Source organism: Salminus brasiliensis, chromosome 10 (assembly GCF_030463535.1).
Source record: "Salminus brasiliensis chromosome 10, fSalBra1.hap2, whole genome shotgun sequence".
Classification (NCBI taxonomy): domain Eukaryota; kingdom Metazoa; phylum Chordata; class Actinopteri; order Characiformes; family Bryconidae; genus Salminus; species Salminus brasiliensis.
The window spans coordinates 29,929,656-30,001,744 of NC_132887.1; the positions used below are offsets into that span (position 1 = coordinate 29,929,656).

General features: G+C 40.9%; 3 protein-coding genes across 3 annotated transcripts in view; 1 reads left to right on the top strand and 2 right to left on the bottom strand.

Moving 5' to 3' along the window:
- Positions 1–2,943: 2,943 nt before the first annotated feature.
- On the bottom strand, positions 2,944–18,999 carry LOC140563940 (inverted formin-2-like). Its single transcript, XM_072688896.1, has 16 exons — positions 18,910–18,999; positions 17,819–17,951; positions 15,945–16,634; positions 15,279–15,421; positions 15,121–15,182; positions 14,910–15,012; positions 14,707–14,792; positions 14,416–14,516; positions 12,930–13,000; positions 12,629–12,736; positions 10,922–10,992; positions 10,683–10,803; positions 9,763–9,836; positions 9,338–9,440; positions 8,258–8,354; positions 2,944–6,252 (listed from the first exon to the last, which is right to left on the bottom strand). Exons 1-16 carry the CDS (start codon positions 18,997–18,999, stop codon positions 5,294–5,296), a joined length of 3,012 nt encoding a protein of 1,003 aa, XP_072544997.1. The 3' UTR covers positions 2,944–5,293.
- A 1,409-nt stretch (positions 19,000–20,408) lies between these two features.
- On the bottom strand, positions 20,409–48,903 carry inf2 (inverted formin 2). The gene is made up of 5 exons (XM_072689762.1): positions 48,749–48,903; positions 23,472–23,904; positions 21,605–21,720; positions 20,985–21,144; positions 20,409–20,446 (listed from the first exon to the last, which is right to left on the bottom strand). Exons 2-5 carry the CDS (start codon positions 23,869–23,871, stop codon positions 20,409–20,411), a joined length of 714 nt encoding a protein of 237 aa, XP_072545863.1. The 5' UTR covers positions 23,872–23,904; positions 48,749–48,903.
- Positions 48,904–56,774: 7,871 nt separating this feature from the next.
- dnajc17 (DnaJ (Hsp40) homolog, subfamily C, member 17) overlaps positions 56,775–72,089 on the top strand; it is a 66,685-nt gene continuing 51,370 nt past the window's right edge. Inside the window, exons 1-2 of the mRNA XM_072689764.1 lie at positions 56,775–56,922; positions 66,938–67,007. Of these exons, the coding sequence (XP_072545865.1) occupies positions 56,845–56,922; positions 66,938–67,007 (148 nt within the window). The 5' untranslated portion in view covers positions 56,775–56,844. The remainder of the gene's footprint in view (positions 56,923–66,937; positions 67,008–72,089) is intronic.

Here is a 72,089-nt window from a genome sequence, read left to right on the forward strand (position 1 = left end):
CATGTCTTACACATGTGATAGCACCTAGGCTGTGTATTGTAGCAACATCTGTCCCCTCAGAGAAAATCTTTTCCAAAACAGGACAGATTAGAACAGAAAGGAGGAACAGGACCAACCCCTCAAATATGAGGTCCTTGTTTTCTCAATGTCAATCTTTGCCTGGTTGCTGCTTTTTCTTTTTTTTTTGCCCATTTTCATGTATTTTTTCTTGAGTGGTGCTTTGTTGATGTTGTGTTGTTTCACTGTATATAGTGGCGATAATTTACCAATAATATACACAATCAGAGATTGTACTTGTTTGTCTAATTAAAGTGGGTTTTTATTTTTTTTGTATTTTATCATTTATTTTTGTAGCACTCTGTTCCATGCTGATTTGATTTAAAAAGCTATATAAATAAGAAACATTTTATATAATATAGGTTTTGAGGCTGACAGAAAGCCTACAGTAACTCAGGTAACAACTCAGAACTGTACTCAGAATTCACAATGCGTCCAAAGTTGAGACAAATAACTTGCATTAGCACCAGAATATGATGGATTCCACTATAGTCAGCCAAGAACAGAAAGCTGAGGCTATAGTGGGCACAGAGTCACCACAACTGGACAGCTGAAGACTGGACAAACAAAGTCTGGTCTGATGAATCTTGATTTCTACTCACCAACACTATAAACCCCTAGCGTAAATAGTATCAACTGTATAGGCTGGCAGAGGTGGTGTAATGGTGTGGGGAATGTTGGCACATTTTGGGCCATAATAGCAATAAATCACTGTTTGAATGCCACAGCCTATTTGAGCATTGTAGCAGATTGGTGCATCCTATTACTCATACAGCTACTGATAATGCACCATGACAAAAAAGCAAAGATCTTCCTCAACTGGTTTTACAAACGTGACACGACACATGTGTTTGAGAAACACAATCTACTGTAAGAATCTACAGGAATTGCATAATGTGTCTCTAATAATAAAAAATCCATGTAGAATCCATGCTACAAAGAATTGAGGCTGTTTTAAGAGCAAAGAGAGGCCCTATCCACTATGAGTACAGTATTCCTAATAAAGTGCTTGGCCTCCTCAAAGGACTCTTCTGACATAATGTTCATTCCAGCCGCTCTAGTACTTCCCTGCCATGTGGTCCTGAAGAGTGTGTGCTGTTTCATGTTTAATGTTCCATATGAAGTCCTGTTTATCAGCTGTAGTTCCCTTTACCCTCATCCAATGCTCAGTGTGTAGGGAATATAAGGGCATGTTTTCACCCAAACGTTTTCACCCACCTAACATATCTGAATTAAGATTTTAGTCTTTCATTTTTAACTGGCTGTTATTAATCTACAAATACAACAACTGCAGTACTTTGTCAGCATATAAAAATGATAATAAAAATACAAACATACATTCAAGAAAGGTAGCCTGGGGAGAATGACTACACGCTGATGCTGAGTGAGGGGAGAAAGACACACTCGGTATGCAAATAGATGTTCAAGGTGTGTGTAACGACTTTTCAAGTGGTTTCACTGTCGCAGGCAATTTTTTTCTTGCTAGTCTTGCTAGAGTTGTAGCCGCTCCCGTCATCTTGATCATTTGGTGTGAGGTGATCAGGATAGCTGTCTGTTTCTCGCCTTGACGTTTTGATCAAATCAGCCGTGTTCATGGAAATTGTAATGTGGACATTGTGAATAACCAATAAGTGAGCTCTTTCCAGTACCAAGAGGAAGCATCTTGCAACAGGGTCGTGTCCACATTCTGCAGCGTCTTTATTTAATGTTTTTCACAAGGGCAGCTGTGGCCAAAAAAGCTGCTTCTGTTCCTACTCCACAGTTCAGCTTCTCTTCTTGTAAATTCCCACCAGGAGCATGATCGTCTCCAAAGCAATCTAGCTGCAGTCTTGCTAATAGTGAAGCTGCAAGATCTTGTAAAATCACCTGTCTTTGTTTGGCTTAATGAGATGAAGTGATCCCAATTTTCTGTAATGTTTAAGTCAGGTTAACTAATTTCATTAGGAAGTGCAGTAGGTTAGGTTCTACAGTGTAGCGACAGGGTGGAAAGCAGCTTTACTGTAAATCCTAATTTTCATCATTGTATTCTCACAGCAACATTAACTGTGAATTTGAAGCAGTTAAACATTCAACCTGAAGACTGACTTTGTACCTAAAGCGGCCTTCACATTGCTCAAGTCACATGTTTAAGCTGCAGAATTCAGTCCTAAATCATTGTATTCACACTTCCGGTGGAAGCCCTGCTACAGATGTCATGTAGATACAATCTTTAAAAAAAAATGTACTAATATTTGCTGCTGTACTCAACATGCTTCTCTAACCTTCACTCATCATACGTACTTGAATGCAGACAGTTTGATGTATTTAGTTCTGGGTTGGATGAAACAGCATGTAATTGTATTAAATGAACTGTCCTTGTATCAATTTCCCAGACATTTAAACCACTAGCTCCTCAAAACAAAGTTACCCCACTGTATCTGCACTTAGGTCAATTGTTCATGAATAGAAGGTGCTTATGGAAAAAGACTATGGGGGAACCTGGGAACACTTTGGGCTGGAGTTCGGGCAGCTTTTCTTTGTGGTAGGAAGTCCCCCCCCTGAAGTGTAGAGCCAGGAATGATGAGAGAATGACTGGGTTAAAGGGGAGGTGGCAGGTGACTTTCATAGACACAAGGTAGAAATGGAATTGATAGGATCTTAGATTAGGGAGGAGTGGCTTCTGGTATGATCCTCCACCCAAAATTCCACTTGGTAGAAATGTCCAAATTTTACACAGTGTGTTAGGTTGTGCCTTGCAACTCGGACTGCCATCAGACAGGTCTTGACCGACCAGTGAATTAAGCAATTTACATGAATCGCTGTTCTATGGTCATACTGTAAATTCAACAAGCAGCTCAGCTGAACAGGTGTTTGCGTAAATCACAATAACCACACCATACTCATCTCTCACAATCAGCTGCTGCCTTTATTTCATGAAGCACTTTGGATCCTTTAAACTAAAATCTTTTTTTTGTTTTTCTTAACTCACATCATATACTCATAAATAATACATTTACATTACTGACAACACAGACAACGCACCAGTTTTCCAGACAGTTTAGCACAAGGGCATTTGGGGTGGACCAGCCTTGCTGAACGTGTGATTCAGTCCATGCATTGCGCTCTTGAGGACAATCTGTGCAAGATTAGTTCATGAGATTCTTGGCTCTTCATTTCTTCTAAACATTGCAATCAAATACAAATGACTAAAAATTCCTGTTTCTGTCAATAAGTACCATCAAATTGGTCCAAATTCTGGTGTTCTGATGCCCGTACACTGAGCTCAGATATGGAACACTATCAAAACAAGCCTTACTCAATATTCATACAATATTGCAAACTTTATCCTAGAAATATACACAGTTTAGTTCATGATGTTGAAGTCTTGCATACTTCTTATACGTCTATGTGTCTGGGATGGCAAGTTATACTGCTCAACTTGGAAATACAAAGGAAAAAAAAAAAAGTAACCTTCCTTATTAATACATTTGTCTCCAGAAATATAGATAGAGGATATGTAAACAAGCATCTGGTGTAGAAGTGTAGTTATAATACCACATACAAAGGGAGTTATTGAAAGCACTACTTGGTCATATTCAACTCTAAAGAAGTTAGCATTTTCAACATTTTCAAAAAAATAAGCTCTTCATTCCTAACTCGGTATAGAAATTTCTTTGACTCGTCGTCACTTGGTCCAGCAGCAGGTGCAAAAGCTCAGTCTTTGTTCAGAGAGTGCTGTGTGCAAACAGTTAAAGGGAGCTGAAAAAGCTAATTACAAATAAGCCTAAAGGATTATAGAGTCTCGGGAGCAAAGCTTCATCTCTTCCCTCTCGTTTTCCGTTTCCTGGCTCTTCCTGCAATGGCAATAAATACATATAAACATAGATCAAAACAAGAACAAGCTCATAAGCAATCTGACTGAGCCCCTTCTTATCACAAATTACATTAAGGGAGCCAAATCAAATAAAGCTCATTTCAGGAATTAAGCTAAATCTTGCTTATTCATATCTTAAATACGCAAAAGCCACAATCTTAACCAGATCAAAATGTCAGCACTCTTAATTCCTTCAATACTCTTTCTATAAGTTCTATAAGCAGAGATTCATGTTTAAAGTATCTGTGAATACACCCATCACCACTTAATCTGATGTGATTATCTGTAGGAATCATATTACAAGATATATTAGTCCCCTCTGGCAGGGGCTGACGAGATGTTAGTATTTGTACTGCAGAATGAGGACATTAATAGAAGTTACTGTTGATTAAAGTAAAGCCCCAGGGAAACAATTACCCAACAGTTAGAATGATCAAACACTTATAAGAAAGCATGTGATCCAGATTGATTTGACGCAGACACCACGACAGGCCAGACGTCTGATTTAATGATGCAAACAAGGCAATACTCAGAAACGTGAGTTATCTCTCGCAGCGCCTCCAGATAACTGAAGCTCAAGTCAGCAGGCAAAGGTCTTCAGAGGCTTTGACAAAAAGGTCACAAGAGCTCGATTACTCTCGTTTCCACAGACAACAGTTATTATCAGACTGTTAATGGAGTCGGACGACAGCAGGTTAAAAACCACAAACACACACAAACTTTGTTACACAGACAGGCCTTTTGTTAGACACTGAATGGAGTCGGTTATAAAGAGATGGGTTCGGACGCTCAGCTGGTTGACCCCCATTAGTCACACATCCAGCCATGTGACCTACCTTACTGCAACACACAGCCCTGTTTATGTTTACTGTGTTCTTCGCTGTTACCCCCAGCTTAAAAGGGGCAAAGAGAGAGAGACACACTGATGGACCCAATGGCATTTATTGGTGGTTTTTACAAACATCTTCGCATGTTTGTAACAATATTATGACTGGATATTTATTTCAACATGACATAAAACTGTCAGTAAAACAATGAACAACAACAAAAAAATATCCAATGATGGTAGCTCCACAAGTATGAGTTACATAACTTGTAAAGCAAAATTTAGCAATGTTCCTTTAAACAGAAACCTTCGCTGTCAGGCGGAAATCTTGTATCTCCAAAATTGCAACTTTACAGGAAAAGGAACTTGGAATTGAAGCCAACGTAGAAGACTTTATTCATATTGAAACATTTCTATTGGTGTATTCATGATGCGATTTTGACACCGGACAGGTCATAAAGTGGGGAAATAAAAGGCAAAAAGAGAGAGATACAAGATTTTCGCCTGGCGGCGACAAAATACTGATCAAACAATATTAAAATACTAATATTTGGTTTTTACCAACCTTTAATATTTGTAAAATTGTTGAAAAAATAACACATTATATACACGTTTAATTTCAGACCATACTGTTCACATGCAAGATCTTTATTAGTTGAATTAAAATGTGTGAATAGGTTACCTTCATTACTGCTTTTCTTTTTCCCTCTGAGAAGTTTGTGCTGTTTAGGCAGAGCATTAGGAGGGCCGAAGGGGACTTGGCTAGCTTGCGCTCCTTCAGGTACATCGTACCCCCGCTGTGCTTCTTTACTACCAGGAGACGCTTGGTTTCCATTAGTGTCTGCTTGGCTGCCGCTTGAACGGCTCTGTTCAGCTTTGTCTTTGCTTTTTGGGGCCATTTCACGGATAACCTCCTCGCCTTCTCCGTTCCCGCTGGAGCCAATACTAATGCCAGAATCGATGTTCTTGGCATTCTTCAGTGATGGCTCAGGAGAACCACCGTTGCCTTTACACTGGCTATTGTTATCGTTGTGATTATGCTCTGGTACAGCTTGATCTTCTATAGCCGATGGGTTCACTGAAGGCACAGGGTTCTCTGGCGAAGGGTGTTGCACGTCCACAGACGTTGTTTGAGGGAGCTCTTCAGAGGTCTTCTGCGGCAGTGGAGGGTCTGAGGAACAGTTTTCCTTAGTAATTGTTTCAGTAGTGATTGGCTGTGGTCCTGCATCATCATCATCTGTTTGGCCCTGAGCTGGAGAAAGCTTTGCTGAAGGCTCCTTTAGTGGTGCCGTTTGTTCAGATAGGGCTTTCTCAGTGGAGAGGCCTGCCTGGGACTCCCCCACTCCCTGAGGCTGGAGCTGGACGTCACTGGCTGAGGTTGCGTCTTCTTGGGGGCTGGTGGAGGAAGCGCTGACTGGCCCTTCTGCGGCCTTCTCCTTTACCTGAGGAGGAGGAGGTGGAGGGAGGTCCTGGGCCACAGACGATGTGACTTTTCCTTCTACAGGCCTGGCACTTGCTGTTAGAGAATGAGAGTGAGAAGTCAGTTTAGCAAAAAAACACAAAGTGGCGGTGACGACTGGACAATTTTACTCCGCTGCAGAATTGGACAAAAACGGACCAAGAACATTTGATTTTGTCCATTTTTATCTGAAGCAGTAAATCATGCATAAGCAAGCTCACTAAAGATTACTCAGTGTGGTTTGAGGCAGGCATGTGATGAATTAGGCATGCAGTTAGTGCTAATGAGGCACAAGCTAGCTTTTAAGCTCCATTAAAAAAACAAAAAAAACAAAGACACTAAAAATGTCTGAGGATCTTCAATGACACCCATCTAAACATTGGCCTTTTGTCTTGAGTTTGACCCACAGTGGTCAGAAATCCAGGAGTGCATATCTGGCCCTAGGATGGGCACAATAGGATGATTCTTCTCTCAATCACTCAGAGTGACGCTAGTGAACATGAGCACCCGTTAGCTGATGTAACGGAATTGGCAGTCAGTGCTCTTCTCTATGCATGTTCAGTTGTCCACTGATTCGGAGTTAACAGAAGTTTGAAAAGATGCAGTCAGACCATAAGTGACATGGAGGAGCTAGCTAGTGGGTTGAGTTGGACACAACTAAATTGGGTGGAAAGTTGGGTTGACACCAGGGGTGGGAAAGATGGGCGGGAGTCCAGTACAGTTTTAGGGATTTCCTTGTTCTAGCAGACCTACTAAACCTCACAATTAACAGGAGCGTTGAGGTTATTGGGTGTGCTTGAGTAAGAAAAGCACAACTGTGCAGGAATCTGGCCCTCCAGGACTGGAATTGCCCACCTGATTGTCTGATCAACAGAACTATTAAGTAGTTATTTGGATAAAAATAAAAATAATATTTTTAAAGAAAAATGATCACTGTTTATTTAATATTAAATAAAAACAAGCAAAAAAAAGTGAGTGTGCCATATAACATGAACGCTAGAGTGGAGGGCTTGTTGGTGCTGGTTATTTGCAAACTAGGCATTCAAACTTTATTTTATATTATTAATAATTATATATTATTATATATTAATAATAATAATAACTTTACTGGAGATACATGGGACACAGCTAAAGCAAAATGCCCAGTTTCAAGCTGCCGTGGGACGCATGTGCTTTAATGCACGCAAAAACAAAATCTCTGATTATCCATGCTAGCGCATCACTGACATATCAGTGCAACAAAAGCAGCTGTGTCTGGTGAGAAGCAGCGAGATGAAGCAGCAGCACAAGGCTACTGGCTTGCTGGAGGAACGTGGACAGCGGTGACCGCTAAAACTCAGTCCAATTGTCTGAACCCCACGCCACTTTTCATCTCCATTTCTTCTCAAAACACTGATACACACTATGTCCAAATAGTTGAGCACACCCCTTCTAACAAATGCATTCAGCTACTTTAAGCTGCTCCCATTGCTGGCACAGATGTGCAAATGTTCACATACACAGCTTATCTAGTCCCTGTAGCATAGGACTCTCTGGAGCGGCTATATATACACACATACACACGCTCTTGGCACCATGCCCAATAGCAGTGTGTACTGCGTTATCTGCAATGATTGTGCAGCATCCAGTACTTCTGAGATGAGTTGGGGTGGTGATCATCCAACATCCTGACATCACTAAAGCTCTTGTCGCTAAATGCAATCAGATTCTCACAGCCATGCTCCAAGATCTAGTAGAAAGCTTTTTCTGGACAGTAGAGACAGTTACAAAAAGCAGGATAAACTCTTTATTAGTGCCCTTGATTTTGGAAGAAACAATGAATAAACAGGTGTCCCAATATTTTTGTCCATACAGTGTATCAGGTGCAATTACTACCATTGTGTGTAAACACCATCTAGTTAATACCATGAGGAGTGATCACGAAATAGAGGAGATGAAAAGAGGAAGTGGCTTCAGACACATGGACCGAAGCCATGGTGGAGGGCGCGTAGTTGTCTTGTCCTTACCAGGCTGCCCGGTATCCCTACGTATTTCACTAGAGGGGGCACTTTCCGTTTCGCACCTGGGCCGGGTCTTTCTGAGATGGAAGCCCTTTCTGATGTCCGCCAGCAGGTGGTCGATGATGCAGCCATCCTCTTGAGGTAATGCACCTCTTCTGACTGAAAGGACAGAACACAAGAAGAGGATGAGATGTGACGCATGAGCAGCAGAGCTCATCTGTTTTAAAAAAAAAAAAAAAAAAAAACCCTAGCAGAACCCACAGAATCTGTCTTTTCCCTTGGGATGGAAAGGCTTTTTGAGTGGAATGCAGCCTTACTGAAGTAAATTTAGTACTTGCCATGGTGTGCCTGGCTAGATATGGAATTAAACCCCCATCTGTTGTACGGAGTGCAAGTTACCCAAAGCTATACCAACAAAAGACTTAAGACTTAATGGCATAACTTTTACATTTAACCATGAATGCATGATTACAGGGGACATCAGCCACAGTCCAACAATGTTTGGCATTTTGCCTGCTCCACTCATCAGTTAAAGCAGCATTATGTAGTTTTTCTTTACCTTAAAATAACACCTTCAAAATCATGTTGACGCTCCACGGATTACACTAGGGAGAATAGCATCCCTTCTTATTCTTGCCACTCCATGGTCGGAATGCTCCAACCTCACTGTGTAACTTTGGTAAGGTGGGCAGTGCTTGCGAGAGCTATGTAACGTTGCAAAACCAGAGCCGTATCTACTATCCCAGTCCACATGCTTCTTTCACTTTTAATGCCTGTTTTGTGTCTTTTAGATCGCCCAAAAATTCATGTGTAAAGCATGTCCTTTAGGGGTGGCTCAAAGCGCGAATAACACTTCCACAAGCAAGAAATACCAATTATTGCATAATGCTGCTTTAATAATGAGTTGATGTGTTTTAGCAGGGACAAAATAAATTCTAATTAATAAAATCACTGGACACCTGGCCTCCAGCACCAGAACTGACAACCCTTTGTCTACATCTTCAAATTATACCTGAAAGCATAGATTTTTAGCCCTGCACCTTCAATAATATTGCAATCACTACTACTTCACTTATCCCCTCACAGGAGCCTAGACTGTATGAGATCAGAAACAGGACATGGTTCAGTCATCAGTCACTCACTGATCTTGCCGTTCTCTCCTTTCTGTCGCTTGGATTCCTCTTCTGCCAGCTGCTGCTTCCTCTTCTCTGCTTTGGCAGCCTGCTCTTTACGGATCTTGTTCTCCTGCAAGAGACAAACAAAACCAAATCAGTAAAGGAGGTCAGCATGAGAGGAGAGAGGAAGCTATTTTGAGAGCAAAATCTTGCGGCCTTGCTATAGTATGACTAATGGGCAACCCAATGTAACAACCTATAGCTATTGGCGATAAACACTGGGGTGGGGTGGGTGAATAACACGTAGGGTTTGGATATACATTTTCATTTACAAATCATAAAAAGGTCAGTATAAAATCACCTTTAAGGCTTTGAGGAAAAGCCCTCGGAATGTCTTGATGGTACTGAAGAGTTCCTCTAGCGATAGCTGGGCTGCGTCCTCACACAGATACTCAGCCAGGTCTCCTTTCTTCCGGTCTATATCAACAAAGCGATCCTCCAAAGCTTTACATGCCTGAAAGTTCTCCTAAGGATATAGGAAAACAAGAACTTGAAGAAAAACATAGAAAGCCTGTGTACCTCAAACGGACCGGTTTAACCTCGCACTAGATTTCCATATATAATAAATATTGAATGTGGTTGTAAAATGTTGGGGTGGCTCTAAATGATTGTAGGAGCTTTAGACCAGGTCGGGCTTCACTTGAGCATCAGCCAAGAGTGGAAAGCTGAGGCTGCAGTGGGCACAGGCTCACAAAAACTGAACTGATGGGGAGGGAAAAAAAAAAAAAAAAAAAAAAAAAAAAAAAAACTTGACCGGTCTGATGAATCTCGATTCTGCTGAGGGCACAAACTCTAATGGTAGGGTCACAATTTGGCACCAACAGCATGAATTGATGAACCCTACTTGCCTTGGTGTCTTGGCACATTTTGGGCCCATTAATACTAATCAAGCATCCTTTGAAAACCACAGCCAAACTGAATATTGCTGACCATGTCCATCTCTTCTTGGCCACAACTGACCCATCTTCTGTGGGTCCCTTGGGATGTGGAACAGGAGACCCCCTGCTTGAAAGTGCTCCTGAAAAATCTGCAGGACTAACTCGATGCAACCTTGTTAATATAGCGCAGAGCCGGAAAGAAATGTTATGAAATTGATGCTGCAAAAAATTGAGCCTTTGGACCTACCCAGAATTAGTATACTGTTCCTAATAAAGTGCATGAAAATGGACAAAAGCACATTGCACAACATTTGTAGCAGCCAAAACTGAGCCAAATTATTCTCCTTTGCCCAATTTTATAGATCTTTTTTTTTTTTTTTTTTTTTAATATGTAGAACATCCTTAAAAGAAATTGGACAGTACATTCCACACACCTCAATAACGGTCAAGAACTGCTCTTTAACATCTGGAACAGAGGACGAGACTTTTTTCTCTGTGTCCCTTAACCGCTTGGACAGCCCGCTGGCTTCAGCCTGAACAGATTCCAGGTTTATCCTAGGATAGAAGCACAACTACACTTAGACCACACAAAACAGCAGGACCAAACCAAAGAGACAGAAAGAACTTGCGCTCAGTAGTACAGGTAGTAGTGGACTCAGAGCACTGTATTCACCCTGCTGCTTTTTCACAGGTCTCGATCTCATCAGGCAGAGTGAGCAACTCCGGGTGGTTCAGCTCTGCTTCCTGGAAGAGAAAATACATTTCAAATGTAACCTCATCATCATCGCGCGCACACACCCTTAATTCATGACTTCAGCTTTTGGTCTCAAACCACAGACTTATCACAGCTTATCAGTAGTATAGTTGTTCAGTACACCACAAAAATCTAGTTCTAGTAAAAGTCATTAATGAGCAAAGCAAACCTCTTTAGTGTCTGAAATTTGCTTAGTTTTGTTTTGGATATACAAGGCAGAAACAGCCAACAAGCATTAGAAGCTTTTACCCACCAATTAGCACCATGCAAGCAGCATCCCGAACACATTCCCTTGCTTTAAACCCCACCGAGCTATTAAGCAATCACAATCAGCTTGCATATTAGGGCTGTGTGCTGGCCAGAACTATTTTGTGATGTATTGTGATACTGTGAAAGAAATGTATGACAGTACAACACTGCTATCTAGGAGGCAGGGTTTAAATGCCACAAAATTAACTAGGGCTGCACCTAATGACTACATTTTAGAGGATTAATTTAACAATTATTTTTATTAGTAGCTTAATCTGACTACAGTTTTGTTGTATGCATGTGTTCGATTACATTAATTTAACCATAATAATTTTTCTTCATTTTCATCTTCTCCTAAAACCACACAGTATGCATATCAGGACATTATTCTGCAACAAAAAACACCTCAATGTTAACAGGTAACCTCTGTTTTAGGTCATAGCAACCCTTTACCTGAAATGGAGAATCACTATTTTAACTTAAATTCTAGACATAACACTTCAAATGGTTTCAACTTGGAATTGCATCGCTGCAGTAATATGTGATTAAGGTTAATAAACGGCAAATGTATTCTTGTCTCAATGTAGTGCAAGGAAAATAAACCAACGTTATGGCCTGTTGCTATGGACTGTAAAGCATTTAAGCTAAAATCTCACTCATACACAGCAATTAAAAAGACAGAAACTCAGAAAAATAGAAAACATCTGAATAATCTAATTCTAATGCTTGGGGCAACGCAATGTTACCATAACAGCAGCAGGGCAGAAATGACTTTTTAACATGGGCCAATGAAGGAGAGTCTCCAGAAAAACCCATGTTTTCAGTGACTGTATCCATCTTTGCGCTGGCGCACATTATGCAAATCAATGCATTTCTGTAAACGAGGACTCATCTCGATGGGTCACCCCAGCCTTAAAATGAACCACTGTCTGCCATGAACCATTAGTTACAAAGCAGAAGCGTTTGAGATTAGATACAGTATTGCTAAACATACAATAGTGATACTTCTGTATATATCAATATTTTCTCACACCCCTATTGCATGTGGTTTCTGACATAGTAGGACGTCTCTATAGAAATTGACAAGTACATTTATAGACAAACAGTAAACAACACAGTTTCAAAAAGCAAGAAAGTTATATAAACACCGTTTGAGGCTAGCATTTGATCATTTATGCATCCAGGATGAATGGTGGCTTAACGCTTCCATTATTTGTTAATCACATAACTGCAGTGAAAAGAATTTTAAAAACTTTAGGCACTAAAAGAGGTCTAGGCTGATCGACTACATTTGTTCTGAAAGGAAATTTCAGTACATTTGGGAAGAACTACATACATACATACAGCTTAAATGTCATGTCTGCGTTTTTTCTGTACCTCGAGGATGTGGTGCAAGAGTGTGATGCGGCCCTTGTTGGATTTGGTCTCAGTCAGCTTCAGTAGTGAGCTAATCTTGAATCCCTCAGCATTTCCTGTATGGCTTCCCTAGCCAAGAAAAGAGATAAACGTATAACCACAGTACATTCCTATAAACAGCCTGTAGAACAATGTTTAGTCATTCATCACATCATTAATTAATAATAAAAAAACAAACAAACAAAAAAACCCCAATAAACTGTTGGTAACTGCCCTCCTTCAATTTCAAGACTGTTGTGGTAGTAATGTGTAACGTTCTTACATAGTTGAGGAAGTTTCCAACATGAAGAATGAGTTTGCAGAAGCTTGGCAGTAGAGTGCTCGCTCTGAGACCTGCAGGGGGAGACAGACACCAAGACCCCTCAAGACCAGCTAACATTGAGCTGCAACAATACTCCATGAAGCAGACCTGCCTGTCCAGTGTACACCAGGTTCTGGGAATGGTGGGCTAGAGTCCTACCGTTAAGCCTGCTCCAAACAAACTGCTAAACTTGCATTAGGTTGGATTGAGTAGGGAAATACACACACACGATCCTTCGAATACCAAATATATGCAGCTTATTTAAAGACCACTATTAATCCAGTCATGATGTCTGAGGAAAACCCACAAAACTAGGTTGAACAGTCACCCAGCACACTGTCTGTTCACCATGCTGCCATCTGGCAGGCGGCAGCACAGCACCCAGTCCAGAACAAACAGGCTAAAGAACAGTTTCTACTCATTTGCTATCCGGTTACTGAACAAGTTGGGAAGATAGAAATTCATCCCCTTTGGAGTCATGGTTCCTCTCAAGGTTTCTTCCTCTTGATCTGCGGGAGGTTTTGCCACTGTGACTTGCTCATAAGATGCTCGGACCCAGATCTCCAGAGAAAACTGCTACATAAACAATTTTAAATTGAACTCAGCCACAGCAACCTGTGCAACTCTTGCACTACAATGGCAACCGCAACTGTTGTCCTTTGTCTGATAGATTTTGCACACCATGTAGATCTACATATGCAGGTATCTGAGCCTCATTTTAATGCACAAAAGGTCCAGACGTGCAAATGAGAAATAAGCCTTTGACTTCATCTAACTACTACTTATCATAGCACTCATATGTGATTTCAAGGTGACTCAGCCTTTTAGTTTCTGCCACCTGGACCGCAGTCCTGTGCAATCAGAGGAATTTATGGCCGAGGTTTGTATTTGACTGATGGATAATATTTTTTCTTCCCTCATAGAAACCAGGGTTGCTTTAGAAAATCTTTTGGCATGGAGACCGGTCTAGAAAAATTTGCATATCTCGACAAAGCTTTTGTGTGCGCATGTATGAAATCAGCTCCTCTCGAAATTCCTGTCTTCACCTCAGCCCACCCCCAGAAGCATTAATCCATTAGGAATGTGCTTCCTTTCGAAATGCAGGCACTACCATTCAGCCTGAATGCATCTTTTGTTAAGACTGATAACAGGGCAACAACTAAATCCTAAGGCTGCACATGTACATCTGTAAAGGCATGGAGAACAACATCTTATTTAATAATGATAATTTTTTTTCTGTGACCTCGAAGTTAATGCCACGATTCACAGCGGGAGAGACAAAGGAGTAGCTTGTACGGAGTGCTTTCAGTCTAAACTCCTCAGCCGCTTTCAGAGAGTGAGTGAGTGATGGTGAGTCAGCCGAGGCCTCAACTGTGGAAAAAGCAATCTGGGTGGAGAAGCATAGCAGAGGCCAAAACTCCCACGCTGTGCCACTGCTCACACTCACTCTCACACGCCGCCTCCACCAGCTCCGCTTTAGGCTTCAGCATCTCCAGCACAGACGCAGTCTCTTCACACAGCAGCATACACTCGATTCTCAGCTGGTAGCTAGGAGAAAGACAGCGAGAGAATATGAGTGGGCAGGAGCACAAGTGATGTGAACTCCAGGGTCACAATTAATGGACTTTTTAAAAATCACGTCCCCCTTTTTTTTTTAGGAATGAAACAAAAAGCACAGACTGATTCCAAAGCTCACGATTATCGAAACGAAGCACCAAGTATGACATGAGGACATTACCGGGGAACAGCGAGGAGTAAGATGTAAAACCGGTCAACGTTGGCAAGTTTGTCTTGATCCCCCTGGAAGGAGTTTAAGTTGTCGATCTGCAAAGAGATGCAGAAAAAGAAGCTGCCAGGGAAGCTCTTTTCTTTTTCAGGCTAAGTTTAGCTTGTTCAACCAATAGCTTGCTTGCAAATTTATTTCAGCAGAGTATGACCCACCTCATGTTTTTCAGGAAGGAGCTTCAGAAGCTGCTTTAACACCTCCACGTCAAACTTGGAACGGTCTCCTTTCTGAATCATGGCCACGAAATCTTCATTAGAGCTGTTTGGAGGGGTTAAGGGGATAAAGTGGATTAGCAATAAAGAGCAAGATATTCCATTGGCAGGAGTCCATCTCCACATTAATCAGCTTAAAGCCTGGCCAGCTTACCATTTGAACTGCTTAAGGTAGATATTCAGATTCAGGTTCTTCTTGGGGTCAATAAAAGAAATCTATAAGAGAGTCATGAAATAATTATGGAAACGATCATAAACGATTCCTAGAACAACTCTTAGTTGGGTCAGGCATCTGAGAAAGCAGTCGCAAACCTCTTTGGGTTCCTTCTTGACAGGAGCAACTGGGCTTTTGTCCTTAGGCTCAGCGACTGGTAGACTGAAGAGCTGCTCGATGCTGGTGTAGTTGGGCTCCAGGGCATTGTCGGTCTGAACTGAGGCCCATATGCAGTGGCCATCTATGACAGACAGGAGGAACGGCCGAGATATTTGAGACATTTGCTACACAAAAAACACACAAATACAACATATCTGCATGTTGTGTTACCATGTGCATTAGGGGGCAGTTATACGAAACAAAGAATCAATCATGGCTTATTTTTACATTTAAATCTTCCATGTTAAAAGAAAATATGGCATTAATTTCATGACTAGGCTAAAAAAAAAAAAAAAAAAAAAAAAAAAAAAAAAAAAAAAAAAAAGACTATTGATAGTTGAATAATCATTATTAAAATCATTGATTGTTCAAATTTGCTCAATTATCAAATAACGTCTGTAGCTATTAACTTTAAAATGTAGCTTGAGGTCATTTTATGCATTTGCCAACAACAAAGACAATACAAATGAATGCCTTATTCAGTATAAAAATCAACCTTGCAAGCAATAAAAGAAAGGTCAACAAGCAACAAGGCACTCCAAAACTACCAGCAGAATGTTTCTAGATGCAGTTTTTCCTTCAAATATCAAACACAGCATTCTCACCAGTGACTGCTCTGGAGTTTAGCTTCTGCCAGTTAAGCTTCTTCATCCTGAGCGTGGGATAGGGACCAGTCTTCACTGGAGCAGAGTAAGTCCTCCCCAGAGACTGAACATTGTGGGCCACTATTATGTCCCCCATTCCTGGAAAAGGTGGAGGTGGAGGAGGGCCAGGCATGCCTGGCAGGGGAGGTGGAGGTGGAGGTCCTCCTAGACTCATCCCTGGTAACGGCGGAGGTGGTGGTGGTCCTCCCATTCCTGGTAAAGGTGGTGGGGGAGGAGGCATGCCCATTCCTGGCAAAGGTGGTGGTGGTGGAGGCATAGGAACACCCATTCCTGGTAAAGGTGGTGGTGGAGGAGGAGGAGGCATGCCCATTCCCGGTAATGGGGGTGGTGGTGGAGGTGCATGCTGTGTCAAGACTGGAGTAGCAGCCATGCCAGGCAGCGGAGGTGGTGGTGGTGGCGGGGGAGGAGGTTGTGCGGTGCATGGCTTCTGTGCAGAGGTGATTTGGTGAGTTGGTGACTGGCTAATCATTGGTGATTTGCTTAAACGGTCTTTCCCCTCATCAGTCAGTTCAGTCTGAACTGCTTTGTCCGTTCTCATGAGTGGAGGACCATCTATGTAATGGGAGCTTGGGGCGGCATCTTTGGAGAAGACAAGGCGCTGCATGATCTTCTCACTGGATTCCATTTGAGCTAGAACCCAAAAATAATACAAAAATAATTCAGAAGTTTATCATTTCATCTTTGTCCAGCTCAGTGGTGCTCCAGTATTTGAACACAATTATTTTCTCCATTCTAAATTAGAAGTGATTGCACTCCCAGCTCTAAAAGCTTTGCACGATATACTTCTGTCCTGTTATCACCCACAGTCATGTACTCTTTGCATTCTATGGTTAAACTCTGGTCTTTAGCAGGTCTTAAAATCTGGTAGCTACAACCTCAGGCGAATGCCACAACACATTTCAACATGTGATTATTTACTCTACAGTTTCACAAGTGGTGGAAGTGTAATGATGGGGGTTTGTTTTGCAGCCTCAGGACCTGAGCACCTTGAAGTCACTGAGTTGACCTTGAACTCCACTGCATACAAAAGCATTCTAGGGTCAAATGTGAGGCCATCTATCCAACAGCTAAAGCTTGGCCTAAATTGGGTCATGCAACAGGACAATGATCCCAAGTACACCAGCAAATCTACAACAGAATGGCGGAAAAAAGAAAGAAGTTGCAAAGGCCCAGTGAAAGTCCAGACCTCAACCCAATTTATATGATGTAGTAGGAGCTTAAGAGAGATAAACTAATGCCCACAAACCCCAATGAACTGAAGCAACCGCAGCTGTAAAGAAGGGTGGGACAAAACGTCTCCAGGACGATGTGGGAGACTGAAAGTCCTACGGAAAACCCATTCCCTTTAAAGATATTGCAGCTAAAGGTGGTTCTACAACGTACTTATCCATGGGACCAATTTTTGTTAAATAAAAGACATGGAGAAATATGTTGTGCGGTGTTGATTTGAGATTGTAGTTAACTTATTTTTTGTCTTGATCTATCAAATCAGAATCAACAAGGGTGTACTTTGTTTTTCACTATACTTCACTTTTGCCCAACAGATTACCAAGATTGTTTTGGTTGTTAAAATATTGTGCCTAATTAAAGATAATGTGCTTCATACAGTACTTCATGACAGCCACTGTAAGCAATCTTAACCTGAACCCCACTTGAACCAAACTCATAAGAAAAGAAATGTGGCGAACTGAGAACAGTATGAAATATCGAACACCCAACTTTTAAAATGAATGAGTATAAGACTTAAGTACCATGTGTACACACTTCCAAATGACCTGCATGCTGAATGGGATTTTACTGTAGAGTTCACTCACAGTTTTGGGCCAGCAGGACAGCGCGGTTAGTGAGAGCCTCCAGGGCCTGCCAGATATCAGCACGCTCAGGTCCCAACAGCAACAGCGTCTGCAGGATGGACAATAGCTGCAGCGAGGCAGGGGAGCTGCTCACCTAGAAGGGTAAAGAGAGTGGAACTAAGCAAAAGCTTCATAACAGGACCCTGTATATCACCAACCTTTAGAATGAGATCTAGGGTAGAAAGGGGTTATATGGTCTTACATACTCCATTACACATGATTTCAGGCCGCATGCAACATTCAGTTGGTACCAGATCTTACAATATTTGGTGAAACTGCCATGTTTACTTGTAATGAAGGAATTCTGAAGTTTAATTCCTACCATTTTAGTCAGAGCACAGCGGCCCATCCACAGCTGGGAATGCAACAATCGAACAATTTTCGAATGTCTTATCATTATTGCATTAAATAAAACCCCAAACCACAACCCAAAGTCAGGATCAATGTGGAAATGCTGGATCAGATATCAGAGAGGACCCCCCCCCCCCCCCCCCCCCCCCCCAAAAAAAAAAAATATTATATATAAATAATGAATCTGATCAAATCTGATCTGATCCAATCACGTCATACTGTTAGCTGTGGGTCTTGTCCTTTGGGTTAGTCGAGTAATTTACGCAGTACAGCTTACTATTAGATGCTCATGTCAAACGAACCACTTAAATAAAAAACAGCCTTTACAGAAATAATATGAACCAGTCAGTATTTTTTTTGTCTAGAAAAAAAAGAGGGTATTGCGTATTTCTGATAGTTATTATACATTAAGAGTATTCATTAGCATAGCTGTACTTACAGTGTGTGTAAATGATAAGCTCTGAATGCTAGGTTCTGTACTGGATCTAGAACCAATTTACCAAATCAAGAAAACAAACAAACTACATAAACAAAATCAAAGTGAGGGAATCTGCAGGGCGTTCCTAGGTGAAGGATGAAAAACAGAAGCATATCGGAGCGCTTATCTGGGATCTGGATGTGTTGAGATCGGTGGGCTATGCGCATGTGTGCAAAACGTTCAGCACTGCTTTACAGAGAGGAGACATGAGAGCCGATCTCACTTTGCTGAAAAGTGTGAAGAAGACCTCCTGGTGGTTGCTCATGTCAATGCCTCCATAAAGCCTGAGCAGCTCCTCCTCATCCTCCGCCATGGCCTCCTCGAAAGCCTCACATTGGATGATCAAGTCCTCGTCCTCCTGCTCCCTGAAACACAGAAAGAGAAAGAGAGTGAAGGCAAATAGACAGAGGTATAGGGAAGAGAGGGGGAGACGGAGGCACACAGAAATACAAAATAGAGGCAGAAAGAGAGAGAGAGACAATAATACAAAATGAGAGAGAGAGGCAGAGAGAGAGAATACAACAAAAAGGGAGGCAGAGAGAGAGAATAATACAAAAAAGGAGGCAGAGAGAGAGAGAGAGAATAATACAAAAAAGGAGGCAGAGAGAGAGAGAATAATACAAAAAAGGAGGCAGAGAGAGAGAATAATACAAAAAAGGAGGCAGAGAGAGAGAGAATAATACAAAAAGGAGGCAGAGAGAGAGAGAGAGAAAGTGAGAGAGAGAGAGAGAGAGAGAGAGAATGAGAAAGTGAGTAAGAGAGAGAGAATACAAAAAAGAGGCAGAAAGAGAGAGAGAGAGAGAATAATACAAAAAAGAGGCAGAGAGAGACAATGAGAAAGTGAGAGAGAGAGAGAGAGAGAGAGAGAGAGACAATGAGAAAGTGAGAGAGAGAGAGAGAGAGACAATGAGAAAGTGAGAGAGAGAGAGACAATGAGAATGAGAGAGAGAGAGAGAGAGACAATGAGAATGAGAGAGAGAGACAATGAGAAAGTGTGAGAGAAAGAGAGAGAGAGAGAGAGAGAGAGAGACAATGAGAAAGTGTGAGAGAAAGAGAGAGAGAGAGAGAGAGAGAGAGAGAGACAATGAGAAAGTGTGAGAGAAAGAGAGAGAGAGAGAGAGAGAGAGAGACAATGAGAAAGTGTGAGAGAAAGAGAGAGAGAGAGAGAGAGAGACAATGAGAAAGTGTGAGAGAAAGAGAGAGAGAGAGAGAGAGAGAGAGAGACAATGAGAAAGTGTGAGAGAGAGAGAGAGAGAGAGAGAGACAATGAGAAAGTGTGAGAGAAAGAGAGAGAGAGAGAGAGACAATGAGAAAGTGTGAGAGAAAGAGAGAGAGAGAGAGAGACAATGAGAAAGTGTGAGAGAGAGAGAGAGAGACAATGAGAAAGTGTGAGAGAGAGAGAGAGAGACAATGAGAAAGTGTGAGAGAGAGAGAGAGAGACAATGAGAAAGTGTGAGAGAGAGAGAGAGAGACAATGAGAAAGTGTGAGAGAGAGAGAGAGAGACAATGAGAAAGTGTGAGAGAGAGAGAGAGAGACAATGAGAAAGTGTGAGAGAGAGAGAGAGAGAGAGAGAGAGAGACAATGAGAAAGTGTGAGAGAGAGAGAGAGAGAGAGAGAGCGAGCGAGAATATGACAGAGAGAGGTTTGTAATATTTGTAATATTTGCAGGTTTAATATCCAGTTGTTTATCATCATCATCATCATCATTGTAATAAAGTAACTCACCTCAGCTTTGGCAGAACATCAAGCAGCTGTAATCCTGACAGACAAAACAGACCAATGTTCATCAGTCGTGTTGAGGCTCAGAGTCTCAAAACACTCAAAACACTCACGACCAAAACCCGAGACTGTGAGGCTGTTTGGACGGAGTTCAGCGAGGTGAGCGCAATTAAGCTTAATGAAGCAGCTGCAGCTCAGAACAGCCGCCATTAGCAGCTCCACCGGCCCGTGTCTGCTCCAGCTCCGCCTGCCTGTTACCTGCCTGTTAACCGCTGAATGAAATAAACCTACATATCTGCACACAGTCTCACTCCCAGCTCAGAGAAGCGGAACATGTCTTGGTGTGTTTCTTTTGAATGTTTTGAGAGATTACAACGACCTGTGGCACAGCTGGCCTCAATCAGGTGACTTGGGTGCTAGCTAGCTCGCATTGGGGACGTTACAGTCTCAGTACTCAGACAACAAACACACACACACACACACACACACGAAGCTATGGCTATGGCTGTAGATTCACTAAAACGAGCGAGACAGCAGCTCAGGTGAAGTGAAGGGAGGGGAGGGGTAAATGCGTGTACCGATGAACTCCTTGCGCATTCTGTCTCTTTCCCGAAGGTCGTCAGCGCTGAAGAGGAGGGCGTTGATCACGCTGAGGAGAGTCACCATGTAGGGGACGTTGTCTGTGCTTTCCAGCTCATTCATGATCACACTGAAGCGATACTGCTGAGTCTTCACAGCCTGCAAGGTAAAACAGCTCCTTCATGTGTGCTCTGATCAGTGGGTCTCAGCCGGACAGTCTAATGGACCTGCCTGGCCAGCACAGTGGAAGTTATTCCACCCATAAATCAGACCAGGTAGGTCAGGGGTTTCCCCAGGACTGGATTTGGAGAACTACATGAACATAATGTAAGCTACAGTGGTAATGATCCATATAAAAATGCAGAAATATAGATTTTAGGATAAGGTTGAAGAAGATATCAAATAAAATAAATGACACATACATTAGTTTAGCTTCTGAAGATCTGCTAAGCGACAGTGATCCACATTGGAATGGCTTCCCAGACCCACACCAATCCCAAACCTTACAACTTAAGCCCTACTGAATTTCCTAGGCCTGTTTTACTTCCAGGTAGTCTGGTCTATACAAGCAAACACAAACGTGGAGATGACTTGTACGTTACTTGTGATCAACACCTGCCTTGTAATGGTCCAGGGCATCCAGGGCCAGTCTGTGTCCCTCGGTGGAGAACATGCTGAGGGCAGCCAGTAGCTCAAACACTTGCTTCTTCACCATAGTGTTTGAGGTATCCAAAGCTAGAGATGGTCAAATAACAAATTAGTGGCGTTAGCCCTTCCGACATGTCTTTGTCCATTCTGTTGTCTTCTCTGTGTGCTCCCGTGTGCTCTTTTTGGTTTTCGATGGAATTGATTGACTGCTTTTTAGGGGATGTAATATGAACTTTGGTCCTTTAAGAGGGGAAAGAAAAACATGCCTGTTCTTTTTGAAACTAGGCTGAGCTGTAAGCTAGACGGCACTTGATTGGATGTGTGTTAAGTTTCTATAACTGTTTTTAAACTTTAATGTCGGGGTTTAATGTCTGAATTATGAATCTGGATGTTTGTAGATATCTGCTCACCCCTCTCTTCTGGGAAGACTTTATGTTGTTTATATATTGCTGTAAGGAGTGTGTGAGGACACGATTGCATACAGCTACAGGAATGTCAGTGATTTTAGGTACTGAACTCATCCCAAAGGGACTGGATAGAGTGCAATCACTCCAAGGGGGAATCCCATTCTACTGGCAGTGCTTCTTTTTTATTTATTTTTATATATATATATATATATATATATATATGTATGTATGTATGTATGTATGTATGTATATGTGTGTACATTTGTACATTTCATTGAGAAATAGTCTCTATACACCATTTCACGCTACACAACTGTAAACGACATTGTATCTCATAATTAACAATTGCTGAAAATCCCCTTTTAAACCAGTTGAATTTACTAATGAGAAGGTATGCGAATTGGGGGTGGTTTCCCAGAAAGGATAGTCCTAGAGTACAAAGCATTTCCATGGAAAAGAAAACATGATGCTTAATCCTTGTCTGGGAATCCAGCCCATATGTAAGTGAAAGTCTTTGGCACACCTATGCCCATAAATTTGTGGTTGTGTGGCAGGGTAAGACGAGTGCCAAGATGCTGGCAAAATACTAGGCGTATTCAGCCTTGGCTGGTAAAGAGAGGGTTCATGTGTGAATGCCTCTGTTTTATAGTGTGATGATTTATTTGTCATTTTCTTTACCAAATTACATTTTTACATGTATATCATTTATTCTGAATTGACACTATTAAATTGTTAATGCCTCAATTAGCATACTGCTCCATGGAGGTTTATTCTGTAAATTACTCCGAACTACTCAGACTATTTGGTCATTCATACAGTAAGAAAAATGTATTTAAAAATACATTGTTTTAAAGCAATATATAAAATTATATTTTATAATCCATCTTTTAAAATGGTTATTTTTTTAACAGTGCTATTTTGTGTTTGTCTCCAATGGTCTTACTGGCTTAAGTGACCTGTGAACCATGATCAAGGTATATTTGCTGGTGTTAAAGCCCCTGCCTTGATATTATTTGAAAGTAATCCACACTAATCTGAAAAATGAGCCTATTGTCAATAAATGAATGAATGAATGATTAAGTATTTACAATGATCAACTTCATGCCGTTCCCTTTCTTATTTATTTATATATATATATATATATATATATATATATATATATATATATATATATATATATATATATATCTCCTTGGCCTATGGCACTATTCTTAACCCAGCAGTGCTGCCAATACCACTACAGTGCAGTACATCTAGTTGTTAGTAGCCCTGACGTGGTGGTCACTTCACTCTGATAAATGGAGGAAAGAATCACAGACAAATAGCACAGCAACCGATGGGCTATAGTTAAAGGTGTCCCCATTAAATGACCAGCTCAGCTCCTCTATATGCCATCTAATAAATGTGCATCCAAACAAATAAGCGCTGTACCTTGAGATAGCTTGCGCACGTATCCCTCATTCTCCACAATGAAGTGTATCCCAGCGGAGGAGTTCATGACCGCCCTCACGCAATTTACACATGTTAGCTGCAACAGAGCATCTGCGATCCGCGAGCACCCACGACCCGACAGCCTGTCCAGGGCCTCCAGGAGGAGGTCCAGCCCTGAGAGCTCCAGGAACTGCACCATCCAAGTCTGTTCGCTGCCCTCCAGGCGCTTCTTCAGGCCAGAGTAGTTGACCACGGTGGGCACCTGCAGCAGGCGGATGCATAGCTCTGGGTCTGCGTTCTCCAGGTTTGCCTCCTGGGGGCCATCCGAGTCCTGAGAAGATCCAAGGCGACCCTTCACTGCCGCCCATTTATTTTGGACTCTGTCTGATTTAACCGACATGATGGAGGAAATGGTGAAGGAGGATGGAAGGAACTGTGGGAGAAAAAAGTGGACAGAGATAAGAACTTTATTGTTATATGTTTAATCTATTAAACATGGAAGCTTGTCTTTTGCAATCTGGAACATTAAATGTGCAAATGCATGAAAACATAGCCAAATGCTTCCCACTTAAACTGCTTAACTGTGGACATAGACTGTGTGAAGAGGGGTTCTTTGCAACAATTAATTTACGACGATGTGACGTCACTTCAGATGTGTGACCATGCCCCTTGTATCGCCATTGTTATAAAAAGATGCATCAACTGCCTTTTGTGCTGATGGTGGTCTTTGCTAGATGTGCTGGGCTGAGTGATGGGCTCTAAGTTGGCATTGGGTTAGTGGTCTGATGCTGGGCTGAGGGATGGACTCTTGGTGGGTATCGGGTTAGTGGTCTGATGCTGGGATTGGCTCAGGGATCGACTCTGTGGGTATTGGGTTTGTGGTCTGATGCTGGGCTGAGGGATGTACTCTCGGTGGGTATCAGGTTTGTGGTCTGATGCTGGGATTGGCTCAGGGATTGACTGTGGGTATTGGGTTAGTGGTCTGATGCTGAGCTGAGGGATGTACTCTCGGTGGGTATCAGGTTTGTGGTCTGATGCTGGGATTGGCTCAGGGATCAACTCTGGGTATTGGGTTTGTGGTCTGATGCTGGGCTGGGCTTGGCTCAGGGATGGACTCTGGGTATTGGGTTAGTGGTCTGATGCTGGGCTTGGCTAAGAAATGAACTATTGGTGGGTATCAGGTTTGTGGTCTGATGCTGGTCTTGACTCAGGGATCGACTCTGTGGGTATTGGGTTAGTGGTCTGATGCTGGGCTGAGGGATGGACTCTTGGTGGGTATCAGGTTTGTGGTCTGATGCTGGGATTGGCTCAGGGATAGACTCTGTGGGTATCGGGTTAGTGGTCTGATGCTGGGCTGAGGGATGTACTCTCGGTGGGTATCAGGTTTGTGGTCTGATGCTGGGATTGGCTCAGGGATCAACTCTGGGTATTGGGTTTGTGGTCTGATGCTGGGCTGGGCTTGGCTCAGGGATGGATTCTGGGTATCGGGTTAGTGGTCTGATGCTGGGCTGAGGGATGTACTCTCGGTGGGTATCAGGTTTGTGGTCTGATGCTGGGATTGGCTCAGGGATGGACTCTGGGTATTGGGTTAGTGGTCTGATGCTGGGCTGAGGGATGTACTCTCGGTGGGTATCAGGTTTGTGGTCTGATGCTGGGATTGGCTCAGGGATCAACTCTGGGTATTGGGTTTGTGGTCTGATGCTGGGCTGGGCTTGGCTCAGGGATGGACTCTGGGTATTGGGTTAGTGGTCTGATGCTGGGCTTGGCTAAGAAATGAACTATTGGTGGGTATCAGGTTTGTGGTCTGATGCTGGGCTTGACTCAGGGATCAACTCTGGGTATTGGGTTTGTGGTCTGATGCTGGGCTGGGCTCAGGGATGGACTCTTGGTGGGTATCGGGTTAATTTACATCAACAATTAACAAGCCGCTTGGAGAGAGTTTGAGACAGAATGGACATACTGGCGTTATTTTTCTACCAGAACGTGCAGCAAAATCCAACACAGTTGTTCTGCAGCGTATTTAGAAGAATCGGCTTGTTTCACTTCCTACCCTTTCATGGTAATTGGTTTGAAGACAGACCCTATGCTGCCTGCTACCATCCTCCTTGGTTTTGTCAACATTGACATTAAAAAGGCTGACGTCAACCCAAGTGACTACATAGTTGATGCACTGACAGAAGGAGGCAACAAGGGCCTTATTATCAGCTTATTTTTATAAGATCAGCTCAAGCCTCCAGTTAGTCTGGAATTAAGTGTTCTTTAACCCATTTGAACATGCCCAACCTAAATCACTCATTTAATAGCATCAACCTGACCTTAGAACGCTTGTGTTCCTGGGAAGCCATAATAAACATAATTATAACATTATTTGTTTTTATTGAAGACTCCTCTTCATGCCAGACCTTGCACAGACCATGCACTAGCTTGTCCATGATGCCTCAAATAACCACTTACTGGCCAAACACTTGGAGAGACAAGAACAAAGAAAAAGGTTAAGGGGAGGAAATATTAGGGTGTGGTGTTCATTTTCTTCCTCTTATATTTGCAGTGCTACAAGGGTCCTTTGAATGATGCTGTGGAAGAACCCCTGTCTAATATAGATCTATGTGTTAAATGTTTAAAGACGTTAATGTAGTATCAATCAGTATTAAAAATTCTTTATGGAATTGACTGCTTCTTTTATAGCATCACTCAAGAAACCCTTTGTAGCTCCTTTTATTTTTTTAGAGTGAACTTCCCACCCATTCTCTTTGGATAATGGCATGTGCAATAAATAACAGGTATTATTGCATATTTTAATTCCATAACTATTTATTTGCATAGGATGTATTGGGATACCTTCATGTGGTCTACGCTTTGACCATTCCAACAGCAGCAGTATCTACATAGATGTGTATATAACTGCAAGCAGGCCTGGTGTTGGGAGAAGACTCTATCAGAGTTTAGCTGACTGACTTATCAAGATGCAGTAAGGACCTAATGAAGCTGAATCGGCCGGCAGTCCGAGAAAGTGACAGCTGTGCACATTTGGTGAGAGACAGCATGGGTCAGCGAGCCTTTCAGCTCTCCTGCTGCCAAACTCCCTTAAGAGACACCGGTGTACCATCAGCTCCAAAAGACAACACTAAAGTGGTGAATCGTCCAATGGTTCAGCAGCTCCTACAGGCAGCTTGTCCAAACAAAGTGAGAGAACACTGAAGCACCTCTAGCCGTGTAATTAAATGTGTTTTATGTGCTAGTACTCCATTTGCTGTTTGCTGGAATCCTTCGTACTAGAGTTGGGTAATATTTAAGTCCTTTTTGGCTACATGGTGACATTGAGCTGTGTCCTTGAGTGCCTGCTAGTGATCCAAAGTTTAGTTTCCTTGGTAGGAAAGATCAAACATTACTTTTGTCGTAAAGGAAATGTTGTTTTTGTAGATCACGTCTCTATTACAGAAATTGTTTTTCTTTCTGCCAGTCGCCTTGGTCATTTTAGTCTACTCTTAAACTGAATGCGTCCTTCATCTGGGGTTTGTGCATTTCACATGCTGTCCCAGGGAACTGGAATTGAGGTCTGGTGGTTCTGCTGGTTCATCAAAGGTTTACAATGTTTTATCCTGTCTGTTGAACCAGATTTGACGCACAGATTTGGATCTATGTGCCCCACAGCCATCCTGGAATGTTGACAAGTTGTGCTCTGCTTGAAAATGAATGTGTGGACATGTGTGGGTGTGTGGGGATCTAATGTCTGGGCGTCTATCTAATGTTTATGTAAAGTGGAAAGGTAGCAGATCACTGTCTTGGCTCATGTACCGTCACGCAAACCATGCTCCCTTTTTTTTTATGTATAAAAAGTGGTTTCTCCAAATTCAACACTAAATTCCCCTTTTAATGACTACCGCAGTCTTAACCTGCTGCAGATGTGCTGCATAGCCGTACTATATGCTATATTCAGAGGGTTGAATAGTTGAGACTGCAGCCGTACATTAAAAGTGGCATTTTTGTGTTGAATTTAGAGAAACCGCTTGTTACATTAGTCGTGTTGAGTCATTTAAACATGACTAATTACTCATGTCTTGTTGGAAGATTTTGCTAATACATCTTTTTGGAATACAGGGCTGATTAATTTAAGGCTGCAACTAATAAATAAATAAAATGATTAGTTGCAATAAATTTTTATATCACCCATTGCTGGCACAATAATATCCTCAGGTTGCACATATCTACTACTCATAGACGTCCATACAAATATTCATCACAGGCTGTGGCAGGCTCACGCCTATCTTTGTTTTTTTTTGCGCAACTCTTCTTCGTTCCCGTTGCGTATGATTACCTAGAATTGTATTCAGCATTCAACACTGTTAAAGGCCAAACAAAACACACTGTAGACTTAAATGCAAGCTACAGTAACTCGTGGGTGACGTTCCTCAATCACAGTGGCATATTTCACTGTTGCAAAATATAATTGGCACCACCAGGTTAGAGCTGGCTTTAAAAAATGTCGAGGATGTGCCAGGAAAGCAAGAGGGAGGAGCTTTCCTGTAAACCCCACTTACACAAGTGCACTCATGTTTATGTGCGAGGACGAATCGCAGCAAAGAAGCTGGGCGCACACCTGGCATGATGCTCTTTCTAAACCTTTATCCCTGTTACAGGTGGTTTCCTTTACCCGGTCCCTGTATCCCTTCGGGAACAGATTAGGTTTCACCATACCAGTTTCTACAGATACCTTGATCTCTGGCCAAGTTATGGAGGTCGATTGTGCAAGTCTTGGTGAACCATACAAAAGAACATCTTGCACGGTAAATCTATGCAGAGTTGGGCCGGTTTTAGCCCCAGACTGTATAGTTTTCGCATTGCTCCTAGCGCACCTGATCCAACAAGTTAGGGGGCTACTCATCTGGACACACGCTGGGGTGGCAGCGTGGTCACCCGGATGAATAGTAAACGATGCTAAAGGTAAATGAGTAATACAGTTTTTTTTACACCCTGCTTGGCAGCAATTACTGCAACCAAATACTTTCTGTTGTGAACTGATGTCTCACTCTTCTGTGTATGACCGCTTCAGCTCAGTTTGTTTGTAGGCACTTTTCAGGCCTCCATCCCCATGGATCTGAAGCTAAACTGGTTTATTCACTAGATCCAAAAGGCTTTTAGCACAGTGTTTATTAGGAAATGGTTGAGCGAATGTCACATTACATGCTTTCTGTACCAGGAGGACTTTAATACCACAGAATACCACAAAGCTCTGCCCAGCTCATCAAGAAGGTTAACGTGGGTCGTTAGCTAAAGCATGGGAACCTACAGTACATGTGCAGCAAATAAATGTGTGTGACGGACACATGGGAGCAAGCCAAGCATTAACCTCTGTGACATTTTATTGATTTATTTTTACTATTAGTTTTTTCTTTTTAGTTGTATTAGGCTTTATGTTTCAATATGTATAACATTCTTTATATATTTTAAAGGCTGTTTTATTTGCCTCTTTGTATAAATGCGCTAAATCCATAAACCTGCCTTGCTTGGTCACTGAAGTCAGTATGCATTGATTTATTAATTATGTTATTTGTTTAATTTTAATTTAACTGGTGGAAGCAATTCCCCTTGTTTTGTGCCCAAGAAGAGTTGATGAAGAATATGTTTTCGTTTAAAGGATGGAGACTGAATATCAGTAGAAAGCTTGACTACAGAGAATTCCAATCCAGCTAACACAAAGAAAGTGTCACAGTTCATCCCTGTCACAACATGCTGAGCGACGGTCTTGCACAACCTCTGCTGTCTGTGAACTCTCGAGGCTGTCATCGTCCAGTACCATTTGTTATAAAAGCTAAACTGGGCTTGGCTGATTTCATCTCTAAAAGACTGAACCTGACGTTTTAACTTTCACTTACTGAGTTGTTTGCTTAGCTGTGTGTGTGTGTGTGTGTGTGTGTGTGTGTGTGTGTGTGTGTGTGTGTGTGTGAGAGAAAGAGAGAGAGAGAGACAGAGATGCGTATCTTTCATCAGTTCATCCTCCTTGAACATGAGGACAGATTGTATTACAGCTTGATGGCAGAGTCAAGGCTGGGGAAGATGTTTAATAGAAATATGCAAGTGCAAGGTAATACTGAGAATGCTGAGGTACGAGTGTGAGATTTTGAGTTGTTTTCTTATCTAGAATCCGTTCAGGTTGGGGTGAGGAAGAGCTCTTCACTGTGTGAGAGTCATGTTTTGATTCGTGGGCAGGCAAGCCCGTGTCTCTGGAGCGTGAATCTGAGTCAAGCCTCAGATTCTTTAAGGTGATGGTTATGCCTCCATACGTCTCTGCAGTGTAAACCGTTTCAGGTTGTTTTGTCTCTCCTTCACACACTCACTCACACACACAAAAGGCTTGTTCTTGGCATCTTTAACAGAACTGACACAGATGCCAACTGTGGAGAACACGTAAGGCCAGAAACAACAGGTCATATGTATTTACTGCGGTAAGTCAGTCCTAGTTTATCAGTCACCTACAAGTTCTTCAGGCTTCTTGTAGATCACATCAGTTTTCTTGCAAGAACTTTCTAGGCCAGAGTGTATATATTAAAGATCACCTCCACCTTAAAAATAATGTAATGTGACTCTACACAATCTATTCTACACCTTCTGAACTGCAACTCTACCACACTAGATTATAAAGCACAACAATTCTGCAGCTATTTAAGTAAAGCTTGTAGGAGGTGGAATCTTCTGTTAAATTCACACATTGCGTTTGCAAGATACCCAAATTGTGCCAAATGGCCTAATAACCTGCAATGCAGTCTATAACACTCTGAAGTGTCTACAATTTACAGTGAATTCTTGCCCCCTTACCTACTACAACAAGTAAGGAGTGATAAATTTCAATTCCATAGTTTTCACACCATTATTAAAGAATTGTCTAAAAAAAACTAATAATAATAATAATAATAATTAAAAAGAAATAGGAAAAATAGTTTACTTGAAATGCAGCCCAAAACCCAGCACCAGCAGTTCTGTCAGATGCACAGGGTTTTAGGTCCAGGTTGAGTCTTGCTGTTGGTTAAGGGCATGTCCCCTTCTCTTGTCTGTGGTTACAATTTATCCCAGTACTCAGTTGAATGTTTTTGGGTCTGCCCCCCAAAATTCCAGTGATTAACTGAAAAGCACAGTTTGCCAGGTACATGCAGTTACACAGTTACACAGCAGTCTGTTTGCCACCTCAAAAACAAGAAAGCCGAGTCAACAACAGGAGAGAAAAAGGAAGGTCTATAGAATTGATTAAAAAAGGTCTTCTGTCCTGGCAGTCTGCACCAGAGCCTGACAGTAATGTTGTTCATAATGAAGGCTAAAAGACATCGTCATTTGATGAGTAGCTTCAGTCAGTAATGATTGTTTCTGCTACGCTTTATGTATTGATCATCCTAAAACAGGATCACCTCAAGGCGAACTAAGGCATTTGAATGAACGATCCTTGTGCTCTTTAGTAGACTGCGTGACACAGCTATGCTCATTGAACACTGTCTCTGGAAACAGGTTTGTACAAGTGCATAAAACACAGTTTTTGAAAGGACATTCCTTAAACTGTGTCCGAAAATTCAAGTAAGGCCTTTCGCTAGGAAATTCTGAGTCAGTTGCCTGTAGGCATGTTTTCTTTCCAGAATTAAGATTTGTTTTCTTCAGAAACGCACAAAACACACATGCATACAAATGACCGGTTCAGAAGGTCAACAAATGACTCATCCATTGCTTTTTTTTTTTTTTGTGCTCCACTGACTGATTAGGAGAGAAAAGAATCTACTACTCTGGCCTCGGCATGCCAGCACCTGCATTATGTGTCTTTGGTGAAGCAAACAGGACAGTTCTAGTCATATTTGTGTAAAATCTTGTAGAAATGACTCCACTGTCTCAGTCTCTACATGCTTTGTTCACTTTCAGTGATGGTTCTGTCTCTCTTAGCTTGTCCAGAAATACAGTATGTGTACAGCGTGTCCTTTTAGAGGTGGATCAAATTGTGAAGTACACTTTCTGACTGTAGGGGGAGCTCAGGAGCAAGAAATGCCTGTTCTTGCATACTACCAGAGCCAGTTTATGAAGAGCCTGGCCACTTTCTATTTGCCCCATTGTTTCAATAATAATAATAATAATAATAATAATAACAAATATTCATGAATGGGGAGCTAAATGTTCTCAGAATATTCTCTCACCACTTGTCCATCTTTTAATTGTGGAAAGTAAAGAGAACTTATCTGTATATTTCTATTTTCTACCTTAGTGTCACTGCCACTGACTGGCAAGCTGACGCTGGAGTTGTAAAGCTAAAAAAAAATAAAATTAAAAGAATCTGTCTGCGGTACTGAAACATTTGATGCTGTTCTTTGTTGACTGTAAAGGAAATACGTGCAGTTATCAGTATAAAGTAAGTAAGATTAATATTAATAAAGTAAGATTTTGCCCAAATGCTCCATAATATAACCCATTTTATTTTGGACTCACTCAGGAGTGTGAAATAGTGTTTGACAAACCCAGAAGACATTTTTAAGTGGTAATTCTCTGTACACGTTATCTTATAATCCTGCTTTAAATCAACAAGCATAATGAGATTAGTGTTAATGTAGGAAGGTGGGGTAGCGTAACTATTAGTGTATCTCCTGTAATGCAAGCTGTATTGTTTGTAAGCATTTCCTCACATCCTGTTTTCACAGTTTTTTTTTTTTTTTTACAGAGATCAAGCGGGTATGTGTGATGAAGTGAAAGTAAGTGAAGTGACTCATGCGGGTTGTACAAGTCTGTGGCAAATGTGGAAAACCTCAAGCTTTACAAGGAGTTGCGCATCTGCCAGCTTTTGAAAGAGTTTAGTCTAATATACATAATCATTAGCACTGTAAAATATTTCCCACCCAGTTAAGCGGGATTAAGTGTCGCTTACACAACGCTTAACCTGTAATTGTATGTTGTTAATGCTGGAACACCAAGCCCTACTAGCCCTACTAGTCATTCTAGTAAATCTATTGGAATATGCCTACTGGTGAAGCCCCAAATCACCTATGCACTTTTACTTAGGTACTGATATGAGATGCTGATGATAATTAAACAGGACGTGGGTTAAGTGTGAACACAAGCAGGACTTGAATTGAAAGTTTCTGCACTCCACTATGGCAGATGTAATCTACACATCAATGTATTTCCTGGTAATCTACTGGATTCTGTTCCCATGCATTCAGTTCCCGGGACGTCTACTAGGTCTCACACAGGATTTCTAGTCCAGCTTGTGTTCACACTTCCTGCTTAATTACATGCCTGTACCTAGGTAAAAGTGCATGGGGGATATGGGGCTTTTAGATTTTTAGGATGTAAAAGAATGGCCGGGTCTTGTGATGTCAATGTACTACATTTTGATTTGGTGTTTCCAGCATTAACCGCATAAAATTACAGATTCAGTTTATAGGCGAAACTTGATTCCAACACTTACTTGCATGGGAAATGTGCATCTGTAATGTCAATGACCGATTAACACGGGATGAGAAACAAATGACCACGATAGAAGTGGCTACTCAATTTGCACATCACTGTCACAGTAAAAATCCTGTCATTCTATTGACAGTGGGTCTTATGCGTCAACCATTCTTATAAAGAAGATTTTCCTTTGTTCTAATTAAAACTCACCCAGCGTTTGCATTTAGCAGCATTTTCTTGTTTGGGATTTTCTCACTGAATGAGGACACTCTGATGGAACTTTTTGAAAGTGGCAGTCCTAAGTGTGTGTGTGTGTACCTGCGTGTGTAACAGTGTAGTGTAGTGTAGTACAGTTGTTTATCTGTTTAGCCGGTTGCTGATGCTGTTTGTAGCCTCTGCTTGATGAAACAGAGCTAGTCACTATTCCCTGCCAATTTCAAGTGCTACACTTGCTGTCGTTTGTATGACCCCCTATAGAAACACCTGGCTGGCTATAATGGTACAGCTGATTAGCATCCACTCCATGCTTTCTGTCGCTCAGTAAACGTGACTGCTTTTAGTTTGCTTACAGTTTTCATCATAAACGATCAAAACCATATAAACCAACACAGAAAACAGTTTTACAGGGCAATTTATATTACATTAACCTGCATTTAAAAGCTGGAAATGCCTTTACCTTCATGTGAAAAGTTATTGTATTGTGTGTGTGTGTGTACTTTTCTTTTCTGTAGGCATTGACTGTTAAATGATTTCACCAAGTTTTGATGGAGCTCTCTCTGAATACTCATATGATGGAATGAATGTGAACTTGCAGTCATCGGATTCATCCGCTCTGAACGTGTGCCACACCACAACCTCATTTTAAAGGTACTCTTTCACATGTTCCACATTAAATAATTGCACCAGAAAGGTCTTTAAATCCCTGAATTCCCGAATTCTCAAAAAGAACAGATTATCGCTTTAAGAAAGTTCTAAGGAAGGTGCTGGTGACTGATGCCCAGTATTCTATGCATTCTATAAAACAAGGACACAGTAACGCGTGACTGAGCATCACATCCTGTCCACATTTTGTGTTTCTGTAGGTCCAGCATTAAAATGATGGCTTGATCTACAAGGTGCTGTTCTGTGGTTATTGCATTCTCAATCAATCCGCACTGTTGAAGTTACCATCAGGTTTTAATCTCCATGCAGAGTTCAGTATTTTGACGAGTGCAGAAAGATTAACTGTGTAATCATACACCCTGAAAAAAAATGCTGTGGGAAAACTCCTAAAACTATTACTTTACATTAGTCCTCTCTACAGCCTAATGCAACCCTGTGATTTTGGGACAGATTTAGTGATCCGAGACATTCCACAAGTTTGTTTACAGTGGAAATTGAAGCCGTTCTATGGTTCTATTGAGGTGAAGCAGCAGACTGAGGCTCTTTCATTAAGTTCCTTTTCCATCGATCCAAGCACGCTTCCAGCTCCGCAAGTAAACATTAGCCAAAATGGAAAGTGGCTTTTTGCCTTAAAAGGGACCAATATGCACCAAACCTAATAATACCCCCTCCTTAAATGGACCGGTTTAGCATGTACTTCACTACTCTCCAAAAGCCCTGTGAAACGGAGTTTTCAGAAAGCATGGCACGTAAACAGTGGCACAGGAGATGTGAGCCGTTTGGCATAATCTAAACATGAGTGCGGCTCCTCACACTGAATAGATAATGCTGAGCTCGGAGAGAACTTCATGCTGTCTATCGCGGCCTCCCGGACCATCACACAACCCCATCCACATGGAATCTGTAATATGTAAACAATGTCCCATGGCAGCACTTTACTCCAGCAGTGGCCCTGGATTTACTCTCAACAATGGGATACTTAGGTTAGAATGAATGCGCACACAGTGAAGAGGGATGGGAAGTGGGCAGAAATAAAGAGAAGCATAAACTAAATCATTTGTTTTCTTCTAAAAGTGTTTACATGTATGTCTTGTAATGTGACGCACTCTGTGTACTCTAGATAAGCGCTAAAATAACCTCTTTGGTTCCATAAAGCATGCTTTAGAACATTTACATTTAAATCCAGAACGACAAAAGTGCTTCACTGTTTACCCAAGAAAACCTCAGCTAGTTAGAATAGACTAATAGTTCAAAGATACCTCTAAGCTTTAGACATTACTAAGCACAAGTCAATAAAGTGACCATAGTACTCAGTTATTCGTCCAAGTATTTTCTGAAGAGGAGGGTCCTCAGTTTGCTTTTGAAGACAGCGAGCGACTCGGCCATTCGGACAACCAGGGGAAGCTCGTTCCACCACTTTGGTGCCAGGACAGGAAAAAGCCTGGACGCTTGTCTGGGGGGTCGAGCTGAGCCGTACTTGAAGCTGGAAGGGCTCTAGGTGCGGATCGGCTTTTAACCATTGCCATCAAGTACGGTGGGGCTGGTCCGTTCTTGGCTTTGTAGGCCAGCGCCAGGGTTTTGAATCTGATGCGGGAAGCAGCTACTGGAAGCCAGTGAAGAGAACGCAGCAGTAGAGTGACATGGCTGAATTTAGAAATGTTAAAGACCACCCGTGCCGCTGCATTCTGGATAAGCTGCAGGGGCCTGATGGTGCGCAGAGGAAGACCAGCCAGAAGAGAGTTGCAGTAGTCAAGTCTGGAAGTGACGAGAGACTGAACGAGCACCTGGCCTCTCTAGAGAGGAAGGGTTGAATTCTCCAGATGTTGTACAGGAGGATTCTGCATGACAGAGTTACGTTTGCAACCTGACTTCAGAACGATAACTGATCATCCCTGACTAAACCAAGGCTTCGAGCTTCTGTAGATGGAGTGACCAGTGAGTTCTCAAAGGTGATTGCAAGATCGTTTTAGGTCCAACAGTTCCTGGGATGCTGGGGTTGAGTTTGAGGTTTAATTGGTAAAGAACTGGCCTGGACTGTTGACACAAGGCAGGTTGGGTCCATGATTCACTCTGTTGGTGTATGTATGTTTTTGTCTTTATTTAAACTAGTCTTCACCTGTCCAGATTTGGCTGACAGAGGTGGAACCAGATGTTGGCTGTTGAAGCCCATTTAGTGGTTTGACCATACCATTGGGCCCCCAAGTTGTCTAGAATTGATTTGAGGAGTATTCTGCTTTTATGGGATGTGGAGGAAAGGTCCATTTGCACCAGGAATTCTGCACCCTGTCCAAACAACATGGCTCAACTCCCTCCAGATAGCTTCTGTTCTCTGCACTTCGCTGGCCTAGAGGTGGGTCCTACACGATACTGGTTCCTGTCATATATATATATATATATATATATATATATATATTGGCCTCTGCTCTATCAACAGCAGATGATAATCAAAGGGAATTGTCATGTTTAACTGCATAACAAGCTTTTTTTTGTTTCCTGAGGGAAAATTGGACAGACGCCAGCTGTCGTTGTTGATTGGGCCGTTTCTCTCTTGCTGCCAGTGAGTGCTTGGTAATGCCCACACAAAGTGTTATTGCAGCTTCTTAGTAGACAATACCCCCTTCAGAACGAAAGATGCCCGTCTCCAGCAACATGCAGGCCTGCATCTAATCATGGGTTTGGGTGCTGATTCTGATTCTGACATTAGGTTTGCGTGTTAGCTGAGAAGCAAAGCCTTATTCAAATTCAAACAAGGGCCAGGATAAGTGCAATAGCAAAGTCATTAATTGCATCAACTCATGCGTTTCTAATTCGTCAGGTTTAAAAAGTAGTTAGGAACCACCTTGTTGGCACAGTCAAATGATTAATCACAAGGAAAAGGAACAACACTTTCTTATCTGCATATGCTATTACCAAACTTACACCTGACAACAGACAACAAGGAGGTAAAACACTACAGCAAACCTCCATCATGCTCTCCCCTATCACTCATAAAGGACTATCTGAGATAAGGCCATGTGGCTGTTGGCCGCAGACCAGAGAACAATGTGTGCAAAATGCAGCAAGTAAGAAAGAATTCAGGACGTTTGGCTGAGTCGAATTACATTGACACGTCCTCCTCATTCCTAAAACCAAGAAGGGTGCCAGCAACAGATCTTCATGGGTGATGCATTTTAAGAAGCGAATGAGATCTGTCAGCGTGAGGAACCTTGTCTAACGTTTTAAGAGCCTTTACATAACGTAAAGGTTCTACACAAGCATTTCTTAGGAAAAAAAAAAGATACTGTACACTGTAGCCTTCGGGGGTCATTAACCTTCAGTTGTCACTGGGTGGTGCCCTCAAAAAGGTGGACAAAACTGGACCCTAAGACCATTACTGTTTGCATGTTTATGGGGTGTGGATTCAATCATTATTTTCATTGGATGGGTTAGACTCTAACCCTGCGGTGTGGTGGCTGTATGGTAGCCTGGCTACCTCTCAATGTAAGTTGTTTACATGCCTCAAAAATTGATCCTCTGATTCAGGCACATAGAGGGAGATCGCAATAATAAAGGAGTCAATTTTACGACCTACTTTATAGCATAACAATAGCTTAACAACTCGGTAAAACCTTATTTTTGAATGAGTGTTCAAGAGGCACTGACATTAAAATGTTTTCCACCCCCCCTCTTTCCTTAGGAGTGGCCTCAAAGTAGGGACTTCGGTACAAGGACATTCCTGAAAAGTATAATGTGCTTCCAAAGTAAAACAATGTATTGTTGTTTTTTTGGGGGGTAGGGGTAGGGGCTTTGGGGTCGCTTCATTGCATGATTCCCAAAAACCTTCAGCGACACAGCGATGCTCAGGTTCTTAAAGCAAGACCCCTAAAGCAAGTGCATGTGTGTGCTTCTACTTTACCAGAACCTTCCATTAGCTGCCTTTAATATCCTGACCTTGTTAAAATCCCCCTGCATGGAGAAACTGACACTGCACCAGTCTATGCGAGCACATGCTCTCAGGGGTGATAGCCTACATTAGAACAATCCAGCATCATCCAGCCGTATTGTGTTTGTTACAAGGCCTATAAATATGACGGTCAGTTCTGAAGTATTTCTGTAGTAAAAGAAGAAGGGTAGGCGGTCCGGGACGTTCCAGCGGAGAAACGATATACACTCACAAGAGCGACCTTCGTGTTGTTCTGCTGGAGGAAATGAAGGGGAGAATATTACAGAGGCAGGAAGGATGTCTTGCTATGTGAACTGTTTTTGGAAGGGGCCGTCCTGGTTTGTTGGAACGATGCGGCCTCTGTTGGATTAAGGGCAATGCGGACGTTTGTCATCCTTCCTCGCCTTCGCTGTTGCGCCTTGATAGCATAATCTGGTGGAGCAAAACTTCTCACTTTCCTGTGCACAGAAATGCTTGCACTCATCTGCTTCAGATAAAACACCACTGTCACACTAAAGCTTACTCTTGGGGCATATCGAAACCCTCTTGTTTGTAAACTCCTATCAGCTCCACTTCCCCTTACAGGAGCACATTGTAGATTCCTGTAATTCCAGACTGTAGTTCATCTGTTTCTCTGCATACCTTATTACACCCTGTTCTTCAATGGTCGGGACCCTACAGGACCACCACAGGACAAGCACGTATTACTTGGGTGGTGGGTCATTCACAGCACTGTATTAACACTAACATGGTGGTGTTAGTAGTGTGTGTTGTGCTGGTTCGAGTGGATCAGATACAGCAGTGCTGCTGGAGTGTTTAAACACTGTGTACCCTCACTGTCCACTCATTACCTAGCTGATCCACCTTGTAGATGTGAAGTCAGAGACAGAAGCTCATCTGTTGTGTTGGTCATCCTCCAGTCCTTCATCAGTGATCAGGGGACTATGCTCACAGGACGCTGTTGACTGGATGTTTCTGGTCTGCGCTGCTGTTTGTCTGTTTGAGCCACTTGTACCAGCGCAACACACACTAATACGCCACCTTCTTCCAGTTGGCTTTGGGCCAACTGTAGTCGTGATTTTTATTCTTTTGCCGCTAAAATGTAAAGCTTTGACTAGTGAAGAACCCAGGCAACAGTTGGCGTAGGCAGAGTCTCTCCCATCTCAGCTGCTGAAACCCCTTTAGAGTTGTCATAAAATGCCTCTCTCACTAGTCTCCTTCTTGCATGGTCTCATAATTTGTCTGCTTTTTAATTGTATTATTTTTTTTCTTCTTTTATTTCTTGGTATCCATCCCCTGACTTCTCTTCTTGAATCTCTGTAGAATTACTTTAAAAGTGGGTAAATGTTTGTTTATGCAGTCACTTATTTTACATGATCATATTTAATTGACATTATTTTTATATTTTCACTTTAAATTTTCACATTAAAATGTTTTTTTTTTTTATTCTTGCTTTTTTGTTTAACATTAAAAAAATAATTTTATTGATAATGTACTCTAGGTGGTTTAAATGATCATATATTGATATTAAATCAAATAATATATTTAAATCTAATATCTAGCTTTATCTTTGTAGAACTAATTTCCCCATTCTAGTGTTCCCTAATACAGTTTCTCTCTGAAATCTGTTTTCGACAAATCTGTTTATCCAGGTACTGGTGCTTGATAGACAGGCTGAAAGTTAATTTAATGAACTGGTATTATTTTACTCTATAGATAAATACAATTGTGTATCATCTGCGTAACTATGAAAACTGACTTCAAACTAATAATAGCTGTAATAACTGTATTAATTTGTCCCAGCTATAACATGTATAAAAAGAAATTAAATAAAATTGGCCTAGTACCGAGCCCTGCTTTCGACCACAAAGAATATCATGCTCTCCAGTGCGATGTTCAGCTAGAATAATGAAATCTCTTTTTCTTTCAGACATAGTTTCAAACCTCTTTAATAAACTTTTCCAGAGAGGCAGACCCCAGTTTTACTGTGATATTAAAATATTATGATCAGTTTTATTGATGGCAAAAATATGTCTAAAATACCAGTACTGAATCCATATTTCTGTCTGCATTTTGACATATTAACTATATTAAGTAATGCTGTTTCTGTGCTATGGCCTGCCCTGTTTTTCCAAGTCTTATACAAAAAACTTTAAATGACTCAAAAAATGACCGCTATCCAGATTGTTCTTCAGTAGAAGCCTGGCTACAGCTGTTATAAGTGTACCTCAAAAGACAAGACAACCATATTCACCATTTGTGAATATTTGGCCTCCGCCTTTAACCCAATCCGTGCAGTGAACACACGCCTGTGTGTACAGAACACTCAGATGAGGGCTTTTTCTACAGTACAAACTAGCTGGTAACATACTGTATCATCACTGTAGTATCAAAACCTTCCATCTATAAAAAGACACATAAGAGGGAGTTAAACCGTTTAAACTGTAATCCAATTTTGATTTTAATGCAATTTGTAAATATAAGTAATTCTAAACCATATCTCATATCTGAACAATCCATCAGAAATCCTCACACAATGAGGGGAAAAAGGCAGCTGGCATTTTCATACGCTTTGAAAAACAAAACATTGGAAAAAGCATGTGGTCATAAGGTTTTAATAACGTCGACAACATGCAGTCTTTTTATCTGCGGATAGAATGTGACCTACATTACACCCCACGCCACCCCGGGGAGTTCAGATCCAACGCACCTGACTCTAATATTCAAATGCCTCTAAAGGTCTTCATTTCCTAGATCAGGTGTGTTAGATTAGGGTGGTAGGATTGTATGCCTGGTGCAGCATTTTTAACATTATACTAATAAATAAAAACACACTCATGGTCCAAAGTGAAATTTTAAAACTAGATAGGCTTCCTAATGCTGCAGGACAACTGTCTAAGCATTGGCCCTATTGTCAGGAGTTTAGGGTTTGATCCAATGAGTATAGCTGGCCTCTCTCTCTCTCTCTCTCTCTGGGTGAGTATTCTGGCTGTCTCTCTCCCCTATCACTCAGCACTGTGCTAGGCAAGCCAATAGAGCCTGCATTGTAACTGCAGCATTGGACTGCAGCATTGTAAAGGAACTAAGAGCTGACTGGTCAGGTAGGTGAGTATAAACTTCATTCATTCTTCTGTTCATTAAAATAGTGATCTTACTAGTGTTTATTACCGGCACATCTTGCCAAGGTTGTAGGGCTGTGTTTCGGATCGGTATCGGCCAACAGTCTACAGATCAGGGACAAAACACGTGATTGGGACATCCATAGTTTGAAAAGGTATGGTGGAGCTTCACGAGTTTCTAAAGGAACACATACTCTCTACCCTCATACCCTTCTAGTTGGGTAGCATTGTGTGTTATGAGGAGACTCTGAATAAAGTGGGTGAAGCTAGACAACTGAGTACGCCCTCAGTAGCAGAGTATGGTGGAGGAAGTGTGTCTTAAATGCACACTTAAGTTTGAGGTGAGAAGTTTTATTTAGTGATATTAAACTGAGGGCTTTCTATTTTCTTTACTCTGGCACAGAATCTAAACTTAATATTTAACTGGGTTCAGTATTAAAATCATGAGAAATGGTGGAGAGAGTGTTTCACTAAATTCTTGCTCTACTGTTTAACATTGATATTTGTGCAAACTTGGAAACTTGTGAAAACCCTGATAGGCACTGCTTAGTCGAATCAGAATCTGGTGTGTTTTTAATCAGGACAATCAGCAGAATGTGGAATCCAGCCCTCCAGAACCAGAGTCGCCCCCAGTGTATATAGTGCATACAAATACATGCCTATAGAATGGGGACATGACTTTCAGAGTTTCAATCACACAATGCAGACCTCGATCCAAACCTCATTCCTGACTTGGTAGATTGTGATTTGCCACACCCTGTATTTGCTCATTTGATTGTTGTCATCGATTGAACCACCCCATAGTTCAACAGAGTGTACTGACTGCTGCCTGGCTTGAAGGTGTACAAAGCCTTGCTGTGGCAAGGACGCCAGACCAAAACAGATCTGGGATTTGTACAAAGTTCACGTAACCAGTTTATACTTGTTCCCACTTGTTCTATAGCATATAGATTTCCAGATTTTATAAAATCAGTAACTGCGGTGGTTAAAAAAAAAAAAAAAACTACCTAAAAAACCTAAAATACTACCATGGTGGCTTTTATGATTGGGACTTTCGGGTGTTGAGCATAATGCTAACCAGCAAAATAGGCTACTGCTGAGTTTTATGAATCCCCTATATATTTATTAGTATAGCCGTTCATTTTCTGTATGTAATCCTACACTTCATCTGTTCTCATAGCTACATTACTATCATAATTGACATCAATTTCATAGGCCCCGAAATAGAACCCTGTGGGGCTCCACAAGATACGGTTGCCAACTAATTCACAATAGTTTCTGAATTAGAATTAAGGACTGAATAAGGAACCTAGATTTAAAGATGTCTGGACCCTAAAGGTCCAACATCTCAATTCCTTATCCTCAAACCACATAAGTATCATGTTCTTTCATAGCAGTTTCGTAATACTTTATAGTAGCTAAAATCAATTAGGTCCAAAATAATAGGTCTTAAAATGAAAACTACAAAAAAATCCCATGGTTCCCAAGTTCCTATCCACCTCATTCTGGTCAGTGTCCCAACTCGGTCCATTGCATGGTACCAAACACACGCATGGTCAATTCCAAGTGATTAAACCCACAACTCCAAGCCCCTGGAGAAGTGTGGAGCACATTCTACCTACTGCACCACTGTGCCACCCTCCATATAGAACCCTGACAACTGAAAGAACCATCTAAACACAGTGTTCTTCATATACAAGGAAACCCTTTGGTGTATGATTCTTTTAGAAGACAAACTCCTTCTAAAATGCTTATTAGACACAGTCAGACACACATGCACTCATAATACTCTAATCATAGTTTATCAAACATGACATTTTATGTCCATAGGCAGCCTTATAACTGACCATGTGCAACTGATGTGGTTAAAAACACTTGGGTATTCCCTTAACAGCAGGGGGTGAGGAATAGCAAAGACATGTAAAGTAGTTTTTACGAAAGTAAACTCTGTGAACTTAGCCACTTAGCTCTGCGCTGCTGCTCCTGAGAGAATAGCATATGAGGATGACACATGAGAGGGGCATTGACTAAGACAGTTCTTAAAATAGAAGGGCGTTCCTCTTTCGCTGTTCAGCACCTAAATACAAAAGAATCAATACACTAAAACGATGCTCCTCAATTCTGGTCCTGCAGTACTACTGTCCTGCACGTTCCCCCTGTCCTCACCCACCCAAATCACCTCAAGAAGGGCTTGATAATGGGTTCATTCGTTGTATACGTTGTGTTTGCAGCAGAGAAACTCTTAAAACTTTGCAAGGCAGTGACGACCACTACACTAAACCTTTACTGCTTACTCTTTCTTTTAGAGAAGGACCACCAGACAGCATAAAGACAGTGTTCAAAGTGGTCTTGAGGAAAGATTACACTTTGACAGTGTTTGACATTCCATTTTGAGTAAAAAAAAACTACTGCCATTTTCACCTCATATTATAGCAAAGGATGCTATAAGAATCATCTACATGGTCGAACAACTGCAAGCACAATTTTTTATATCTGAATAAGCTGAGTAGTTTTTTAGACCCACAATTTTAGACACGGTTTATACCTGGTAGTTTTATGTGACCAGTAGGCAAAAACCTGGTGTACTGGCAAGAACCTGGCAGTAGGGGTTGTGATTCAGCATATAGCTATATATATATATATATATATATATATATATATATATATATATATATATATATTTTTTTTACATTTAAAAAAAAAATCTAATTGTAGGAAAACTATACAAACGCACCACCATATTTTTTATAGCAATCAATACAGTGCGATCAGTGTTGTACAGAAGAGTTAACAAAGGGGCAGGGCTATAACGGAGAACACCTGGGAGACAAATGACAGGGCAGGACAAAGGCGGAGACTATGGAGGAGGCAAGAACAACACAAATGGAGCAAAGCGAAGACGGAGAGACCAGGAAAAAGCAAAACACCATGGCGAGACACAGATTACAGCTACACATCTAGTGATTGTGGTTTAAACACAACATAAAATGAACCACTGTCTGACACAAGTCTTTGCATGAAAAAATGATTAAGATAATTTGATATATTGATATATTTGTAACCTTCACTGCATACATATACAAGTATAACATATCCTCATTATTTTTCCTTATGTTATACTTTTTGGTGATTTTGTGTACTTAAAATATGTATGTGTATTTTATTATATATTTATTATGTTCAATTCATGGAAAGTCGCTTTTTTTAATTGCAACTTTTAAGAGAGTTAACAGGAAGTTAATCACACTTAACAATAGCTATGCTTCTGAAAGAATGACTGCTGTTTACCTCACCTCAACTCACCTCAGCTCAGTCTTTCACAGTCATATAACCCCCATGGCCAATAGAAGAGTCTTGTTGTAAACAGAGCAGCAGCCCTTTATTATTTTGACCCTGTAGGCCGGGTAGTGCCTTATTTTCTGCCATATTTCTTTGCAGTGGAGTTGCTGGACACTAAACTGCACTGATGTACAGTAAATGACAGCAGTCGACTGTAAAGCCTGCCCAAAGTGAACACTGATGCTGCAAAAGGAAAGACCAATCAGGATGCTCTCTGTGTCACATTCTCTTGCTACGTCCATCTTTCGCTTGCTCTGGCTCAATCGCTCACTACCAGAAACGCTCCCACATATTCCTATTTCGAGGATGCTACCAATGGAGATGTGGGATGTCTGCACATCCTTAGTGACCAGTATCTGCATGGTAACCTGATACGAATGCATCCACATGCATTTTATTCTTGATCGTCAAACACGCTTTAGATTGAAATCCAACTGCTATGTGGCAGGAAATTTGCTATCAGCCCACATACAGCAACCAATGAGAAGCTGACTGTTTGCCTCCTGACACCAGCAGTTGACATTTAAGTTAACACAGGCTGTTTAGAATAATTATCCTTCTGTATTTAGACCCCATCCACACATATCCATATATTTTTATTTACCAAGCCTTTTGTTTTGTCCTTCCGCCCTCATGAACACAGCGTTTTAGGAGACTGAAAACTGAGCGTCTCCAGATTTTTGACAACTCCATTTTCTGTGTTTCCATGAGGACGGGCAAAACACAGCTTTTTAAAAATGCTGACTTCGACTTGCATGCGGTTGTTGCTGACTAATGTTTCATTACACTGACAGAACTTCACTTCTCTGCCTGATCAAGAGTGTGTGGGTGACTCACACAGCATCACCATGGCAACATAGGAAAACCCTACAGTACTTTTTTTCCCTTTATTGAGGGTGAGTTATGGAAACTTGCTATTTGAATGACACACAGTGAGAAACTCTTGCTATTATAAAATGTGTTTCAGCTTTGCGCTGTGTTTAGGTCTGTCTTGGGCATTGCACTGTTTCTTGATGGACTTTACACTGTCTGGTATTCGTGCTGCTTGTGGGCTGGCATGATCATGTCAGAGTTTTAGGGCCATTTCTTTAGTTGGACGGAGATATTTTTAGACATGCTTCTTGTTTTGCATGTCAAGATACAGGTGAACAGGGCCTGAAGTCTGTTTATGGATAAGCCCTATCTAAATCCAATCCTGATACTCCTGAAAGTCAGATATAAATACCCAAGTAATGGTATTTTGTTATTGTACTATAGTATTTCCATGGAAAGCATGTACTGAATACTTTTCATTAGTTACATTTCCAAGAGAAAACACACACAGTTTGTTACAAATGGCTTTGGTTCTACACATTTTAATTGATTGTTTTTCTTGAAACTAAAATCAATCTAAAATGTTATGTGTCAATTAAATAAACATCTCCTTTGTGTTAGAACCAGTACTACTAGAACCAGAAAAATCCTTACTACCCATGCTGCCTCATACACCACCAGAAGAAAAGAAGCTTTTTAATTATTTATGAAATTAAATATTAATCATTTACTTTTTACTTTTATTTGAGTGAGTTTAAATATAGATAGCTTTTACTCAGTCAAGTGTAGATTTCATTCTTAAAGAAAACCAGAAAATGTAAACGGACTTACTATAAATCGTCACTGTCCAATGAAAAACAAAAATGCTCTCAACTTCAAATGGAAGCTCATTTAAAATAAGAGCATTCCTATTGGTCCATTCATCCAGCATTATCTACACAGTCTACAGAGCAGCCACAGGGTTCAAATCATGAAGGAAACTAAAAACAGACAAAAGGTTTAAGTAAAGGCAAAGTTTTCATTGGACATCAGCAATATATTACTGTACCTTTAAGGATCTTTGTACGTATTCACAAAGCTTCTGGGTAGGAGTATTAGTGCTACTGTGAGATGTGTTATTTGTTATGGTGTTCTCTCCAATTATGTATTATATATCTTGAATTCATAAACATCAGTGTGGAATTTTATTGCAATACTCTAGTATAGTTTACTGCTAAAAAAAATGCCTCTGTGTTCCTCAAAATGTGTTTTTGCTCTATCACAATGTCACATGGCTCTTTCCTGTCACAGCAGAAGGTTCCTGGCCATGTGAAACAGCAGAGTGTACTGAAAAACATTAGATCTGAAGTTGTGCGTCTTAGAGATGTCCTAGAGTTCCTAATATGGTTATGATGTTGCCTACAGCATGACGACATGACATTCAGCAGTCTGTTACATTTCTGTTATTTTTTTATTTCTCACTTTTTCGCTTAATCCATCTCCTCATCTCGAACACATTTATTTTTTCTTTATGCTCAGCATGACCACTAAACAATAGTGGTGTAGTCTGACACACCACCTAATCTAATAGCACATAACATATGCTGCTATATCACATGCTCATATTAAAAGGCCCATATTCTACATTTTTATTTGTTTTTATACTATTTCCTGATATTCCCAGATATGACATCTCTGCAGGTTAATAAAGCAAAATCAGTCTCAATTTATTTTTACACAACCATTTTTCAACCTCTCTTTATCCATTAGAATTAAACAGACTGTTTTTGTTACTGTGCCTTTAAGACTGATTGATATATGTACATGAGCTCTGCTTTGCCTTGTGCTGAGACACTCCTTATAGCTTCAATACAAATGGGTGGAGTTAAATTACTGTAGGCTGATTAGGTGGATGCATGTAAAAACATTATTTTGTTTTACATAATGTTATACATATTTTCCATATTATTACAGTCACAAATACACACAAACAACAACAACATGTAACTTTATATGTAAATTTTTTTTATTTAGGTTTTATATACAATTTATGGGAAGAAATTTTCCAAACTTACTGGACTTCCCGGAAGGTTTGTGAAGTTCCTGTGAAGTGATTTGTATTTTTAAACAATATATATTTTCAGTTCAGTAGATTTATTATTGTAATAATGACCCTTATCCAAACCGAATGGGCATATACACACACTTTATTTGCCACACAGTAAAGTTCAGTTCAGTTGAATTAATTTAATATTACCTATAGGTTTTCATACAGTTGCTTTAATGGTCCTACTTTTCTGATTTGGGCATTTTGATTTTTTTTTTTTTTTATTGATTTAAATACATTTTATATTACCCTCCTATTTTCATACAGTTGTTTTAGTGGCAATACCTTTACGGAAAAGCTTAATGCTTTATACCTTTTCAGCTATAATTTAAGAGGGTTTGTGAAGCTCCTGTATTTTAGAGTTTACATGTGTTTACATTTTACAACCAATTTTTGTATTCGAAAAAAGTGAGTGAGTTTTCTGTGATTTGGGCTTTTTTTTTTTTTTTTTTTTTTAAAAGTCAGTTTAGTAGATTTATTATTATTTTATTATATTTATTATTGTAACAACAACCCTTATCCAAACTGAGTGGGCATTTACACACATTTTATTTGCCATACAGTTATTAATCAATTTAATACCTACATGTTTTCATACAGTTGCTTTAATGGTCCTACATATTACAGCAAATTTGGGCTTTTTGAAGGAAAAAAAAGTATAGTTATTAATTATTTAAATTAATTTAATATTACCACCATGTTTTCATACAGTTGCTTTAATGGTCCTACATATTACAGCAAATTTGGGCTTTTTGAAGGAAAAAAAAGTATAGTTATTAATTATTTAAATTAATTTAATATTACCACCATGTTTTCATACAGTTGCTTTAATGGACCTACTTTTTTACATTTTACAGCACACTTTTGTGTTCGAACGGGGGCTTTTTTGTGTGTGTGTGGGGGGGGGCATTTTTGAATGATTTTAATGAATAAAATATTACCTGCATGTTTTCTGGTGGTCCTGTTTTATGGAAAACACTCCATGCTTTAGCCCTTTTATCTACTGTTCATCACAGCTGATCTAATCAGGGCGTCAACACACGCTGGAGGACGAGTCATGTGACCACGAGAGCGAGAGTGACCTGCTGTCAATCACACACACACACACACACACTATAGCATGTTTACACTGCTAGTCTGTTGTGGTCAGTCAGATCGCTGGATTAGCTGCTGTGGTCTTCAGGATTCCCTCCTGAAAAATCGCCTCTAGGAAAGCCCGGGCGCGTTGAGGGCAGGACAGGGTTAAACTGGAGCTTTCTGAGGCTGTTGGAGATGAACAGCTGCAGATGCTCGTTCCTCAGATATCCTTCCACCACTGTTATGCATTTTCGTGGATCTCTATCCACTGTGCTGTGTCTATGTGTTCGGAATAGCCGCCTGATGTGGGTCAAAGTCACTCCCTGCTGTCGATAAAGGAGGGTGAGATGCTCTCCCTGCAAGAAAAAGTCCCCGAGCTTCCAAACCTCCAGTCTTTACACTCGGTTCTCCAGGAATAATGGCGAGCAACGGCCCCGTACCGCTGCTGAACATGGCGATCTGTACCCTACACCCTATAGGCTACACTTCTTCTACAGCACTGAACTCCAGACCCCAACTCAACAACTCTGCCACGCGTCGATTGCACGCGTCGTAACGATGGAGCCCCCCCCCCCCCTAAAAAAAAAGGAAAGGCAAGGAAGGTGTAAAGTCTGGTACAGCCTACCTCTATCCCATGAATGTCCAGTAGGACTGTCCTCCAGTGCGAACAGCCTTAATATCCAGTCAGGTCTGGTCTGGTCTGATCTCCCACCGCTGGTTTCACTGGAGGGAGTGATTCACCCAGCATGATTCACACACTCAAGGCTCGCACACATGCATAGTGGGGACTCCGCCCTCGCTGGAGTTCACACTGGATTGGGCGGACTCAGCACAACAGGGTGGATGAAGGGATGAGCCAGTGACCGCTTAAAAAACTCACTGTCGGTTCACCGTGGACAAAGATGACATTACCCTACTGTCAAACCTGAAGCACTGTGGACACGGCTCAGTTTGAGGGGGGAGCCGTGCCCCAGTCCAAAAGCAGCCCCTCCGGAATTTGACTGGACAACCATGTTCACCATCAGTGCTGGACACAGACGGAATTTGGCCTCCGCCTTTAACCAATTCGTCCAAAACTAGTGAGCGAACAGTGAACACATACTTGTCCGGAGCGGTGGGCAGCTTCTCAGCACCCAGGTAGCAGAGACCCTTGCTCAAGAACCCAACAGAGGCAGCCTGGGTATCAAACCCACGATATATAGAAAATTACTAGGTGGTTCCTATGCTATACTGGGTGTTCGCTAGGGTGGTTGCTAGGGTATTTCAGATAATTGCTAAGGTGGTTGATAAGATGTTTTTAAGTGGGTTCCGGCTACGTGTCCCATTAATAACCTCGTAATAACATCGTCAACATTGTCAGGTAAGAATTGGGCCAGTGACTGGTTTAACAGACCTAACGGAGCACTGGGTCATTATTTTCACTGACCACAGCAGAAAAAAAAGCAACACCTTCAGGCTGGAAAATCCAGGTTTGGAAAGTCCTGGCTTTGTAGACATGCTTGAACTATGCAAGAGCAGCTTAGTGGGCATGTCCTGACATGCATTTCTTGGTCAGTCATTAAGCTCTTGCCATCTATTAGTAATAGTTCTAAAGGGTCTAGATGGACTGCTGATTATACAGCAGTTGTCCTGAGTTTTTTTTCTTCTCATTTCTTGATGATTTCATTATTAACCCAACAGAATCCTTTTATAAAGCTCGCATTTTGTTGTGTGATGACCACTATTACAGAGTTGCATGAATCCAGGGTGTGCACTTTTCCCACGTGGGGCTGAGAGTTCCTTTCCTGTCTTGAACTTCCTCATCCTGTTGACCCGAAGCCCACCAAAGTCATTCTGCAATCTCAGACTTAGGCCAGATAGTGTTGAATAAGCTTTAGCAGTCCCTGTATAAAAAAAAAAAAGTGTTTCAAGGATTTGAACTATATTGATAAATATAAAAATATTAATATTAATTTATTAGTTTTTGTGCCTTTTTCATTGTTGTCTTATTGAAAGCACTGGTTAGAGTTTATACTACTGTATATGCACCATGGCAGCCATTGCTGCAGTGCCCGTGTAAAGGGCCTTGGTCAAGGGCCCAAAAGTGGCAGCTTGCCAAGCCCAGGTAGCATTTAGGTGTATAGGGTTTGTACACGGTTTCAGTCTTGACGCATCGCTACTGTTCTTCTAACAGATGTACTCTGTCTGTTTGTCTTTACTGGTAAACGTTGCATTGCATTATTATTTGCTCATGGATCACATCACCCAGACTCCTTTTACTGACTGCCTGTACATTACAGGGTCCATTTCCTTAATTTGGTCTAAAGCATATAGACATAGTCAAACTTTACTCTTCTTCACATCTTTTAGAGTGTCAGATGAGTTGCTCAGGGTTTCTCCACAGTCAAGCCGACCAGGCTTTTGGTGGCACAGGGCTGAGCCCTTCTGTCTTTGCTTTAAGATTAGCTTTTGAACTTATTCTTACTGGCCAGTGTTGTTTTTATGCACTGGTGTATACAATACAGAGAGTCAGTAAGTTTGTGAATCCTTTCAAATGTTCTGTATTTCTATATAAACTTAACCTGAAATCTCATCGACTCCTTATCTTTTCATATCTGTAAAGCTGCTTTGTCCCAATAAAAATAGAAATCAATTTGAAATAATAAATGATGCAAAAACATTCATTTTTATAGTTATAATTAGCATATAAATATTTTGTCAGAGATATACATCTCTAAGAGTATGAGTACTGATGTAAAGGGATAACTGAAGCCAGATGGTACTTTGTGGGAGTCTAACAGGCACTCCTGGGTTTCAAGAATGTAACCTTGGGTCTTCACCACACTGATTTAAAGACATGCGCCCTGTCTAGATCAAAGGAAGTTCTCCAGAAACCCCAGAAAAAGAGCTGTTGATGTTCAGCCTGCTGGAAAAGACTTTCTAAAAAGTTTGACCTCAGATTTGATATAAATGGAGGAAATTCAGCACCACTGTTGACTCTATTTGGTTTAAATGAAAAGTGGTATGATGTTTTGGTGAAAGCCGAACACTGCATTTTAACACAAGAACCCCATCCCAACTGTGAAGCATGGGGTTGGCAGTATCATGGTTTGGGGCTGCTTTGCAGCACTGGGACCAAAACAGCCATTAGTAATGGACCTGTGATTTTTGGATTGCACCTGTAAATTCTGCAGGATAATGTCAGGGATTAAAGCGTAACTCTAAGAAAAATATATAGCAACCCTAAGCACACAATAAGGTCTATTAAAATGGTTCAAGCTGAAGAAATGGCCCAATCAGAGTCTAGGCGTAAACCCAATATGAATGTTGTTTAAGGATTTGAAAAGAGCAGTTCATGCAAGGAAGCCACCAACATCACTGAGTTGAAGCAGCAGTGGGCCAAAATGTCTCCAGCCTATTGTACAGGATTGATCTTCAGTTATGGAAAACATTTGGCTAAATTAGGTCAGGTTAGGTGAGGTCAGACCAGTTACTGAACGCAAAAAATGTATGTTAGTTCACAAACCTTTTAGCAGCACGGTATGTAGAGGTGGTATTAGCACAAGGCAAAAGTATTTATTGTATGTTACGTTAATATATTGTAAATATACTGTATGTGTTAATGGTACATTGGAACACATGCCATGTTTGCGATTACTGATATGCCATATATATTTGGACAAGCTGTGTACAGCACTGCTTTTACACACGTGGACAAAATTGTTGGTACCCCTCGGTTAATGAAAGAAAAACCCACAATGGTCAGAGAAAACACTTGACAATTAACCAATGAAAGTCAGACATTGCCTTTCAACCATGCTTCAACAGAATTATTTAAAAAAAATGAAAACAGGGAACAGAGAAACAGGCCTGGACAGAAATGACGGTACCCTTAACTTAATATTTTGTTGCACAACCTTTTGAGGCAATCACTGCAATCAAACGATTCCTGTAACTGTCAATGAGATTCCTTCACCTCTCAGGTATTTTGGCCCACTCCTCATGAGCAAACTGCTCCAGTTGTCTCAGGTTTGAAGGGTGCCTTTTCCAGACGGCATGTTTCAGCTCCTTCTAAAGATGCTCAATAGGATTTAGGTCAGGGCTCATAGAAGGCCACTTCAGAATAGTCCAATGTTTTCCTCTTAGCCATTCTTGGGTGTTTTAGCTGTGTGTTTTGGGTCATTGTCCTGTTGCAAGACCCATGACCTGCGACTGAGACCAAGCTTTCTGAAATTGGGCAGCACATTTCTCTCTACAATCCCTTGATAGTCTTGAGATTTCTTTGTTCCCTGCTCAGATTCAAGACACCCTGTGCCAGATGCTGCAAATCAGCCCTAGAACATAACAGAGCCTCCTCCAGATTTCACAGTAGGGACAGTGTTCTTTTCTTGGTATGCTTCATTTTTCCATCTGTGAATATAGAGCTGATGTGCCTTGGCAAAAAGTTCCAAAAGTTCCAAGAGAACTATTTCTAGGCCCTTTGTAGCACATAACTCAGGGTCTCTTACGCAGCAAGTTGTGGAGCGGTAACAGGATTAGAAAAAGGTCTGATAGAGGCTCAGATAAAACAACATTTTTCTTTAAACATTCTTCCAACTGTCCCCTATACATCATGCATCATTCATGCGTTTCCCTCAGTCCACCCTTGTAAGATAAAGTCATTTTATCTGGGCACACCTTCAGCAAAAATGTGACTTGAGCCAGCATGTATGAGTTACGGACAGGTTCTTACATTCTAAGCGGAGGATGGGAATTTCAGAAATTACAATACATGCAAAACAAAGACCTTCACAGACTGTACCCTGCCATGCTGTGAGGTACAGAGGATTGGGCAAGGGGAAAGGCTGAGGTGTTTCACAAGAGCATTTTGGTGTAAAAGCTCATTTCTGGATTTTTCCAGTATACTAATATAACAATTCTTCTGTAGTTATATCTGATTTTACCTATTAAATATGAAGGTGTATGAGGTATAGGATATTATAATTTTTTTATATTCTGGGGTGGACAATATTACAGATATTTCTGTCACTAATAAAGATAACCATTTTACAACAATACTGACACTGAAATGTTGATCACCATCCGATAATAAGCTGATCTGTTTTTGTTTTTTATATATATATGTATATATATATATATATATATATATATATATATATATATATATATATATATATATATATATATATATATATAAATTGCTAAGCTATTACGACATTGCAGGTTCATCCCCTGGTGATGCCACAGTCATCCGTGGCTGGGAGTTCAACAAAACACAGTTGTCTTTCTTCTCCCCCTAGCTTTTAGAGCGATGATCTCCCCGAGTGTGGTTAGGGATAGGTAGGGTAAAGGTGTTAAAAATGTTCACGTTCATTACTCAGGTAGAAGTGGAGATACTAGGGTTTAAAAAGACTTCTATAGAAGTCGAAGAATCATCTTAAGCTTTTTATAGATGTACTTTTACTCAAGTGTAAAAGTACTGGTTTCAAAACTACTTAAAGTATAAAAGTAAAAGTAATGTAAGGAAAACAAATGCTAAAAGTTTAGGCCACGCCACAGGGGTCTATAGTGCACTACCCCACCTCCCCAAAAACATTTTTCTAAAAGCCATAATGACTGTTGTATGTTGATGTTCTATTTAAATGTTGAAAAATGTTGGGTTGCACTAGACTGCCTGTCTCAGCTGCAGATCTGCCCACTGAAAATGAAGCATTTTAGTAATATCAGATATATTAAAGGAGCATCTATGTGAACTACTGAGCATTAACCTGTGTTTCATGGAGGAAAATATGATGAGTAGTTGCCTATAAGTGTTCTAATGGTGCAAAAAGTCAAACTTCAGAGGCAGGTGATCAATAAGCTTTATTGGAATGTAAATGTGGGGCTTAGTTGTGACATTTCACTCGAGTTCTCTTGAGTCTCTAGCACGGACAGATGGCGCGTTTTATCTGGATAGGGTTATTTTTTGAATGATGACAAGCCCGAATTAAAATAAAAGGAAATGGAATAGCAGTAACGAGGCTAATATAGTAATAAGTCGTCTGAAAAAGAATTACTTCAGTAAAGTGTAGATAACCAAAACGTCTACTTAAGTTAAGTACAAATACTTCGTTACTTGACACCTCTGGCTTAGGGTTGGTGTTAGGGTCAGAGAAAGCAAATTCCAGCTTTCACTCTCTCAGCACTGATAGCATCATGTGATAGGGGGAGTCCTATCTAGTCAGCGGGAATTGGAAATGAGTAATTGGGGACGAAATCTGGAAAAATCCAAAAACTAAGCTTTGATACAAGCTAAAATGACTAAAGCCATTTTTTTTAATCTGCCACTACTGGGCCTACTGGGATTGTGGGAGCCCAAAAGAAATAAATAAGCATCTCAATTCAATCATGTTAAACCCCAATCCTATGAGTGTATACTTGTTCTCTAAAGCATGTTTTTGACCTTTAGAGGAGTAGTGGCTCTTTTTTATGCTGATCACATGATCTTTTGTCTGGGGTGTCTGGAACAGCTGACTGAGAATCAACTGAGCACAGAAATAGCTAATTCTACCATCTACTGCCATCTGCTGGGACACTGCTGCATACAAACGTGTGGCTTATCCACACAAAAAAGGGCATAAGATTCTATATATGGCAGAAAAAAAATTCTTTCTTTATTAACGGCAGAGAAATATGTTGTGGGTGTGTCCACTACACTTGCAGACATATTTCAAGTCAAGAAAGAGTCAAGAGGTTTTATTGTCATTCCATTGGGGTACAAATACAGTGGAGTCAAACTCCTCCAGGACATCCATGCTTTAGGTACGACATGGAACAGAAACAATACAGTACAGGTACATAAGGTAAAAACATAGAATTAAAACAGGTGATGAGGGACCAGGTGAGGGCCTCTGCGGTGTGAGCACTGAGAAACTTGAGGCACCTGACCATTTCCATAGCAAGTCAAGTCAAGACCCGTTAATGTCCAGTGGGGTGTGGTCACCTCGTACTCTCCTGAAGTCAACAACCATCTCCTTAGTTTTGTCCATGTTCACTAGTGCTCAGCATGGTGGTGCTGGAGATGCTGCTAGCAATCCTGACCGATTGAGGTCTCTAAATCAGGTAATCCAGGACCCAGTTGCAGAGGGACGTATTCAGGCCCAGCAGAGCCAGAGTTTTTGAATCAGATGCTGAGGGATGATGGTGTTGAATGCTGAACTGAGGTCAACGAACAGCATTCTGACATGGGTGTCTTTTACTGTCCACATGAGTGAGAGCCAGGTGGAGTGTGGTGGAGATGGCACTGTCTGTAGAACAGTTGGGACGATACACAAACTGGAGTGAGTCCTGTGAGTGTTTTTAAATTTATTTTTATTTATTTATTTTTTTTAAATGTGCCTCATCAGAAGCCTCTCAAAGCACTTCATGATGATGGGTGTAAGTGCAAAGGGATAGTAGTCATTGATGCAGGACACTGGGGACTTACTTCGGCACAGGGATAATGGTGGTGGTCTTGGTGGTCTTATTTATATGAATATACATTCGTAGGCAAAGGCTTTGAGTCTGTCCAAGTTTGTGAAGAGTGATCACATGAAAGTCATTCCTTGTCATAAAAATGAACTTAGTCACAAAAATGACTGCATTCCAGGCACTGCCTTTGATGTGCTGCTATGAATAAGGACTGATATCAAATCATCCTTCAACAGCAACTTCTCCCAAAGATCCAGAAGCAATTTGGTGATGGACAATGCTTTTTCCAGCATGACGGAGCACCATGTCGCATAGCAAAAGTGATCACCAAGTGGCCTGGTGAACACAACATTAGGTCCATGACCAGGAAACTCCCCAGATTTCAATCCCATTGAGAACCTGTGGTCAGTCCTCAAACAACAAGAGGGTGGACAAATAAATAGCCTTCAGTCACAATTTAGCCCAGAACCAGATATCTAGCATGCTAAGGAAAATTGCCGAAGTCTTAAAGAAGTCTTAGCGTAAAAGAAATAAACATTAATGAAATGCTTGATTATTGTATTGCATTGTGCTTCAGTATACCATGTAAACGTCTGACTAAAGGGTCTAAAAACTTGTTGAATGCTGAACTGAGGTCAACGAACAGCATTCTGACATGGGTGTCTTTTACTGTCCAAAACTTTTGGACAGTAAAACTTTTACTGTCCAAAACTTTTTTTTTCACACAAGATTTGTGTGAGTCTCAAAACGACTGTACATGGTATAGAAGGTACATTTTTTTTGTTTTGTTTTTTTTTTAGTAAATAAAATCAGTTTCTGTCAGAGCTGTTGATCGCAGAATATATATATATATAAATATATATATATGTATATATATATATATGTATATATTTATATATATATATATATATATATATGTATATATGTATATATATGTATATATACATATATGTATATGTATATATACATATATGTATATGTATATATATATATGTATATGTATATATATATATGTGTGTATATATATATGTATATATATATATGTATATATGTATATGTATATATATGTATATATATGTATATATATATATAAGTCGTATATAAAATATATATATAATAAATTTAAGTAGAGACTGGGAGCTCAGCTGTTAATAGCGAGAGGACGTCAGAGGACTTTTATTTTGGCGATGACGTCACTTGAGCTGCAACCCGGACGTTTTACAGCGTTGCAGGTTTTCAAAACTGCTTGAGGTTGTTGAGTGTTTTGGCTTCGTAAATAAGACAAAACTAACCATGTCTTCAACTAAAGAAATCTTACAGATGGACTTATATGCTTTACTCGGAGTTGACGGAAAAGCCACGGAGAAAGAGGTGCGGCAGTGCCAGTGTTTGTCAGTGTTTGTCAGTGTTGGGGTTTGTGAATTAGCTGTGCTCTCAGCTGCAGCTGTCTCTGTAGTATTAGCACTACCTGGTCTTTAAAAAGACCTCATGCTTCCTACACAAACCACTTATATAATATTATATAATTATATAATCACGTTTTAATCCCCTCTTTCTAACGTAACGTAAGTCACAAGACAACTTGCTGGATGAACTTAGCTATGCTAGCTAACTTAACAGAAGCTGTGTTGCTGAACGTGGGCGCAGCTGTGTAGTCTTTTTTATTTAAATGAGAATTTTAGGACAGTGTTAATTTTGTAGGTGTAATAGTAAATTAAGACAGGGCTAGAATTGTGCTTCTTTTGAATTTTCACCTCCACCTTAAATGAAGCAGCAGGGAGCTACTGGCTGAACATGCTTGCAGTGGGTAACAGTGAAGCAGCTACACTATTTAAGGTGGAGGACACATGTCTCTGACATCACGGTCAGACTGATGGACTCCCCATGTGGAGGCTGGGAGGGTTAGGAGGGTCTGTTTCACCCTTTATGTTTGTCCAAAAGGTCTAGAGATTGATTGATTGATTGATTGATTGATTTAAGGCAGGGAACAGTTCAGCTTTATGACTGAGTCTTGTCTTTCATCAGGGAATTTCTTTTTCATGCTAGATTCCCACGCTCCTGACATTATACCAACCATCAGGACCACATAACTGCACCAGCCCACTCATCATGTCTGTTCATTCTGTGTAAACTTGTCTTTCCGTACAGAAATAAATGTTACATTTCTCTCTAATGCTAATCCGGGCAGATGTTGCCCCCAGTTTCTACGTTATATTGATCTTCATGTATTTGCATTAGCCCAGAATCCCCATATTGGTGTGTATATAATTATTGTGCATTGGTTAATCATATTATTTACTTTTTGACTATGATTATATTCCCAACAGATAAAGAATACATGTGTAAGTTATGTTCCTTTAAGACAGATAGAGTGGGGAAATCCAGCACACTGCTGGAAGACAGCCATTGGTTTCCCACCCCTGGTTTGACCCCCTAAAACAATCTATGGACTGTTTGGCCCGCACACAGGCCAAAAGTGTAGTTACAAACCTCTATTACTAAAGAATAGACCCACCAGTTTGTACAGAAGTCCCTGTAGTTACTGAGTAATACACCTTAGTGTGGGATAAGCCTTGGAGTGTTAAGGGGTTAAAGCAGCATTATGGAAAATTTGATATTTCTTTGTCCTGGGCTCCCCCTACAGTTAAAGAGAGGAATTCGTGATTTTCTGGATTTGTGAGATAATCCTTTATTAGTCCCACTGTTGGGAAATTGTCAAATTTACAGAACTGAGAGAAACAGAACTGTCACTGAAAGTGAAAGAAGCATGTGGGATGACGTGGTACAGTAATTGTACACAAATATGGCTCAGGTTATGAAGTGTTTTGTAGTTCTCATTAGTGTTTTTCTGCCGGCTTCTCCAAAGTATCAACAATAGAAATGGTATTTTTCCTATTACAAGGCAGAGGAGCATGCACATGATTTTTAAGCTGACATTGTAAGGTAAGAATGCCACATAATGTTGCTTTAATGCATAGTGTAAAGACACAGTGCACAGCTATGGTGTGTTGGATGGAGTTCCTGTGCTTTAGGATTCTGTATTTGAAGAAATCTTCTCCCAGTCCTAGTGAAATAATTTTTTCGCTGAGTGCTCTGTTTGAACAACATTAATGATTTTTTTTAAAACTCACAAGGTGGTATGTTCATATGGTGTGTGCCCACTTACTGGCCCTTATGATTTAAGGGGCAAATCCATGTCATAGTCTTGGCAAATGGTCAGCAATATCTTGTGTTTTGGCACAGTGGTTTATAACCCTGGACCTGGAGCACTTCATATTTGGTGTTTTCTCTACCTTGGCACACCAGAAGCTAAACTAAACAGGCCATTAACATGCATGTAATGAGTTGTGTGGTAAAACATGTAGGACAAGGGTACTTTAGGGTTGAGATCTGATTGTGGGAAAACTTTTGAAAACTTTAAAAACATCTATTCGTAGCTGAAATGCATTTTTGTTAGTGTGACGACAGGTGGCAGTCTTGTACCACTGGAGCTTTGACTGTCTAACTGTATTTGCTGTGCCGTTTCTGCTTTTCTCCAAATACTGTTTCCTGTAATTAGAATAATAAGGATGATTTTACAATAAGCATAATCATTTCTACCCAAATATCAATGATCTCTCAGTTTTTTTGTCAGACAGTTTGACTTGATAAAGTCAAAATACTGACGTATCTGATACCTTAGTATCATGGGTAAGAGCATAACCACAGTCATGATTACTCAGTTATGAATAAAAATACTTGAATTTTAATTATTCCTGCTATTTATTTAGTATAAGGTACAATTATTAGTGTGTCCATTAGTGTGACATTTCAAAAATGGATCATGTTACGCTACTTGGAGATATTTCATTATTTCATCACAGATGATGTGTGGACAGACATTTTACATTCTTAAATTTTGAAATTTCTGTCAAAAACTAAGTACACTCAATATTATGTCTGAAAATTCTCAGGATGTTTTGTTGTTTAAAAATTGAAATTTTTATTGGGCTTGAAATTCATACTGTCCAAAAAAAAATGTCCCCCAAGGTAAAGATAGACAAAAACCAGCTTGTCCAGTGGTACAATTATATTTCCTTCCTGAAGTATTGAACGTCCTGTGACAGTCTCGTACCTTTTCCTCACAGTTTAAAGATTGAATAATTTACTGTTAAAGGCAAATCAGAGAGAATCAGAAATTACATGTACAGTCGTGGTTGGACATTTACATACGTTTATCATGGACATGAATGTCTTTGTAAGGTCCGGCTTTTTATTTATTTTTTATTTTTTTGGAAGGTTCTTTCTCAGGGCCAGAACGAGTGTACAACACCTATGATCTGTTTAACTGTCCCTTAGCAAGCTGTACCTTGTCTAGACATCCTCTGGCAGAATCCTGGGTGGATATTTGACCACTCTTCTTGGCGGTAGAATCGGTAGAGATCAATGAAATTAGTTGGATTCCTGGATCAGACTCCACTTTTAAGCACAGTCCACATATTTTTGACAGTGTTCCAACCGTGTATCTGATGATTTGAGGTTAGAAAGACCGGTTGGTACCATGTGCTTGGGGTTGGACGCCTCACTTTTACTCCTCCAAACATACCTCTGGTCATTGTGGCTAAGCTCGGTCTTGGTCTGCACAGAGCAATTTGGACTTTCCCATTGTAGTGTGCGTGTGTGATAGGCCAAGTGTGTTGGCCTATCCAAAGAGTGCTGTCAAACAAACCCTTTTAATGTGGGGACAGAGAAGCTACCAGCTGTAGTCAATCATAATCACTAACAGGAAGCTTTGTGCTGAACTTTCAGCACCACTGAATTAAATATACATGTGCCTGTTTAGATGATTTGGACCCTGTGTTGATTTCAGAAAACCTCGAACTCTCGAAAATTCGAGCTTGTGCACCAACTGTTACGTTGTCCCTCGTTCTGAAATGTCACGTGATATGTTGAAGTATTTGAAAAGCTGTGCACTATATGCGTTTATAGTTGTTCAGTTGAGTTAATTTCTTTCAGTTTGGACGTTTATTTAAGCCAAAAAATCTGATATTTTATCCTAATTCAACATCTTTCATTAGTCAAGTCAAGTGGGTTTTATTGTCATTTCAGCTACATACAGAGTACACAGTGAAACCTCCAGGACCATGGTGCAACATAGACAGTGCATACAAAACACAAGTGCAACACAATACAAGTGCGGACAGACAACACAACACAGTACAGACAGAGAATAATAAATAATTGGCGGTAGTGTGCAAATTATGCAGTGTGTAATAAATATTATGTCCAGTGAGGTAGTAAAGTTATTAGTGTAAATGCTTTGTGCAAAAATGCTTCCCATTTTATCTGGGGTAAATGGTGAGAGTGTGAGAGAAGGTAACAGAGAAGACATCAGTTGAGAAGTCTGATGGCTTGGGGGAAGAAGCTGTTGCAGTCTGGTCGTGTTGGACCGGATGCTGCGGTACCTTCTTCCTGATGGCAGGAGGGAGAACAGTCTGTGTGAACAGTCATTAGCTGTGCCATCTCGTTGCATGCTGTGGACCGTTTGTCCGCTGATCTGGGTCCAGTTAAGCCTTTTCTGTGGTTGCCTGTGCAGTGATGTTCAGTGTTCGTGTGGTGTTGATCTTTGTACACAAGTGAAGCCTGTAGGTAAACTGCCTGTAGTGAACGTTGCCACTACGAGCTCCATTAAAATTGATTATTACAATAAATATAATGCTCAATCTGTTTTCATTTGATTGATCTAGGTGAGCCGCTCATGCAGACCTCCTTCTTCATTATGAAGTGTTTATTGTGCTACAGCTTTTTGTTCCCATCAGACAATCTGGCATTTATATGGCACGTATCTCCTCCCCTCGCTGAGACTGAGTCTGTGCACTAATGAAATCTTCATGGTGATCGAGCCCTGAGAAATCAAGCCAACCAGCATGGTTTCTTAAAACTCAGACAGACAGTCCATAAAAGACACGTTAGCATATTAACCCTCCAGGCTGTTTGGTTAGGTTTGTTTGTGGTCACAGGAAAAACAGGCAAGTCTCATTTATTTCGTCTTCACAGCTGCTGTTCATTTATTGTTGATGCAAAAGTGTTCTCCAAGGGTGTTTAACCCAGTGCTGAGCTCCACTGGTCCTGCGTCTGCAATATTAGCAGAAGGAACTGATTTGGTGTTTGCATTGCAGTGTATTAGTGAGAGGAACACTTTCATTGGAATATTCTGATGCACGCTGTTAAAAGTTAAGGTGCTACAAAGGTTTCTCTGAACGATGCCTTAGGAGAAGGTTAGAAGGTATGGTAAAGATCCATGTTTGTAAAAATGTTTGAATTGGTTAGAAAACCATTGTTTTTTCTCTTTCTCCTCATTCTTCCTCTCCTACTACTTCTCCTAAAACCATCTCCAAACCACTTCTCCTCCTGCACCTTCTCCTTCTTCTTCCTCCATCATCTTCTCCTACTGCACCTACACCACCTTCTACTCCCTTTTTTCTTTCTTCTCCACAATCTTATTCTACTTCTTCTACTTCTCCTCCTTCACCACCCTCTTCTTCTTCTTCTTCTTCTTCTTCTTCTCCATCTCCTTCTTCTTCTCTTCCTCCATCATCTTCTCCTACTGCACCCCTCATTCTTTTCTCACACCACCTTCTACTCCCTTTTCTCTTCCTCCTACACAATCTTATTCTACTTCTTCTCCTCCTACACATTCTTCTTCTTCTTCCCCTCCTTCTCTTTTTCTGTTTCTCCTCCACCAACACCTTCTCCTTCCTCTCCTCATCCTTCCTTTCCTACTACTTCTCCTACTTTATCTTCTTTTCTCACACCACCTTCTTCCTTCCCTATACTGCTTTTTCTTCTCCTATTCCTACATCTTAGTTTCTTCTCCAACTTTTCTTCTTCTTTTCCTATACCACTTTCTTCTCCTTCTCCTCTTTCTTCTCCTACTTTATCTCCTTCTCCCACACCACCTTCTTCACGCCTCCTGCTTTTTCTTCTTCTCCTCCTACATCTTAGTTTCTTCTCCAACTTTTCTTCTTCTTTTCTTATACCACATTCTTCTCCTTCTCCTCTTTCTTCTCCTATTTTATCTCCTTCTCTCACACCACCTTCCTCCTTTTTTAAATCTCCTGCTTTTTCTTCTTCTCCTCCTCCTCCATCCTATTTTTCTTTTCCTGCTTTTATGTCTTCTTGTCCTTTACCATGTTCTTCTTCTGTACATTCTTCTCCTCATCTTTTTTTTTTTTTCATACCTTCTTCTACTTCTCCTACCTCTTCTCTTGCATCTTCCTTTTCTTCTTGCCTATACCCTTCTCAGCATCTGTATCATCTTCTTGTATGTATAGTCTAGAAAGCACCTAGTAGTTGGTTGATACAGGAATGTGATACAGTGATCTAGCAGCTGTTGAGTGCACAGTTTTTGTGGCATCAGGAATGGCTGTCCTTTACACCTTTGTTCACAGATTTTCCACATATGCAGATAAATCTGTAGGACCTATAAGTCTTTTTTCTTGGCACTCAGGCCCTGTTGTTTACCTACCGTTAGAGCTATTTTACAGGCATGGTATTGTTTTATAGCTTGTTTGGGCTTTGTTTAAACTTGCACCTAAGTAGTATCTAAATCCATCTGCAAGTGCTCAGAAACCACAGCTCCAGAGGCTCAAGCAGACAGGAAATCTAATTAGTTCTCCTTCCTTATGGGTGTTAAATTGAACCTAGGGTAAACTTACAGGCCGTGCACTTTTGGACCGTATCTGAGGAGTGAGCAAGATTGTGTTGAAGGTTGATGTGGATCAGAACTCATTAGTTTAGTGCTGTTTCACGTCCACTCACTAGTTTTTAGTTAGTTTGTTTTTTTCTTTCCAGGAGACATTAGCAGAGCATCAGATTAGAGCAGAGGTAAAGAATGTGAGTGTAGAGAGGGACTTGTGGGTCTTGGTGCGTCTCTGCTGGAAGCTTTGCTGTACCAGGCGGCAGTGCAGACCAGCCAGCACTAATGATGTTTAGTTTCGGAAAGTCCTCCAACTGAACCATGACTGGAGTGATTATTAGGATTCCAGCTTGAGGGGGTCGTGGTTCTCCCAGTCATTTGTCGTCATCCCTTAAAAGATTTTTTTTGTGATTCAGGTTAAAGACACAGCAGGTCCCGTTTTGGGACAGCTGTAACTGCAACTGTGGCCTTAAAATTATGATTCAGATTACTGTGGGTCACCACCTTCTGGTTGGTCACAGTGTGCGGATGAAGAAGCTGTATTAAGGCATGTATTAAATGGGTGCGTTGCGTAGATGGTCGCACCTACTGAAAGCATGGATTTGTCAGGAGTGCAAGCTGCAGCTGCAAAAGTGTGAGTACATTGGACAGTGCTTCCTCCTCCCAGTTTCTTCTGTTTTTAAATGTTTGAAATTTCTTGGATGATATGACACTTTTAAGATAAAGGCAGTATGAGTAGACATGCAGCTTTTAAATGATCATTCTATTTATTAAAGATAAAGATTTATTCAAAACTTACCACCCATGTTAAAAAGCTAATTAATCCCTCGACTACTAAATCAACCAGTAAACCAAATGCAATTAACAGTTGGGTTCGATTTCACTAACCACAGCCAGGCATGATTACTGCCAGCCCCGTGAATCCTGTGAAACAACCGATAAGGTCACGAAAAGCAGCACATAATGCCACGTTCTAAAGAGATTCATATATTGCTAAGGCTCTGGGAATCCACTGAAACACTGTGAGAGACATTATCCTGTAGAAAATGAGGAACGGTGACCCTTTCCAGGAGTCAAAGGTGGGCGTTTTGGGAGTACATGGTCTTGTCACTCTAGATGTAAGGCAAATGCCACATTCAATCAAACATGGTGGTGGTAGTGTGATGATCTGAAGTTGCTTTGCTTCTGCAGGGCCTGGACGACTTGCCATAACTGATGGAACAATGAACAATGAGGCTGTCTATCAGAAAACCCTGAAGTTTTTCTCTTCAGTTTGTGATCTTAAACTCAAGTGCAGTTGGGTTATGCAGCAGGACAATGATTTGAAGCATACAAGCATGTCCCCCTTTGAATGGTTTAAAAGAACCCAAAGAAAGGTTTTAGAGTGGCCAAATCAAAGTCCTGTCTTGAGATGCTGTGGTGAGACCTTACATGGGTAGTCCATGCTCAAATTACAATAATAATTCTGCCAAAAAGAGAGGACCAAAAGTGCTCCATCGCCATGTAATCCACTCATTACAAGTTCTCACAAATGTTTGCAGTTGTTACTGCCTAGGATGGTAAAACCTATTATTAGGTTTAGGGGGCAATTACTTTTTTACATAAGTTTTGAATAAATCTTTATTTAGAAGCTACATTGTTTCCTGGTATTATCTTTAGCCTATTAAAATGAGTTGGATGATCTGAAATGTTTATATGTGCTAAATATGCAAAGGAACACTGAGATGACTGGGATAATACTTTTGCACAGCACTGCAGGTTAACTTAACTAACTACATTAAGGGTGCATTAGACTAGACCTTTTTTGTCCCACTATGCTCTGTACTTGTGTAGATTATGCAGAAAGCTCTAAGGAATCCTCCTGATTGATGTTTCTCAAGTGGAGGAATGAGGGTAAAGCATGCGGAGGATTGCACAGCCGCAGGACTGCGCCTCCTCACCACAGGCACCAGTGATGAAACAACACTGTGAGCTGTGCATTGTCTCCACTCAAACTGTTCTCAGTAGGCTTTTCCTCTTCTGCCTAGCAGAACACTCTGTCTAGTCCAAAGCATGTTGTTATTAACGTCGCCAATAGGGGCCCGCCCAGATTCCTTGAAGTACTGGGAGTTCACAGCAGAAGGAGATGTTTTTTCCCCCCCTGAAGTGTCTAGTGGCGTGCCATTTGAGATAAAGGCATTTTGACATGAAAAGCATGATTCCTGTTAAATGTTGGAATGCTAGGATCCACTGGTGCTTAGCATACATATTAAAACAAGCTGTTGGGGGGGCTTCTTAAACATGACCATACTCAAGTTATGAAGGACTTAAGAGCCCCGATTTGTTGTGATGGATGATGTCAAAAATAACCTTGTAGCGAACCTTAAAGCAGCGTTATGCGAGATTTGCTGTTTCCCCCTACAGTCTGGAAGTCTCATTCGTGCTTTGGGCCACCACTAAAGGACACACTTTACACATGCATATCTGGACAAGCGGAGAGATACAGAGCTGGCATCTGAAGTGAAAGAAGCATGTGAACTGTTGTGGTAGAGCAATTTTACTGGGTTTTTCAAAAATAAAGTTATGCCGTTCATGTGAGAGTTAATCACCAAGTTACGTAGTGCAGTTAGCAGCATGCCAAGGCTGGAGTGGGAATGATAGAGATGCTATTCTACCTTATACATGCCACTAAAGCATCCCAATGATTTTGAAGCTGTTATTATAAGGTAAATATGCTACATAACTACATTCATTGGCTTTCTAAGTGTAGTGAAACCATTTTATAGTGTTACATAGAAAAAAAGTAGAGAATAGATCAGAGTATTGTGCAGATTTTCTTAGTCTAGTCCTGGGGACACTGGGCCTTGTTCACCAATGTTTTCCTGCCTATTGCCTATAAAAAAATTGGTTCTTTACTAACAAAGTCTACGTCAGATCCATGATGTGTTTTTAAACCGCAGAATTGTTTACAGCTATGATCTTATAATGATTGATCCCAAAGAAGAAAACACAGGTAAACATCAGAATCTTGTGTGAGGTTGGTGAATGAGGCCCATTAAGCTTGGAGTTGTGCATTGGTTCTTTCTATGCATATAAAAAAAGAGCTGGGGGGGGCTTCAAAAAATGTACAGTACTCATTCAGTGCCCAAGTCTTTGATTGACTTACACCCCTCATTTATTGTGACGGATGATTCCTTATTGAAGCTGGAGCTATACCAGTCAGCGATTGTGTCGTTTCGGCATTAATGCAAAGTGCTAGAAAATACTCAGCAGTAACATGGAGCTGACTCACAACATTATCAACTCGTGGTGAACCCTTTCCATCACCCATTGTTTCAAAACTTCCTTAACATTTTGTTATGTTTTCCAAGGGACCATCACCCCTCTCACCGACTTCCCTTGTGTAGATTTTAGCTCTGTGTTTTTTCTTGCCAGGAATTGCATGAATAACAATAGAGGCTGACTTTTTATCACAGTCTCATTTGCCAAGAAGCATACAGTGGCTTGGCCGGGTCTCAAGAAAAGCAGTCCCTACGTTTTCTGATATTGTGATAAGACATGAACATGCCATTCAAAGCAGCAGGATGTGGAGTAGGACTCCTGCTTCTTCAAGGGAGTAATTGGTGGTGTTATGCTTGAACCAAACAGAACAGCTATGTTGGAACTGCAGTTGCCCCTTGCTGTATGATACTTGTATTAAGTCTTTATTATTTTTTTTTTCTCCTTTAGATCAAGAAAGCATACAGACAGAGAGCCCTAACATGCCATCCAGACAAGAACCCAGACAATCCAAAGGCTGGTGAGTGTGTAATGCACATTATGTTTATATTTGACCTCATGATTTTACAGGAAGTTTACAATTGTGTTTTTTCTTTAATGCTGTTTCCGTCTTGTAGCATATCATGTATAAAGGTGGTGACTCTTTTTTTTTTTTGGGGGGGGGTGGGGGGTAGAGGAGATGCCCAAAAGGGCTCTTGGCACAAAGGAACTTTGGGAAAAAAAAAAAACTTTCACTTGATGGTTCCTTAGAAGAAATTTTCTTAGTCTTCCGTAGGGACCATCTGTAGGGACATTGTACTCACTGATGGAGGTAAAGTTAAGGTCAGGAACCTTCAGAGAGAACTACTCGTAGGTTTGCTAGAAAGGACAGTCAAAGCCCCTGTTTCACTTGTTGCAGAAGACCCTGAGGAAGACTTGGCAGTCTCTGGAGCCGTGGTACACTGTTCTACTGTGCAGCAGCACCTGCTCAAATCAGACTTTCATAGAAGCGTCATCGGAAGAAACCTTACCTGCACGCTCACTACAAAATCCAGAGTCTGAAGGAACATCTAAACAAACCTGATGCATTTTAGAATGTTAATTGAACTTTTTAGCCACAGTAAGGGAAGGTATGTTTGGAGAAAAAAGGGTGCAGAACTTGAAAAGACGACTAAGTGTGGGTATGGCTTAATAATGCCTCGTATGGCAGTTGCACTCTACCATAGGTTTCATAAAAACAGCATCCAAATAAGTTTATCCACCTTGGACACCTACTCGTTCAGCATTACTTCTGTAATTATGGATGTTCATAGGAAAGTTGCCGCAGAAACATCCTCTACTCTTCTGATAAGACTTTACATTAGATGTTGAAACAGTGCAGTGAGGATTTGAATGCATGCAGCCATGATAATGTGTTAATGTGGTCAGGTGCTGCTGTTTAATGACTGGTTCTGTATCACAAATACCACTCAAACACATCCAGACATATTAATTGGGGTTTCATAATGCCAGGAAATGTCATTTCATGGCTACAAAGCCCTATACTGGAGGCCTCTATACCTTTCTAGCCGTCGCTTGGTTTTGGGCATGATGACATTCTTCTCGTTCATGGATGCTTCGCAGTGTCCCATTCGATGGCAGCGCTTTTCAATGGAGAATACCTCCTATGCTCATTTTGAAGCATCCAACACAGAGGTTGCAGCATGAATTGCAGCCGGCATGAGGAGAATGATGTGTAAGCTCACTCAAAGCTTACTGCCCTGACAGTATCCCAGAATGTGGGCTCAAGGAGTGCCTCCACCAACTTGCTGATGTCTTTATGGATTCCCTCAACATCTGTCTGGCACAGTCTGCTAGTCCGACCTACTTCAAATAAGCCTCCATCGCTGTCGTGCCAAAGAAGTCCTGTCACACATTCTTCACACTCATAACTACATTGCTGTCATAATTAACATCAGCTTCATAGGCCCTAAAACAGAACCCTGTGGGACTCCACAAGGTATGCTAATCCAAACAGTTAGCAAATATTCACCTAGGGGTTAATATCTACCTATGTGTTGATCTTGGACTGTATGGTCTTTTGTACAGTGGTTTATATTGTTTATTGTAGTGTTTTGTTGAACTTATTTCCTGTATTGTATTTCATGTCTGATTTTTCTGCTGCTGTTTTATGTTAAATGTAACAACATGTCCTAGGCGAACTTACTCTGTAAGGCCGCAGACGGACAAATTTCTGTTGCGGTGCTTCGCTGCCAGACTTTGGGGTTTTGTTGCCAATCCTAAAAATGCAACACGAATCAGGGCTAAAATCACAGAGGGTGTAAGCTGCGTTAGTCCTTTACTTAGTCCGTTTGGGTGTCATTGTTGGAGATCTACGATTAGGTAAGCTCAACAAGAGATGATTTATAAAGAAAAACTGGAGAAAAGAATAAATTGATGTGTGTCATTGGTTGTTTGGACTAAAGGCCTCAATGTCTGGTACCTTAAACCCAGGTACACCTTATTAAATCCAGGTAACTTGGCTCTAGCATTTGTTTGTTTACCAATAGATCAACTGACTTTCTCTGTGTAAATTCCAAAGTCAAATGTGATCTACTGTGGCTTTTTGTGGTTGAAAAACAGCCTTATTTAAATGTAGTATGAACAAAATATTGCGTGATGCATTGTGAAGCACTGATAAATTGCCTCATGAAGCACCTGTGTGCGTGTGGTGGGCATTACGTTACATTGCAAATGTTATGTAATTTTAATAAAAATCTAAAGCAGCGGCAGCAGTAATACCAATTTAGCTGGTTTACCCTGATTTACACTGAGCGTATTTCATTATGTTGATTAATTGTGTAATAATTAATTGATTGTGTTGCTCTTTGTGTGAGAGAGAAAGAAACAGGATCTGATACTTTAGGCTAAAACTTTATAGCTTACAAGGTCTCAGTTAGCTTGTCTGGTTTTCTTGCATCATAGACACCAGATAAAAGTAGGGGTGCACCGATACTAACGAAATTAGCTGGATCGGGTATAGGATAATTGGTCTAATCCAAAGGGCCGATCCATTCATGGCACCGCAGGTATTTTAGGCTTCATAACCCAGGACCAGAGTAGCCTACAGACCTGTATCATCATAGCAAACAGCAAGACTCCTCTACCCCCTATCTATACAGCATTGTGCCCTCGACCTATCATCAGCTATCAGTGATTAATCCAGCTCGTTTTCCATATAACGAGAAGGGAGGAGCTGCTAGCTCCTCTTTAGTCTCAAAGACTTTCTTTTTGAGTTTCAGATTAAAAGTCCGTAGCCCAGGCAACACTGTACCAAGGTCCAGCACAGTTTTTCATTTTAGTGCTGGTAGTAAACAAAAATTGGCTTAATTTATCTCACTTCATTTGTTATAGTTCATTTTAGGTTGGTAAAGTAATGATTACGTCAATCCTGATGCCTTAAGTCTCTCCCAGATGGTCAGGTATATGATTTATTAATTTAACAACATTATCGAATCTGTATCGGGTATCGGACGATATGCAAAGTTCATGAACCGGTATCTGTATCGGAACAGAAAAAGGTGGTTCAGTGCATCTCTAGATAAATGATCTTGTAAAATCTCACCATCAGCAAGACTGATTTCCCGTAGCCTGCAATTAAATTTGGCCAAAAATATTTGCAGCACCTTGTGCAGTGTGAGATGTAATGAAGATATGTTATTGCGCAATCAGTGGGTTTAGATGTAGAGTTGTTCCTGTTTGTGAGTTGAGCTAATTAGCAGAATCAATAATGTGTTGATCATGAAATGAACGCGCTTCACAGTAATAAAAGAAAACATGTCTCTGAGATGTTATGTTGCTTTTAAAGCTTGGAGAAAAAGTCCCATCATAGTTAAGCTGCCTTATTCCTGCCTTTGACCCAGCCGTCAATTGTCATGAAGGCCCGAGGCTATGATGCTCAGCGGTTAAGACAAATTCATCCAGGCGCGTTCTCTGGTACCCCCTCCGTGGCTCCCCTGGGTCCATCCCGTGAATCTACACAATGGGCCTGGAGCTGTAATTCGGTGCTGGAAAAGGCAGATCTGCACCTTAAAAAGGGGAGGCATGTGGCATGTTTTCGATTGAGGCTTTCGTGGTCTCTGGACGCTGTGGCTGAATCCTGATTAAGTCAGAAAAGGAGGCAAACGAGGGGGTAATGGGGGTTCAGAGCTGGACGAGGCGGGCTGCCTTTCCCAGAAATGAAAGCTGAGAAGGCTGAGGAGTACACGGCCTCACATGCATGCCATTTACGCTCTCACACGACAAGGGGAAGCCACGGATGGGGGGGGTGGGAGAGAGAAGGGGGTGAGGCGAGGGTCACGTTGGGCTGGAGACCTCCCGTCGCGTGTAGACACCATACTGAACCAGTGCCCCAGGCTGGCCCGGACAGCCCGATGCTAATGATGCATTCTTCCCATAGCACACGTTCTGAGAGAGCAGGTACCTTTGAAGCTGCAGCAGCTGGACAGATGTGTGTGCTGCCCGTCTGTCTCCAGGAGAAACTGGAAATGGGAGAAGGTTGTTATAGTAGGGAAGAGAAATGGCGGCTGTGCCAGAAGTGAGTCATTACGGTCTTGAGGGAAGGCTTGCATGGAACCTCTGATTGTCTTGGTGGTTGGGATAAGCATTTTAACCATATTTTCTATTTGAATATCCTGAGTTTTAGATAGCTGCTATTGAAATGAGCTCTGAATTTATGTAATATTTTATTTTTTATTTTTTTATAAACCGTGCCACTGTACACCACCACTGGATTTGGAATGAAGCAATCAAGATGTGGTGGGGGACATCATAACATCTAGTCAAGTCAAGAACACTTGAGAAGGTAGAATTATCGTTGTCAAAATCGACAGTCAAGAGGCACCGCCATGACTCTCAATACAGATGGCTTAGTTGAAGCTATAAACCACTGATACACTCAGGAGCAGAGTATTCAGGATAAAAAAAAAAACCCAAAATGACCGTGACACTGTTTGATGAAAACAGGGTAGACTTGGGTTCATGGGAAAGGAAAGGTTCATAATCTGTCATCTGTCAAACATGGTGGAGGGACTGTTATGGCATATGTGGCTGCCTATGGAACTGATTATAGGACTGCTGCTTGAAGTAGCAGGGTGAGTTCTGAATTGTGTAAAGCTTTAAAGATTTAGTCAAATGCTGCAAAGCCGATGGTGCTTCACAACACAGATTAATGATGGCCCAAAACATACTGTCAAAGCAACCATAGAGCTTCTTAAGGCAAAGGATTTACATCCCAAAAAAAAAAAAAAAAAAAAAAATTATATATAAATATGCTATTTTGTCTGATTTACTTTTGAGCCTGTGGATATGGATGAACTATGTAAAAAAAAAAAAGGCTGTAATTCCTAAACGGTTAGTGCGTTTTTAAATTAATCAATTAAAGCTGGAAGTCTACCCTTATATCACATCTTGATGGCTTCATTATATATGTCTGGAGTTTAGGACCTGCTTTATACTGTGTGCACACTTAAGAGATAAATTGCAACAAATTATGGATATTCTGCCAAGACACAAGCCACACATTTCATGAAGTGAAATTCAAGCACAGTTTAAAACCCATCAAGATCTTGTGGGACTGTGTTGG

What these genes read in the sequence shown, in the direction of transcription:
- inf2 (XM_072689762.1), bottom strand. Translation starts at nt 23,871, where the DNA reads ATGTCGGTTAAATCAGACAGAGTCCAAAATAAATGGGCGGCAGTGAAG. An exon ending in CGTGCGCAAGCTATCTCAAG is followed by an intron (nt 21,721 to 23,471) that starts GTACAGCGCTTA and finishes GACCATCTCTAG; the next exon opens with CTTTGGATACCTCAAACACT. An exon ending in ATGCCCTGGACCATTACAAG is followed by an intron (nt 21,145 to 21,604) that starts GCAGGTGTTGAT and finishes TTTACCTTGCAG; the next exon opens with GCTGTGAAGACTCAGCAGTA.
- LOC140563940 (XM_072688896.1), bottom strand. Translation starts at nt 18,999, where the DNA reads ATGGCGGAGGATGAGGAGGAGCTGCTCAGGCTTTATGGAGGCATTGAC. An exon ending in TCTTGCACCACATCCTCGAG is followed by an intron (nt 10,993 to 12,628) that starts GTACAGAAAAAA and finishes TTTCTCTTCCAG; the next exon opens with GAAGCAGAGCTGAACCACCC. An exon ending in AAGAAAGGAGACCTGGCTGA is followed by an intron (nt 9,441 to 9,762) that starts GTATCTGTGTGA and finishes TGTCTCTTGCAG; the next exon opens with GAGAACAAGATCCGTAAAGA.